The sequence below is a fragment of the Scomber japonicus genome, chromosome 9 (genome assembly GCF_027409825.1).
Source record: "Scomber japonicus isolate fScoJap1 chromosome 9, fScoJap1.pri, whole genome shotgun sequence".
NCBI classification, from domain to species: Eukaryota; Metazoa; Chordata; class Actinopteri; order Scombriformes; family Scombridae; genus Scomber; species Scomber japonicus.
Genome location: NC_070586.1, coordinates 4,082,748 through 4,154,836, shown reverse-complemented (window position 1 = coordinate 4,154,836; position 72,089 = coordinate 4,082,748). Strand labels below are relative to the sequence as shown.

General features: G+C 38.2%; 1 protein-coding gene and 1 long non-coding RNA gene across 2 annotated transcripts in view; both read left to right on the top strand.

Moving 5' to 3' along the window:
* Nucleotides 1–29,812: 29,812 nt before the first annotated feature.
* LOC128364314 (GTPase IMAP family member 8-like) lies at nucleotides 29,813–53,069 on the top strand (the record flags this gene model as incomplete). The annotated part of the gene is made up of 9 exons (XM_053324856.1): nucleotides 29,813–29,817; nucleotides 30,504–30,545; nucleotides 35,265–35,311; nucleotides 38,404–38,463; nucleotides 38,637–39,283; nucleotides 43,140–43,776; nucleotides 48,118–48,851; nucleotides 49,569–50,315; nucleotides 52,728–53,069. Coding segments are annotated over exons 1-9 (3,261 nt in total), but the record flags the coding sequence as incomplete, so codon positions are not given.
* Nucleotides 53,070–68,511: 15,442 nt separating this feature from the next.
* LOC128364633 (uncharacterized) overlaps nucleotides 68,512–72,089 on the top strand; it is a 5,972-nt gene continuing 2,394 nt past the window's right edge. The window contains exons 1-2 of the long non-coding RNA XR_008321779.1: nucleotides 68,512–68,528; nucleotides 69,237–69,254. This is a non-coding gene — a long non-coding RNA (uncharacterized LOC128364633). The remainder of the gene's footprint in view (nucleotides 68,529–69,236; nucleotides 69,255–72,089) is intronic.

Sequence of the window (72,089 nt, the reverse complement as noted above, 5' to 3'; positions counted from 1 at the left end):
AAACACAACAATGGCGACACCAACAGGTGAGGACTTTTCATTCAAGTGTAAGTATTGGTTTGTTTTATTTAATTATTTGTACTTATTACTACTGTTACGACCCCTCCCTTTCTGCTCACCATCATGCAGTTGATTACTTCCTGCAGGAGTTGGTAGTCAGGGAGGGTCGTTAAGGCAAGGTGCTGACACCTGGCTAGGCCTCTAGCAAGGTGATAAATGCCAGCCTGGTCTCATTCTCTCTCTCTCTCTCTCCTAGGCTCCACGCTGCTACAGGTTCTGGGTTCGTTTGGCGTTTTTCCTTTTACACTCAACAGCCACACACAAATATCTCACTCATCCACACACTACATTCACCATTGACACCACTACACTCCACACCTCATGCTTTTTGTATATATGTTGTTTGAGTTACAATAAAACATTTTCTTTTGGCACCTGACTTGTCTCTCCTCCATGTCACATATGTTGAGCCAGTTTGTGACAAGTGGGGGCTCGTCCGGGATCAAGTATGAGGATTAAATTAGCTTGAATTTGGTCTGTACTGGTAAATTGACTCGGTTTAGGTTGGTGGATGTTTCCTCCTATTGCAGACAATGGTCTTTGGTTTGCCTGGTTGAAGTGTACTACTAGCTGACTGTGCTGTGGTTGTTCACCAACGGTTCTGGGAGGAGATATGTCAGGTCGTTAGTGCTGGTTACTTCCAGTATGAGAAGGTTGTAGGAGATTTGGGAGAGGTATTTGGTCCATCTCTGTTTGTTGTAAATGTGATTGGATTTGACTGGGGCTTTGCAGTGGAACCTATCTGGGGTATGTTGGTGTGTGTTTGAGCAGGAGTTCCTTCCCCTGTTAGGTTTGGCAGCGGGTTCCTCTAGGGGGCTCGAGGTGATCTCTTTAGGCGGTGGCGAAGGTGGGTAGAGCTTTTAGCTCGGGAGCATCTCCGTGGTTGTGAGAGGGTGACCAGTTTTCTGGTTACTTTATTCACACCGCTGGTTTAGTGTGCATAAGTACCCCCCACCATTAACTGCACGAAGACTAGGGAAGAGTTAGTTAGCTAGTTTAATGGTTGTAGTTAACATCAGTATAGGGGTGAGGCTCCTGTTCACCGGTTACCTCAGGTTTGGGTTTTCTGTGTGTCCCAGTCAAAGGTTTGTAACTTGTTAGGCTGATTGTTGTGAGGATGGCTTCCCTTGTGGAGAGTTTCATCCAGGATCCTTCAGAGTCTTTGCTGGAGCAGTGCACAAAGGAACAGCTTCTCAGGATAGCAGAGCACTATGAAGTTGACATTTCAGATAGGAAGTTAAAAGGGAGTGTGAAGGTATGCTTAAGGGATGGTTTGTTTGAGGCTGGAGTCTTGGGCCGGCAGCAAGTTAGCAGTCCAGTGTCCAGTGTAGTGCCTAATCCTGGAACTCTAACATTCGAACAGCAGAAGGAGCTGCTGCAGTTAAAACAGCAGTTAGAGTTGGAGAGGTTGAAATTTGAAAAGGAAGTAGAGTTGGAAAGTTAGAAGTGCAACAGCATCAATTACAGCTGGTAAAGGAGGGTAAACTTTCAGATATGGGCAGAGCTGATAGTTTCGAGGCCTCAGGGGGCAAGTCTTCTCAGTGTGACCTGGTTAATAACCTCCGCCTGCTTCCCAGGTTTAGTGAGTCTGATCCAGACTCATTTTTTTCTCTGTTTGAGAGGATAGCAGATGCTCGAGACTGGCCGGACTCAGACAGAACAATGCTGCTGCAGTGTGTTCTGACTGGAAAGGCTCAGGAGGCCTACTCTGCTTTAAGTGTATCAGAAAGTAGGGTTTATGACATAGTGAAGGCAGCGGTGTTAAAAGTGTATGAACTGGTGCCAGAGGCATATCGCCAGTGTTTCAGATCTAGGAAGAGACTGGATAATCAGACCTACACTGAATTGGCCCGTGATTTGACTTCCCAGTTTAACCGCTGGTGTGCAGCATCTGAAGTTAATACCTTTGATGATCTCTGCAACCTAGTGGTACTGGAACAACTGAAAAATTCTGTGCCTGAGCGGGTGGCTACCTACATTACTGAGCATAAGGTAAAAACTCCAAGAGATGCTGCAGTTTTGGCAGATGAATATGTTTTAACACACAGAAGTTTTGGTGACACAATGAGCGGAGCTTGTCATAGAAATGACACTTATTCTAGGTCTGGAAAAGTAAGAATAGCCAACGAGGCAGATCAGCAAAAGTTTAGTCGTGGTGGACGGGGTTTAGCTGTCAATTCTGACACCTGCAGGTACTGTCAGGCAAGGGGGCACTGGAAAAAGGAGTGTCCAGTGCTGAAAGCCAGGAGGTCCTCTGGTCAGGTGAAACCTGCTGTTATGGCTGCTCCAGTTATAACATCTGAGAGCAGGGCGGTAGGTCAAGTGCAGGTTTGTAATAAGCCGGTAGCTTCTCAGGTTGACTACTCTGCTTTCATCTCAGATGGGTGGGTCTCCTTGGTAGGAGATGGGGTGCAGGTTCCCATTAAAATACTAAGAGATACTGGAGCACTAGATTCTTTCATTCTTGAGTCTGTGTTACCATTTTCATCCAGGACTGATACTGGTGGATGTGTAATCACACTGGGGATGGGTATGGTTCCATTCTCGGTCCCATTGCATCGGTTGGTTCTTAACTGTGGTCTTGTTCAGGGGGAGGTGTCAGTGGGTGTTCGTTCCCAGTTGCCTGTTGAGGGTTTGCATATGATTTTGGGGAATGATTTGGCTGGTGACCAGGTGTGGGCCGATGGCCAGCCTAATGTAGTGAAGGCCCCTATGTTCCCCACTGTTGCGTCCTCTGTGACACCACTGCCCTTGGGTGACATTTTCCCAGCTTGTGCTATCACCCGTGCAGCCAGCCGTGATGCCCAGAGGATGGAGCCAGAGTGTTTGGAGTTGCCAGATTCTTTGCTGGTTGACCAGTTAGCAGGTTCTCAGGCTGAGCTAGTGGCAGAACAGAAGGCTGATTCCTCTTTAACAGAGCTGTTTGACAGAGTTGTGCCAGCATCTGAGGTAAGGGATACTGCCCAGTGCTATTTCCTCCTGAATGGACTATTGGTTCGGAAGTGGCTGTCACATGGTGATGCATCTGTAGGAGAACCAATATTCCAAGTTGTTGTCCCTAGGAACTGTCGCAGTAAAGTGCTCAAGACGTCACATGGTGACGTGGCAGGTCATCTTGGCATCCGTAAAACCTACACTCGTATATTGCAACATTTCTTCTGGCCACGCTTAAAGAGAGACGTTGCCCTTTTTGTTAAGACATGTCATACCTGTCAGCTCACAGGCAAGCCAAATCAGGTTGTTAAACCTGCTCCTCTACAGCCCATTCCAGCCACTGGACAGCCATTTGAGCATCTGATCATTGATTGTGTGGGGCCCCTGCCTCGGTCCAAGTCTGGACACACATATTTGTTAACTGTAATGTGTCAGGTTACCCGGTATCCTGCTGCTTATCCATTTCGCAGCATTACAGCAAAAGCAGTGGTTGGAGCTTTGACCCAGTTCATTTCAGTATTTGGCATCCCCAAAGTCATACAGTCTGACCAAGGTTCCAACTTCACATCCCATCTGTTTGCTCAGGTGCTTAAACAGTTACACATAAAGCACAACAAATCAACAGCCTACCACGCACAAAGTCAGGGTGCACTTGAACGTTTCCACCAAACGTTGAAATCACTGTTGCGTGCTTATTGCACTGAACTGTCGGGTGACTGGGGGGGTGGGCTTCCCTGGTTGCTGTTAGCAGCTTGTGAAGTTATTCAGGAAAGTACTGGATTCAGCCCGAATGAGCTGGTGTTTGGCCATAAAGTGCGTGGCCCACTTGCAGTTTTGCAAGATGGTTGTTTGCCAGAGGATCCACCTCCAAATCTTAAGGATTATGTCAGTGGTTTCAGACTAAAATTGTACAGGGCAGGTGAGCTGGCTAAGCAAAAGTTGCAGAAGTCACAGGGCAAGATGAAGAAACAATATGACCAACGGGCTGAGGCTCGCCAGTTTAACCCAGGTGACCGTGTACTTACTCTTCTGCCTCTTGTAGATTCTCCTTTTCAAGCCAAGTACAGTGGTCCTTTTTCTGTTGTGCGGCAAGTCTCTGATCTAAATTATTTGGTTGAGACTCCTGGCCGTAGAAAATCTACAAAGTTGTGTCATGCTAACCTTCTGAAGCCATATCACACTCGTGAGTCGGTGTCTCCATTGCAGAAGAGCTCCCTAGCCAAGCCAGTGTTGGTCTCTAGCCCTGTTTTGACCTCTTCTGTGTCTGAACCAGTGGTAGTTGAGGAGGAAGGGGTGGATATTGCTCCTGATGATGGGTTGTTGCAGGGCCGGTTGAAAAATTCAGAGACATTACAAGATCTGAATATCCTTGTCGGACACTTACATGTAGCTAAACATGAGGAGTTGATTAAACTAATTAACAGCCATCTATCACTGTTTTCTGATACCCCAACCCAAACACACTTAATTGAGCACGACATAGATGTTGGAAATGCTGAGCCCATCAAGCAGCGCTTTTATCGTGTGTCAGATGAGAAGAGGAGACAGTTGGAGGCTGAAGTACAGTACATGCTGGATAATGGTATTGCTGGGCCTTGTTCATCAAATTGGGCCTCCCCATGCCTCCTAGTTAAAAAGGCAGATGCTAGTTTGAGGCCCTGCACTGACTATCGTGAGGTGAACAGTATCACTAAACCTGATCTGTATCCTCTTCCTCGTATGGAAGATTGTATTGATATGGTAGGTTCAGCCACATTTGTGAGCAAATTTGATCTTCTCAAAGGGTACTGCCAAGTCCCACTCACCAAAAGGGCAAGGGATATTTCAGCTTTCATAACTCCTTCTGGCTTGTATTCATACACTGTAATGCCATTTGGTTTGAGGAATGCTCCTGCAACATTCCAACGGCTAATGAATCGGGTTGTTTCAGGTCTTAATGGTTGTGCAGTGTACCTAGATGACGTTGTGGTGTATTCTGACACCTGGGAAGAACATGTCCAGCGTATAGGTGCTCTTTTCGACAGGTTGGTCTGGGCCAACTTGACAGTAAATCTGGCCAAATGTGAGTTTGCTAGAGCCACTGTGACCTATCTTGGAAAGGTGGTAGGTCAAGGCCAGGTTCGACCAGTGGAGGCCAAGGTCATGGCAGTGCAAAAGTTCTCCCCCCCTACCACCAAGAAAGAGCTGATGCGCTTCCTAGGGTTGGTAGGCTACTATCGCAGCTTTTGCAAGAACTTTTCATCTGTGGTTGCCCCCTTGACTGACCTTTTGAAAGCTAAAGCCGAATATATTTGGTCGTCAACATGCCAAAATGCATTTGACAGTGTAAAAGCCTTGTTGTGTTCAGCCCCAGTGTTGGCAGCACCAAGATTTGATCAGCCTTTTAAGCTTCATGTAGATGCCAGCAATGTGGGCGTTGGGGCTGTCCTGTTGCAGGAGAATGCAGCGGGTGTAGACTGTCCCGTGAGCTTCTTCTCCAGAAAATTTATCAAGCATCAATACAACTATTCAGTAATTGAAAAGGAGGCGTTGGCACTTGTTTGGGCTCTGCAGCATTTTGATGTCTATGTAGGTTCAGGGGTATCTTCGCTGACAGTTTTCACTGATCATAATCCCCTCACCTTTTTGAAGTCACTGCAAAACCCTAATCAGAGGCTAATGAGGTGGGCGCTGTTCCTGCAGCCATATAACTTAGACATCCGACATATTAAGGGAACTGACAATGTAATTGCAGATGCCCTGTCTCGGGCACCTGTAGACATTTAGTCTATTTTTTGTATGCTGTGTCTCATTTCCATGCTCTCCTCTGCTCATCTCTCGGCTCTTCATTCCCTTAAAATGCTCCTTTGGTACCAAGGCTGCTGGGTTGGTGAGGATGGAGGGATGTGCTGGAGGGAGTGCAGTACTGTCTGTCAGCTATTGGTAATGTATTAACCATGACAGATTGGGACATATTATCGCCTGTTTGATGTTAAACACGAGGTGGAACCTCGTTCTTATGGAGGGGGGTGTTACGACCCCTCCCTTTCTGCTCACCATCATGAAGTTGATTACTTCCTGCAGGAGTTGGTAGTCAGGGAGGGTCGTTAAGGCAAGGTGCTGACACCTGGCTAGGCCTCTAGCAAGGTGATAAATGCCAGCCTGGTCTCATTCTCTCTCTCTCTCTCTCCTAAGCTCCACGCTGCTACAGGTTCTGGGTTCGTTTGGCGTTTTTCCTTTTACACTCAACAGCCACACACAAATATCTCACTCATCCACACACTACATTCACCACTGACACCACTACACTCCACACCTCATGCTTTTTGTATATATGTTGTTTGAGTTATAAAACATTTTCTTTTGGCACCTGACTTGTCTCTCCTCCATGTCACATATGTTGAGCCAGTTTGTGACACTACTTATACTTTTATACTTTTACTAATTACTTATATTTTATTACTTGACTTATTTTTATATATATATATATATATATATATATATATATATATATATATATATATATATATATATATATATATATATATATATATATACAAATTTAGAAGCTACGTTTGGGATTGTCACTATTATATGTTATACTTCATTATTATGACTTTTTTGCTATATTAGAACCCTTTTGTCTGTTAACATAGCATCCCTGTGTTTACCTTTTCTCTTGCTTCCCTCTGTGTTTAGAACAATACTGGAAAAGATGGGCCTGGAGGGGAAGGTCCAGCCCCACCAGGCGAAAAAGAATGGAAGGATGCAGCCTCGCAGTTAGGTCGGAATTGAGACACAGCCCATGTATTTAGTCCAACACGTAATGTAATAACACAAATAACAAACCATATACGGTCCGTTTACGTCATTTCCTGACCTGCGCGTCCATCTCAGACTACACGTGACTAGGGCTGTGTTGGAATTATTGTATGTAATTTATCCCATATTTACCCTTTCTATAATCATTAGTCTTTATATTCTACAAGCATGCTGTTTTAAAGTTGTTTTTCAGGACCTGTGACCCTGCTCAGGATCTGCTCAGGACGTCTATCTGAAGATCTGTGGCCAATCTGTAACCCTGCTGAGAATGTCTTTGAAGTGTGTGTGTCCACCCGTAACAGACCAGCGACCGATCAGTGACCTATTTGTGACCGATGTGTGACCCCTACCCTTTAGAGCAAAAATGACTATGTAAATTAGGGACTCCCTGAAACCAATAAAAAGAAAGGGTTCGGCAAGATTTGCTCAGAGCGGGTTGGAGATCTTAACTGAGCAGATCTCTGTCCGTTCTCCTTGCAAGTAAAAACTCTAATCCTGTTGTCTTCTCTCCTTTGTTTGATATTTTTAAGTGTTTTAGGTTGCCTGAACCTGACATTAACTTGGTCCTTCGAGCCGGATTCGAACCAGCGACCTAAGGATTCCAGCAGGCTGGTAAACTCCAGGAAGACCGTGGCCACGGCAAAATCTAAAGATCCTTTTCCAGGACTGGTTTTTTGCCCGCCTGTTGGGATCTGAAGGTTGACGGTAGTCCGAGAGGAGAAAGACAACAGTGGTGAGTTAGAGTTTGTTAAAAACAAGTGATTGACTGAGAGTCTTTGCGCGTTGTGATAAAAAACCCTGAGAATACTAGTCACTATCAGGTAACGAGGGATGACGGAGTCCGACAATATCCGTGTAGAGTAAAATAGGCCTAGTGGGCGACGGAGTCCGAAAATATCCGTGTAAAGTAAAATAGGCCTAGTGGACAACGGTGTCCTGTAAGACTCAGTGAAACGTACGTGAGTGAATGAGTGTGAGTGGAAATGAAATACCATTAGGTATCTTCATTTCATACCAAAATAGTAGGATTGTAAACAGCAAACCTCTTGTGGATGCAAAGGCAAGAATTCTCCACTCGAAAGAGTTGAAGTGAGAATTACCACAACAGGAAATTTTCTTGCTGTCCTACTAACAAGAAACCAGTTCTTAGAACACCCTAGGTGTTGAATAACTGGACTAAAATTACTAAAATGGGGAAGAATTGAGTAAACTAAAAAATAAAAGTAAGAAATAGACTCAAAAGATTGGAAATATGTTGAAACCCAGGATCCTGGTAAAATTAAGGACGTACGGATAGAAATACTAAGAGAAGCAACTAAAAGATACTAAAATGTAATAAATATTAAAACTTGGGGAGACGTCCCTAGAACATAGAAAATAGAGAAGTATAACCTTTGTACAAAGTAATGAGTATACATAAGGAAGGAGAATGATATAATAATGAAATAAACTAGTTGGAATTTGTTAAAACTCAGTAATGATATATATCATTTTTTTTTAAGAAATAAGCCTGTCAAGAAAAGTACAAATAGGAAGTTACCATGAAAAAGTAAGAATGAAGGAAGAGTGAAGTAGAGAAAGAGAAGAGAAAAGAAGGAGACAGAAAGTGTAAGAAAGAGAGGCAAGAGAGAAAGGAATAAGAAAGAAATAGCCAGTTGATGTTTCAAAGAAAAGATGATGATGAAGCAGGGCCAGTGAAGTGAAGGGAAGTTAAAGATAAGGAAGAAGGTGAAGATGTACAGCAGATTTGGATGACTGTGTTGGGGCCTGATTGGCATTATGTGAGAGGGGATTGGAGTCCCCTAAATAACAATAATGTGGTGTTGGCATATGCTGATAGTGAATTGACTACTCGGGTAAGACACCTTATTGATAGAGTTACTCAACGCTTTAGGTGAAGAGCAAATTATGTGGAGATAGGAAGAAGTTGAGCAGAAGGAGGATGAGCCGTTCAAAGAATAAAAAATAATAATGACCACTGCTTTTAAGACTCATAGTGGGCTTAAAGATGATAATCAACCAAATGGGCCTTTCCAGCAAACAGTTTAAAAAAAAAAAAAAAAAAAAAGAAAAAGTTCTTCATGCAGGATCTAAAGATGCAATCCGTAGTTGGGTGACTAAGCATTACATAGGACTTCCAACAGGAACTCTTGATAAATATGTTAATCACGCTTTGCAAGCAGAGAAAGTTGTAAAGGAAAAGAACAAGAGTAAGAAGGCTGTAGAGACCTTTAAATGTGACATGGAAGAAATCCTCTACCAGGGAGGAGGTAGAGGAGTTGCTAGAGGAAGAGGAATAAATTATAGGAGGAGCAAGAAGAGGAGGAGCAGGAAGGGGAGATTATAGACAGAACATAAACCCTTTCTGTTGTTGGAGTTGGAGAAAGAAAGTATAATTTAGCCTGACTAGGCCAAGAATGGCAGGCAAAGTGTTATCAGGAGAGTGAACAGGATAAGACAAATGGAGACCTTTTAAATTTACAAGATATACTCTCAATGGATGATGTGAAACCTGAAGTAAGATTGTTGGTAAATGGAAAATTTATTACGTTTTTGTGTGACACAGGAGCTTGCAGAACTACCTGTAGGGAAGGTGTACCACAGGCTAAAACTAATGGCAATGTTGTAGTAGTAAGATCTGCAAGCGGGAAGTTAACTGAAGTTGAAGAATCTGAGCCAGTGTGGCTAAGAGATCCAGATGGCTCGTCTTACCGTCTATCCATTCTGATGTTTCCAGAATGTCCAGTTAACCTCCTTGGGAGAGATGGGTTGTTGTTATTAGGATTGGCATTGGTGCCTACGCCAGAAGGGCGGATTGTAGTAGAAAAGCAGAACTACAGAAGGGAGACTTTTTGGTTCTCCGAGGGATAGGACTACCACACTATTTCTATTCCCTTGATGTTCCTAATAAACCACCCCATAAGACCAGATGCTAAAGTATTTACTGTAGTGGATATCAGTAATGTGTTCTTCTCTGTACCTATAGATAAAAATAGTCAATATTGGTTTGCATTTACCTTTGGAGGCCAAATATATACCTATACTAGATTACCTCAAGGTTATCTATTCTCAAGTAATGAGTGCAAGCATGGCTAAGTTTCAACCCCCAGGGGGAAGTCAAGTTTTAATATGTAGATGACGTGTTATTAGTCTCTCCTGATTTGGAAACATGTAAAGAAGATACTTTAGCTTTACTAAAGCATTTGGCTGAAGAGGGCCATAAAGTAAGCAAAAGTAAACTCCAAATGTGTAAAATGCAAGTTAAATATTTAGGACTAATCTAAGTGCGGGAGGAAGAACAATAATGGAAGACAGAAAGATTGCAATTCTCCAAGCTCCAAAACCTTTAGTAAAAAAGCAGATGATGTCATTTCTGGGGTTGACAAACTATTGCAGAAATTGGGTACTAAACTATGCTGAAATAACGGCATCGTTAAATAAATTGATGTATGAAGAAGACCTTAAAATGACATCTTAGTTAAAATGGACTGATGAAGCTGAAAAAGCTTTCTGTGAAGTAAAGCAAGTGTTAGTGTCCAGTACAGCACTAGTATTGCCAGAATATAACAAACCATTCATTCAGATGATTGACTGTAAAGGTAATTTTATGACCTCTGTATTGGCACAACAATATGGAGATAAGATGAAGCCTATAGCTTATTTTTCATCAAAGCTAGATAGTGTAGCTTGTGCACTACCACATTGTGTAAGAGCAGTCATAGCAGCCTCCATGACTGTGGAAACAAGTACAAGTACCAAGAAAAATAGCAGTATGCAGATGTGCAGAACACACATCTGGTACTGATAAAGTTTCTCTAGGAAATGCATTTACAGATGAAACCGCAAAAGCAGCTGCAGCAGGTCAATTTAATATATTGACCTTAGAAGAATTAATTAATTTAGATGACACCACGCTAAAAGACATGCAACAACAAAGTACATAATCTGAAAAAAAAGCATTTGGGAAAAGAATGGAGCTAAATTACAAAATGACATCTATGTATGGCCAAATAATAAACCTGTCCTACCAAAGAATCTCTATAAATGGGCAGCAATATTGAGCCATGGTGTAAACACATGTCTCAACAGGAGGGATTGTAGGACAGATACATCAATACTTTACCACTTATGGATTCAACTCTAATTAAAAAAAAAAAAAATTTGTAGAGCATGTTTGACCTGTGCTAAACATAATCCACAAGGTAATTTGAGAATACGTAGAGGGCGTTTCCCAACACCTCAGTATCCATTTCAAATTATCCATATGGATTTTATAGAGTTAAACCAAAGTGAAGGGAAAAAGTATTGTTTGGTCATAATAGATGCATTTTCAAAATGGATTGAACTTTTCCCAACCAAGAATCCAGATGCTTTGACGGTAGCAAAAGCACTTTGTAAGGATATTATTCCCAGGTATGGCATTCCTGAGAAGATATATAGTGATAATGGAACCCATTTCGTTAACCAAGTGGTTAAAAAGATTGGTGTAATGTTCCACATAGATTAAAAAAAAATCATTGTGCATACCACCCTCAAAGTGCAGGATTAGTAGAAAGGATGAATGGAACAATTAAGAATAGGTTGAAGAAATGTATGGAGGAAACAGGCAGATTATGGAGACAATGTTTAGACCTGGAAAAAAAAATTTGTATATTGATATTACTACTGGGTTAACACCATATGAAATATTATTTGAAAGACCTTATAGGTTACCTCAATTTAAGAATCAATGGGAAATAGATGAAGAGGCTAATATAGCTGACTACATGAGAAACATGCTGGGAAAACAAAAACAGAAACAAACTGATGAAAATCCTTCTGTTTCCCAGCAGGAAATCCAATTAGTGGAACTAGGAGATTGGGTGCTAATAAGAAGCATAAAAAAGAAACACTGGCACTCACCAAAGTGGGAAGGGCTGTATCAGGTACTAATAATGACCCCACAGCATTAAAAAATAGCAGAAAGATCAACTTGGATCCATTTAACATATTGCAAAAAGATCATTTCGACTGAAGACTCCGACAGGGGAGGTGAGCCAAAGACCGATAATAGGGTGGACCTGAACGTTTAGAGTTCAGGTATACCTGAAAGTCAGTGAAGATCTTACAAGCCACCAAACCTAGTAGAGGAGGTCTTTCGGTCAAAATGACTCCAAGATGGTCTGGTACTGAAATATCAGTCTGATAAATCTGAGTGTCAATCCATAAATCTGTGAGCATATTCCGGTGGAAGAGATCCTGAAGTTAGAGCAGTTCTATGTTATGGAAGCCAAACTAAACCTGAAATGCCAAAAAGAACTTACAAGAAAGGAGGACAAATTCTGATGGCAAATAATGTGACGGTGGATGAATGGTTCCAAGTCACAACTGGTGTTTCTGGAACTAATAATAATTGGTTGTTAATGGTAGAACAAGCTGCCAATATGACTAAGACTGACTGTGTAGTTTGCATGGGACCAAGACCACTTTTGCAGATTGTCCCGGCAGTGATACCACAGGAGTGTGTGTGAGTGTGTTATAGACTTTATGAATAACACAAACCTCAGTAAAAATTGTAGTATTTGGGATTCAATTTTCCCGGTCACGACAGCAGAAAAGGAAAAGCCGTTGTTCTTCAAGAAAGTAGTTATTAAAATGGAAATAGGAGATGTTTTTAGGAGAGGAAACCCCCTAGGTAATCTTACTGTAACCTCATGCAGAAAACACATAAGAGTAAGTACAACTGGTTCTAAACCTAATGATTTCAAACCAGTGTCTCGAGGAGACATTTGGTGGTGGTGTAGAGACGAAAGACTTTTTGACAAGTTGCCTAGAAAAGTGACTGGATATTGTGCATTAGTGACATTACTGTTACCAGTTTCAGTACTTCCTATGACGACTGAAGGACTGATCACTGAATCAGTTAAATTTGTGTCACAACAGTGGCTTCATAAGAAAAGATCCACTGCTTGGTTGACAGACAAAGATCCAACTTACATTGATGCTATCGGTGTTCCACGCGGTGTACCTAGTGAATATAAATTGGCTGATCAAGTAGCGGCAGGATTTGAATCCACCCTCTGTTGGTGGTATGCCATAAATAAAAACGTAGACAGGATTAACTACATTCATTACAATGTTCAAAAACTAGGAAATTGGACCCAGAGCGGATTTGAAGCTGTACATGGCCAACTGGCAGCTACTTCCCTTATGGCTTTTCAGAATAGAATAGCGCTGGATATGCTGTTGACAGAAAAAGGTGGTGTATGTGCAATTTTTGGGGAAAAGTGTTGTACTTTCATCCCCAATAATGAGGCTGCTGATGGCAGTCTGACTAAGGCCATTGAGGGCCTGCGTTCACTGAATGGTAAAATGAAAGATCATTCCGGTGTTGACACCACCTTGTGGGATTCATGGATGAATGCCTTTGGGAAGTATAGAGCTCTGGTATCTCCTGTCCTAGTCTCAATTGCAGTTTTTGCAGCGATTTTGACTTTGTGTGGCTGTTGTTGTATTCCCTGTCTCTGTGCCTTAATTAATAGACTAATCACTACTGCCATTACACCCGTGGATAGTCGATTTGCTCAGATGTATCCTTTGCTTGGACATGATGATAATGATAATGATGATCCTGAGGATAATTTACCTGATCTGTTCCTGATTTCGTCTAATGTTAATTCTGATTGGTAAACAGTAAAAGAAAACAAATAACTCTGAGTGTAAACCTGTTTGTTCTCATAAAAATGATTTTACAACTGAAAATCTTTTGAAGTGGTTGATATAAGTGAAATGAGAAGATGAGTAAATATGTGATAAACAGGAGGGAAATGTTGGAATTATTGTATGTAACTTATCCCATATTTACCCTTTCTATAATCATTAGTCTTTATATTCTACAAGCATGCTGTTTTAAAGTTGTTTTTCAGGACCTGTGACCCTGCTCAGGATCTGCTCAGGACGTCTATCTGAAGATCTGTGGCCAATCTGTAACCCTGCTGAGAATGTCTTTGAAGTGTGTGTGTCCACCCGTAACAGACCAGCGACCGATCAGTGACCTATTTGTGACCGATGTGTGACCCCTACCCTTTAGAGCAAAAATGACTATGTAAATTAGGGACTCCCTGAAACCAATAAAAAGAAAGGGTTCGGCAAGATTTGCTCAGAGCGGGTTGGAGATCTTAACTGAGCAGATCTGTCCGTTCTCCTTGCAAGTAAAAACTCTAATCCTGTTGTCTTCTCTCCTTTGTTTGATATTTTTAAGTGTTTTAGGTTGCCTGAACCTGACAGGCTGTGTCCCAATCTGGTCCCAATTGCGAGGCTGCATCCTCGAAGTACGCGGCCTTTGCGGCCTTCGAAGGATGCAGCCTTCTGAGGAACCTCCGAAGGCTGCATCAACCGTTGTTAAATGAGACGGTCTAGCCTTAGAGGCATTTCCTGGTTGCGTCACCAGCTGTTCCCTCCCATAAGACGAGAAAGACGCCACGACCGAAAAGACGGTGAAAAAGCTGACAAAATTATAAGAGAGAAGAAAGGAGAAGAATAAAGGAAAGGAGAAGAAAGAAGGAAAACACACAAGAAAGAAAGAAAGAAAGAAAGAAAGAAGGAAAACACACAAGAGAAAGAATAATAAAATAATAATAATCTGTTAATAGTTATTCCTGATGTAATTTTTGTAAATAGTTAAATGTTTCATCACTTGATAATAAAAGAAAATATTTAATCCCTTGTTCTTCCTGAACAGTAGCACTTTATGCCGTTTGTTAACCCTGTTATAAATTGTACTTAAGTTGTAAATACTAAATGGAATAGACAACGTGTAACAATTGACAATATTTTTTATTTTATAACATTAACATAAAATCACCACTTCTTTTTCTCCTGGTGGGGCTGGACCTTCCCCTCCATGCCCATCTTTTCCAGTATTGTTCTAAACACAGAGGGAAGCAAGAGAAAAGGTAAACACAGGGATGCTATGTTAACAGACAAAAGGGTTCTATGCTAGCCGGAATAATCCCTCTGTGGGCTCCTTGCCTGTTCCAACTGGTGGCATTTCACGTCTTGTGTTTATGCCCGAAGTTTTTACTGGGGTGGGCCGTGAATGGTCTGATTGGGTGGAACAATTTGAGTTGGCGGCTAATGTTAATGGGTGGGACGACCCTGTTAAGCTTAAATTTATGTCTTTATTGCTGTCGGGTCATGCTCGTGATATGTATAATGGGGTTTCTGGGGAGGCAAAAAGTAATTATGCCCTGTTGAAAGCAGCTATGTCCAGATGTTTGGACCCCTGTCATGGTGATGACTGGAACAGGGTTGCCTTCACTGAAAGGAGGAGGTTACCCAATGAGACCGCCCAGGAATTTGGTAATGCTTTGCGCAGACTGGTTATTAAAGCATACCCCTCCGTGGATGACCATACCCGAGATTTATTAGCCAGAGATCAGTTCATTACCCATTTTACTGCAGGGGACTTCCGTATTAGCCTCCGTGCAGCTAAACCTAAAACATTAGAGGCTGCAATTCATTTGGCTGCTGAAATGGAGCTTCTTAGAGCTTTGGAACAAACAAACATTGTCCCTGATGCTAAAGTAAGGGGGGTTGCAGAAGGTCCCAACAAAACTGAGGAGCGTTTTGAGGCTTTATTAGGAGCGGTTGAGGGGCTGCGGCAGGAGGTTAAAACGATGCAAGCTGCTGTGCAGGTATTGCAACAGCCCCCTGGGGCAGCAACCCCTCTTAATCCCTCTAGGCCACCCAGGAACTTTGATGTCAGCCCTGGAGCTGTTCCTAATGCCCCCTCTAGGCGTAAGGTCAGTAGGCAGGCTGGGGTGTGTTGGGAGTGTGGATGTGACCGACACTTGCGCCGTGATTGCCCCTATGCGCAGGGAAACTAAAGGGGGTGGGCACAGCAGGCCAAATGCCTGCCCCCTTGACTGTGACTCGGACTTTGGCCTCTAGCAACCGTAAAGGTAGCCACATAGCCACTAAAGTGGGTGGGGTGGATTTTCAAGTGTTAGTGGATAGTGGTGCTGACCGCTCCATAATCCCCAGGGAGTTGTGGATCACTATTACAAGGGGGGCTTGCAAATTGACTGACTATTCTGGGACTGTATCTGCTGCTAATGGGGGGGGCATGTGCATATCTGGGGTATGGCAGACTGTTTGTCAGTTCGATTCCTTAGCCCTAGTGGCCGAGTTTTTGGTCGCTGATGTTCCATCTAGTGATATTTTGTTGGGCTTTGACTTCCTGTCTAAGTATGGGGCTGTGATTGATTACAAGGAGAGGGTTGTTCGCTTGATGGGCAAGACCTTACCGTTGTTGTTTCCAGAAGACTCTGAGAAGCCTTGCACTGTGGTTATTAAATCTGACACTGCAGTGCCACCGCGGAGTGAGGCTATCCTTCCTGGCATGATCACAAACCCCTTCAGGGATCGTGTGGAAGGTATGCTCGAACCCTCAACCTCACTGTCTGACCACTGTAATGTTTTGGTTGCCCGAGTTGTGTGTCAAGTAGAACAGGGGATTGTCCCAATTCGTGTTATCAATGTGACAGATGAAGAGCTGATTCTGAGGGAGGGAATGAAAGATGGCAACCTCAACACTGACATTGAAGTGGGGGATGGTTTGGGGGAGGTTAATGGGAGGAAGGGTCACGAGCCCTCTTGGTCTGTAGATGCTCTGGTTGAGAAGTAGGGACTGAATCAGAAGGGGCTGGGAAATGCAGACCAACAAGCTGTTTTTAATCTGTTGTATAAACATCTCTCTGTTTTTAGTACAGGTGATACAGATCTAGGGAGGACCCCCCTTGTAAGGCACACAATTGACACCGGAGATGGCAAGCCTGTGAAATTGCATCCACGTCGTGTTCCTCTTCATTTACAGGAAGAATGCGCTGAACACATTAAACAGATGCAGGCGAGTGGTATCATCCAGCCTTCCTGTAGCCCATGGGCTGCCCCGGTAGTTCTTGTAAGGAAACGGGATGGGGGTCTGCGTTTTTGCGTTGATTATCGGCGGCTGAACGATCTTACCAGTTGTGATTGGCCTGTCATTTATTATTGCTTCAACCTCACACATCAGTGTCTGCAGGGACTCATCATCAACAGTTTGTTCTTTGAGTATGGACTTTAAGAGTTTCCTCACTGACCGTATTTGCCTTTCCCAAATACCTCCAAAGTGTGAGCCTGTAGGAGGATTGAAAATCCACTCTACTTCCTTTTGATGAAGTGTGTGTTGTATTTTGTCTTGATTCCAATGTTGTATGGCATCACGTAGCTCTCGTTCTGCAGCAACAAAATTGGTGCCGTTGTCTGAACGAATTATGGATACCTGACCTCTCCTGCACATGAATCTTCTGATTGCATTCAAGCATGAGTCTGTGTCCAATGTATGGGCAATCTCTATATGCACGGCTCTTGTTGTCAGACACGTGAATAATACTCCGTATCTTCACAGTAGAACGTCCTCTTTTAACCAGAAACGGTCCAAAATAGTCTGTGCCAACATGTGTGAATGGTGGCTTGTCTGGCTGAAGTCTGTCTTTGGGCAGGTCGGCCATTTTTTGTTCCTTTCCCCTTGCTCTAACCTTTCTGCAGATGACACATCTTGATAGAAATTTTCTTACAGTGGAATTTGCAGTGGGGATCCAAAATCTTTGTCGCAACTGGGATAACATATAGTTTCTTCCACAGTGTCCAATTCTTTCATGGGTATCTCTCAGTATCAGAGTGGTGATGTAAGAGTCTTTAGGTATGATAACTGGGTGCATAGCCTCTGCTGGCATGCAGGACTTGCTAAGGCGGCCTCCAACTCTTAACAATCCGCCTTGAAGCAGTGGATCCAGTTTACACAGAGGGCTGCTTCTCTTTAGGTTATGGTTCCCTTTTTTTAAACTTGAGACTTCATCTTGAAACTTTTGTTTTTGACAGAAACTGATTATATCATGCTCTGCTCTTTTTAAGTCTTCAACAGTTAGAGCTCTTTTAGCTGCTGTTGCTTTATAGGCTTGTATTTGCTCTTTAGCCTGTTGTCTCTCTTTGTCAGTGCTGTCTTTCTTTAGCAACTCCACTTTCTGTTTCCTGATTTGCACAAGCATTTCCTTGAGCTTCAGTATCCATGCCACAGCCTTTTTTAATTTGTACCAGCTAGAATAGTGGTGGATGAGCTTGTTTACAGGGTCTGTGCCTTCAGCTGCAGTGATGAGGTTAGTAGTTACTGACTTTCTTACCTCTGTATCATCCTCTTTAACCTCCAGCTGTTGCAGCTTCTCTGGCCACAGACACACTGGCTCTTGCAAAAATGATGGACCTTGAATCCAACTGAGGTTGCTCATTAGTTTGGCTGCTGTTTGGCCTCTGGATGCACAGTCAGCTGGGTTTGTTGCTGTGCTGACATAGCTCCATTGTGCTGGCTTGGTCAATTCCCTAATAGTGAAGACTCTATTGACTACAAAAGTCTTGAATCTACGTGTGTTGTTCTCTATGTACTTCAAGACAGTTGTACTGTCTGTCCAGTATGCTGATTCTTGGAGTTCCATTTGAAGTTCTTTTTTCAGCATTTTGTCGATGTTCACTGTTACTACTGCTGCTGTTAACTCCATTCGTGGAATTGTCATTTGTTTTAAGGGTGCAACCCTTGATTTTCCTAGCAGGAATGTGCAGTGTACTCGACCTTCACTATTTGTTAATCTGAGATATGATACGGTCCCATATCCACTCTCGCTTGCGTCTGCGAAATGATGAAGTTGGGCTGTTACAACATCTCCGAATCCTGCAGGCCTTAAACATCTTCTTACAGTGAATGTAGACAGCTGCTTCAAATCATTTAGCCATGCAAACCACTTCTGAGCAAGATTGTCTGGAACAGGCTCATCCCAGGTGAGTTTTTCTTTAATCAGCTGCTGCAGCAGTGTTTTTGCAGGAAGGGTGAATGGGGACAGAAACCCTAGAGGATCATAAATGGAACTCACTGTAGATAGGATTCCTCTTCTTGTGACCGGTTTATCCTGTACTATGATTCTGAACCTGAATGAGTCTGATTCTATGCACCACAGAACTCCAAGTGCTCTTTCGATTGGAAGTGCATCTTTACTCAAATCGACTGCTCTTACCTCCTTGGCTCTCTCATCTTCTTGCACAAATGCCAAAAACTCTCTGCTATTGCTTATCCACTTCGTTAAGTTGAATCCTCCTGAGGAACACAGCGCTTTGAGGTTTTTGTACAATGAGATGGCTTGATCTGCATCTTTGACAGACTTTAAGCAGTCATCAATGTAGAAATTATTGAGGATCGTATCCACAGCCTCTGCTGAAGCTTTAATGCTGTTGTCCTGTGCCGTCCTCCTTAGGGCATAGTTTGCACATGATGGGGAGGATGTAGCGCCAAATAAGTGCACAGTCATTTTATATTCCTCCATGTCCTGCTCAATATCTCCCTCAGGCCACCATAGGAAGCGCATGAGGTCTGTGTCTTCTTCAGGGACTTTTACCTGGTAATACATCGCTTCAATGTCTGCCATTATAGCGACTTCCTCCTTCCTGAAGCGTGTTAACACTCCAACCAGGGAGTTCGCAAGATCCGGGCCCTGCAGAAGCTCGCTGTTCAGTGAAGTGCCTTGGAAGCCAGCCCCACAGTCAAAGACCACACGCAGCTTTCTCTATTTGGGATGATAAACGCTGTGATGCGGGACGTACCATAATTTACCATCTTGGCGGCTTAGCTCGTTCTGTGGGACTCTGATGGCGTAACCCTTTTTAATCATATCCTTCACGAAGACACTGTACTCTTGATGGAAGACAGGATTCCTTTTGAATTTCCTTTTCAGTGTAAGAGCTCTTTGTACGGCAACTCTGTGGTTGTTAGGCATTGTGACAACAGCCTTCTTCTTTGGTAGACCAATGACATAATGACCGTCAGCATGGTAAGTAGAGTCTGTCACACAGCTCATAAACTGTTGATCCTCCTGTGACATTTCCACCTTTTCATCACACAGACGTTCTGGAAAATCCTGATTGTACTGCTGTAACAAAAGCTGCTCTACATTCTCCACTGATATGCGGTTTACTATAACTTGTGAATGTCCACCATTTTCTAAGTCAGTGTTTGTGTGATCTCGCAGTGGACCATTAACTGTCCATCCAAGAACAGTTCTGACGGCAAATGGCCCGTTGCCCTGACTGTTGATCACATGCTGTGGCTCTAATGCTTTGTGCACATTGCTTCCGATGAGAAGTCCAACATCTGCATTAATGCTGGGTATTCTGACTTCGCTAAGATATGACCATTTTTCTATATCTTCTTGTGTTGGAATGTTTTCTCTTGACACTGGGATGCTTTTCTGTGTATATACTTTGGGCAAGTCAATGAAGTTGTTGCTCTCAATCCCACTGACTTCCAGATCTGTGAGCAGATAGCTTTCCACTTGATGCTTAGGGCTCATGGTTTTCAGCTCTAGTTCAGTACGTCTGCCCTGTAGGTTCAACTGTCTGGCAAGTGTGTTGGTGCAAAATGTTGCGGAGCTACCTGGATCCATAAAGGCGTAGGTCTCCACTACTTTGCTGCCTTTCTTTGCCTTCACCTGCACTGGTACAATTGAGAGAATGCAGTCGTCCCCAGCCCCGGTATATGCACTTGTTTCGACACTGGCAGCCACCGACGTGCTTGAAGCTGTTGAGTTTGTGACTGCGCCATTCTGCACTTTTGCCTCAGCTCCTTGTGAAGTGGTGGAACTCTCTTGTTTTGCAAAATGTAACATACTAGGATGTTTCAAAGCACAAACACTACATGTCATCCTTTTCTTACAGTCTTTACTCACATGTCCTTTAGTTAAGCATCCAAAGCATAATCCTGCTTTCCTGAGGAAGTCAATTTTTTCCTTATGCGGACTGCCTATTATCTTTTGACACTCCTCCAGAGTGTGATGACTTTCACAGAACAAACATGGTTTACTGAAGGCACTGTTGGGGCGTGTCGTTTCAGCTTTTGTCTTTTGCGTAGCAAATTCCTCAGTTTTAACTGGAGTAGCATTAATGACAAAACTACTTCCCTTTTTTCCTTCTGGTTTTGTGCGTCGCTTGATGTCAAACTTTCCTTTGTCCTTCTTTTCATCTGCTGTTCCCTCCAGCAGGTTGCCAAACAGTGGATCTGTGGTGACTTTAGCTTGCTTGTCCACAAACTTTACAAGATCAGCGAACTTGGCTCTTCGCCCACGCTGCTCCTGTATCTCATATGCCTGGGCACGCCACCTTTCCATGAGCTTGTATGGCAACTTTGATGCCACAACCCTCATATTAGTTGGATTGTCTAGCTCATCCATGAATTCAACATCATCCATAGTGTTGCGACAGCTCAGAAGAAATAATGAGAAAGCTCTGAGTGCTTTGCCGTCTTCTGACTTGATTTTAGGCCACTTAAATGCTTTTTCCATTAAAGCAGAAGCTATTTTGACTTCATTTCCGTAATGTTCTTGCAAGAGTCTCAACGCTTGATCATATCCACGACTTGCTGGCATATGCTGGCAGCTCTTTACCAAATCTCGTGGTTCACCCCTTGTGTATTGCTCCAAAAAATACAGCTTGTCTGCATCATTGTCTGTTCTGGAGTCAATAGTGTGATCAAATGCCTTCATGAAGGATCGAAATTCAAGTGGATCACCGTGGAACAAAGGAATGTCTCTTTGAGGTAAGCATGACAACCGTTGGTTTTGTACAAGCAACTCTGTAATATCAGTTTGACGTTTCATCACTCTGTACAACTCAGCTGTGTCGTCATTGTGCTGTTGTCGATCAGCTGCATGTGTAGAACTTGGTCTCTGATGAGCACGTACCTTTGGTTTTGTTGCTGGTGGATTTATTGACATAACTGACCTGTCTCTGTGTTTCCGTCTAGGTAGTGATGTATCATGCCTGCTTTGACCATCATTGTAGTCCTGCTGAACTGAATGTGGTGATGCAGTGTCACCACGCTGAGGTGATTCGTAATCTGTGTATATTTTGAGTCGTGCAGCGGAAGCTGCCAGCTCTGTGTCAATCTCCAGTTGTTCTTTGTCCATCTTTAGCTGAGCTTCTTTCAGTACAAGTGCTTGCTTTTCCTTTAATGCTGTCACCTTTGCAATGAGTGCTGCTCTATTTGCTGCCTCTTTCAGGCGTATTGTAGTAGCTGAAGATGTTGATGAACTTGTATGACTGCCATGTTTAGAAAACTTGCCAGATCTTTGTTTTGCAGACACATTCGAAACACTGTCCATAGGAGTTATGTCATTTCCACTTGTCTCAGCCAAGTCTTTATGAAGTTTTACTTCATCAATCCACCTCTCAACCCTTTTTATGAAGTCTTGGCAGTTGGACGTTTTGGGCTCAAGCCAGTAGGTTTGGTCAGCCTCACGTTCTTCCTCTCTCAAGTAAAGTTTCACTGACTCGTTGGCTTCAATGAATTCCTCATACAATTTGTGATAACTCTTCATTTCCTTTTGTTCAATATATGTCATGTTATCGTCATCTTCCATGAAGCGTTCTATTTGATTTGATAACTGCCTTAATTTGGACCTTCTTGCAGTGATATACTGATGCAGTTTCTCCTCAATACCTTTTTCTGTAAGTGTGACCGCCCTCTTGTGGTCATCTTCAATGACTGCACGTTCCTCATCGTCTTCGCTTTGCGGCTCCTCCATTGCCGTTTGTTACAATAATGACGCGATGAAATCCAGCGACGGGAACACAAGGTGAACACTCGGATTTAAGACAGGGGTGGCTATCAGGCTTATCCCAGTTAACTTCACCCAACTGTCCGTTCAGAGCCTTTGTATATTCCCACGGCAATATAATCCTGTAGGGCGCCGTCTAATTCCTGGATGGGCCGTGTCCGCGACGTGATCCGGGTCGATGTCAGGTAAGGGTTTTTTGACTTGATGTAGTGGCAAACTTATATTTCAACACCAAAGCCACTATATTAATTAGCAGTGTGAAGGTACAGCTGGCTCGACTCGTATGTTACTGTCTTCCTTAACTACTCACAAACCACCGGAGAGTTAGGTTGTAGTTTTGTTGTTTATTTTTCTTGTTGCAGAATCCATGTATTTCCATTAATACTTCTCTTGGGTTTTACAACGGTCCACAAAATCTTAACGTAACAGTAACATCTGAAGTGACGGTCAAAAAACCTTCTTTTTCTGTACCTATTAGCACTCTGCTAATCCACGTCTTGTACCTTTTACAAGTCCTTCAAAAAACAAAACACCAAGCGCATGCGCAGCGCCTAACGCAGAAAGCATCAGCAGCGCCTACTTCAGGTGCTGTAGTAAATTTGACATCTATGCGATAAAAGGCAATATGTCATAACACAATCAAACCACTATAAAAACACTGTAATCTACATAAAAACTTTCAACTTTCTATAACATAATAAAACATAATATTGGCTCCTACAACAACTATGACGTGTTTTACAGAGCGAGGCATCATGGACTCTTTTAAATGGCAGAGCGGCTATCAACCACCCAGACATCAAAGCCTGAAGCAAACGAAGACAGATGCGATTTACCAGGAACCTGTTAAAGCTGTTGGTAAGTGCAGAGAGATATGATGTAAATGATAACTTTACTACACAATTATTTCTTGATAATTGCAATTATTGAAATTTTCATCATCAAAAACTACTACAAGTAAATTGATACTATATATTGTATAGATGTCAAGTAGATTGCCATTTTATGAATATGAAAGCAAAAGCACCAATCAGAATTTGATCATCACTATGAATACACCACCAAAAGTATTCGTCTTATATAAAACAATGAAGTGATTAATATTTTTTCCTATTGCTGTTTTATAGCATCTAGACTCAGAATTGTGCTTGTGGGGAAAAGTGATGACCGAAAAGCAGCACTTGGTAACTTCATCATACAGAGCGAAGCTTTTGATAGACTTTGTCCTACCAATAAATGTGTGACCACTCATGGAGAATGGCGAGGAAAATTATTAACAGTGGTGAAAACTCCAGACGTCTTCAGTTTGCCTGAGAAGACTGTGAGAGAAGAGATGAAGAGCTGTGTGACTGCTGAACCAAATGTTCTGCTTCTGTTAGTCAGGCCTTCTGATTTCACTGATGAGGACAAACAAACGCTCAAGTCCGTCCTGAGTTTATTTGGTCGAGATGCTTTTAAACACTCCATGGTCGTCATGACGCATGATGAGAAGAATGAAATACGTTTCTCTGTTAGATGGCTCCTACAAGAATGTGCAGGAAGACGTTACAATATGTTTGAAAGTGACCTTAAAATGTTGATGGAGAAGATTGAGAACATTGTGCATGAAAACAGAGAAACCAAGGGGCTGTAAGATCAAAGTCTGTAATCATCAAACCAGCTTCAAGACAGGTTCCGTGTGAGAGAAGAGAAGCAGAGAAGACTTCAGCACCCGAGGCCATTTCAGGTCAGACAGAGCTTCATTCAGTCTCCAGCTCATCAGAGTGTGTTAAACAGGAGGGAGACGTGTGTGAGGATATTGGGGAAAAAACGATAACCGAGGAATCTGAGTGTTTGTATATGAACACTTTCATAAATATGAAGATCAGTGAGATTGGAAATGATGACGGAAATCAGAGCAGAGAGAGTCTCAGGATGGTGCTGATTGGGAAGACTGGCAGCGGGAAGAGTGCGACTGCAAACACTATTTTGGGAAGAGAACATTTCAAATCCAACACCTCTCTGCAGTCAGTGACTAAATCTTGTCAGAAAGCAACAGGAGAGGTTGATGGACGGCAAGTTGTTGTGGTCGACACCCCCGGTTTGTTCGACACAGCTCTGTCCAATGATGAAGTTCAACAGGAACTTATGAAATGCATCAAAATGTTGGCTCCTGGACCTCACGTGTTCTTACTGGTGCTGCAGATTGGTCGATTCACACAAGAGGACAAGAGGAAGACACTGTGGAGCTTATCCAGAAATATTTTGGAAAGAAGTCAGAGGACTTTATCATCATTATCTTCACCAAAGGAGACGATCTGAACAATCGGTCAGTTGAAAGTTACTTAGAAGAAGATCGTGAAGGTGCTATCAGATCCCTGCTTGTTGACTGTGGACAGAGATACCATGTCTTCAATAACCGTAATAACACTGACCGCACACAAGTCCATGAGCTGATAAGAAAGGTGGAGGCAATGGTGAAAAACAATGGTGATGGCTGTTACACCAATGATATATTCCAAGAGGCCGAGTCAGCTGTAAAAAAGGAAATGCAGAGGACTCTGTGTGAGAAGAAACAACAGATGAAAGATAAAGTGCAAAGAAAGTATAAGGAAGTAGTGGGCGAGTTTTTAAAAAAAACTGAATCAGAGAGAAAAAACCATGCCAAACACCTTCAGGAAAAGGCTGAATACATAAACCTGGAGCAAGTGCGAATAAGAAAAGAAAAGGACAACAGTGAAGAAATACTCAGAAAGAAGAAACATCAGGAAGAAATGCAACGACAGGAATGGGAGCAGAAAATCAATGCTTTGGAGAGAAACGTAAAGTCAGAGCCAATGTTGCCCACTGATAGAAATCTGGAGCAGAAAAGAAAAGAGATGAAAGAAGAGCTCGATGAATGGGAGAACGAACAAAAAGAGTGGTGGGAGAAAGTACATGCGGAAGATGCAGAAAGGCTGATGAAGAGGGAGAAAAAACTGGCAATGCTCCAGGATGAGTACGCAACAGAAGAAGCAAACTATAACAAGCAACTACAAGAGGATCAGGAAAACATTAGAAAACAGACTGAGGAAATCCTGGAGGACATGACCAAGAAATACGAAGAGGAGGCCAGAAGAAAAGCTGAAGAATCGCATGCATCATCCTCTGAAAACACTACACACTGCATCGCTTCACAGATTCAGACACAAAGTAGTCAGCGATATCTGGGCTCTCATGAATCAGTAGTTCTGGAGGTGTGTTGTGTTGAGCGTTTAATTCACATACTCAGCATCATTTTCTGACGTAGCCGGTTTATTAATGTCAGTGTTGTTCTTTGTCTTGTTGATCTTGTGACATTCATTAAACACACCTGGAGGAGAAAATAAACACAAAATACAAACTAAAAAATAAAGAATAAAACTACAATATATTAAAATAGAACATCTATGTTGGAGCAGCGGTGAGCAAAAGAATAATGATTAATGTTATTTTATGTTTCACATTTTAAGTTTTGATGTGTCATTTAATAAGAGAATATATATATATATATACAATTACAGAAGAAAGAGACAAAAAAATAGCAATAAACATGTAAATAACAAATGTTTTTGTATTTTAAAATATATTACTGATTTTTTATTTTCTTTACAAACCTCCACTGTAAAAATGGCTGTATTAAAACAAGCTGCATAAACTTTAAACTTTTAGATTTGTGTAGCTGTTGCATGAAGATTTGAACTCCATTGTAAAGAAAGTGACTTGTTTGTAATGTTGTTTTCTGGGGTAATGATGACACCTACTGTTGAACTTGTGAATGACGCTGAAGGAACAATGATCACATAGTCTACTAATCAGAGGGGAAATGTGTCCTGCCTGAAGCCACTATCAGAAGTCAAGCAAGGAGAAAAGAGTTTGTAAATGAAGAGTAACAGAGCGACATTAAGAGACGTGTTTGTACATGCAACTTTTGCTGGTAGTATCTTTATATTTGTATATTCATTTTTTAATGATATTGTCTTATGTTTGTAATATGCATTTTATTTTATTTTTTGCTGGTTAAAATAAGAGAATAAATGCTGGCCAAACATCAGTCGGAGTGTGGCTTATCTACCAGGAGACATTTTTCTGCTGTTAGGTGTTTTTATTTAAAAAGTAAATACTGTAATTGAAATACATTTTTCCTGAAAACCTATGTATATTTACTGTATTAAAACCATTGTCATACTATTTTATTCAACAGTTCACTGTAAGTTCCAAAATTGCTAAAATGTCCCAATGTGGTCATTTGTAAATGTGCTTAATTGTACTGTATTTAACATTTACATTTGCTTTGAATTAACATTTACTGTAATGTCAAAATGTTGCTGACATCAGCTTTTACAATAAAAGTGACTTTACTGTATTTAAACCATCTACATGTAATTTTATTTAACAGACATTCACTGACTTCACTTCTCGTCCTTATGTTGTGCCCTCATTCCCCTCGGCCAGCTCACTACTAACTAACTAACTAACTAACTAACTAACTAACTAACTAACCTTCTCAGTGAGCCAATAACTGCCTAGAAAGTATAATGAATTGATCACCATTGACTTTAACCACTTAATACACGCCCCTATTTTTTATGTTGTTAGCCTAAACGACATGCCCAAGTTGTGAGCAGCACAGATCCCACATAGTTTGAGACTCAGAGATGTGTCTGGTATCATTGGAAAGGAAACACTCTCAGGATTCTTGTAAAAGTGTCTGTGTGATTCTGTGACTTACTGACAAAGAGTGGCAGAGGTTACAATGATGGGGTTGTTTACTCGCCCATAGGTTTGTCTTTACAATTACATGTGTACAGACATTCAGGGACCTCTCAGCAGGATATAGACACAATGAGGCCACAGCCACAGGTCTTGGCTTCATGCAGTCCAAATTTGGAGTCAAAAGACCAAAAGATGAATTTTTCAGAATTATTTTTCAACAGGTATGTCCATGCGTTTTCCTCAGGTCCTTTTTGGAGACTCCAAATGGACACTTGGTTACCAAAGCTGTATAACCGCAATCAAACACCTATAACTTTACAACCCCTTTGCCTACAATCAAAATCTTGGTCTCTAATGAAAGCTGACGCCATATTATTATTATTATTATTATTATTATTATTATTATTATTATTATTACATATAACCATATTTTTTTGTTTGGCCATATCTATCTATCTATCTATCTATCTATCTATCTATCTATCTATCTATCTATCTATCTATCTATCTATCTATCTATCTGTCTATCTATCTATATATCTATATATCTGTTTATTTTGCTATAAGTCATATGTTAAGTCGAAGAAGAACCAACCGTGTACCAAAATGCCGTGTGCGTAATGATATATGGTTCAACTCTTTTACGCACCGGGCGCACGCCGGTTACGCTTGGAGTTTGTTTATGGACAGCCAAACTAAATAGCTTAGTGTCATACACCGTTGGAGACCTCAGACTATTGGCTAAAAGGTTATCAACTTCATTTCACCGAATATTTCCATAGGCTGGAACAGCTGTCAATCAAAGCCATGTCGTCATTGTTGTCGGTCACATGTCCTCATTGGCTTTGGAGATATGTACTGCCTAATCCTAAACACCGATTGGCTTGTGTGTGGTGTCGTCAGAAGCAGAAGAGGCTCACGGTCGTAAACATCTAGTCACGTGTACTCTGAGATGGACGTGCAGGTCAGGAAATGACGTAAACGGACCGTATATGGTTTGTTATTTGTGTTATTATGTTACGTGTTGGACTAAATACATGTTGACATATTGAGGAAAGTATTTCGGTTTTATGGAAACGGATTTCATATTTCACAAGAATGGATACTTGGCGAGCTGTACAGAAAGTCCTGAGTCATAAGATGATCGTTGTGGATAAAGGGAAGACTTTGAAGGTATGTAGGCATTATAGCTTTTCTCACTTAGCTCAGGGGCTAGCCAAGCTAATCGCTAATACTATTACGGCTGTGAGCAACCATATAAGTCGTGAGTGGTCTTGAATGAATCAGGAGAATCTAAGCTTTCCAACAATGTGCAGCATGAGTATACATGTTTAAGGGTTGGTGTTTAAAACATTCAGAAGAACTTGTGGCTACCTCTTAACATCCTTCCCGTCCCGTAGACGGAACAGCGTACGTTAAGAGGTTAACACAGTATGCAGCAGTGTAGGACTAGTTTGACAAGATGATACACTGTATAAAATATGTGCACACAGTGTTAAAATGAAAGGTGAAACCTTTAAAAAATGTAAAAAAGTTCAGCCTCTGGTTTTCATTCATATAGCTGCAGGCTGAGTAAGTCTTCGCGGTGGGGGGTTTGATTCACCAAGTGCTGTTTATAAGTGACTTTGAGCAATACACTGAACTGCCATCAGTGTGTGAGTGAATTTGATATAAGTGTGATAAGTGTGATGCTATCTATTTACCAGTTCATTGTTATGAGTGTAAATCATTCATGTGAACAGTTTCCTTAGTGGAGTTCCTGTCAGAGGTCTGGTTGGTACTTCTAACATTAATTATCTCTCAGTCTGTGTTAAATCTACAGTGAACACATATTTGTTTGTGTAGTTTAGCTGTTATATGTGACCTTTGACATATTTCCTGAGACTTTTCCCTTTTTACCTGCGATTTAGTCACAAATCTGACCCTTTCATATTTTACTTTTGTCCACCTTTGTCAATCAAGGCAGCCACAAAATCAGACCATGTTAAATGTGAATTCATCAGAATGTGTCAGCTTTCAGAGGATTGATATTTTTGTAGGTTCTCACCAACATTGACTGTAAGACACAGAACAAAACTACAAACTGAAGCCTCCAAAATGAGCTGAATCAGCAGATGGGGCAGTGTCATACATTAATAACATTATGAGCTTCACAGAGTTTGTATTTGCTGTCACCTTGTGGCTTGTGTTCCTGTTATTTTGTCCACTTGCTGTATAATCAGCCACCACATTTCAGGCGGTGGATGGTTTAATGTAGGAAGATGTAGCACTTTGAGATTGTTTTTATGAAAAGTGCATTACAAATAAAATTTATTATGTTATGCTCGGCTTGTTTAAGAGCAGATCAAAGAAGGGAGGTCCACACAGTAACAGCTTGAATAAAGGAAATCATTTATTAAAGATGAAAATAATTTAAGCAAACTAGGAGATGAAAAGTCAAAAAGAACAAGAACAAAGGCTTCACCAAACAATCAGAAACCCAAAGTTAGAGCCTTCCAGGAGGGAGAGAGAGGAATCACACAGTTCCTGTTAAGGTCTAGGGCCGTCACAAGGGATCCTTTATGATCCACTGAACCTCTCTGTGTGTTTTACACTGTTGTGTCCAGCAGGTGGAGCTCTAACATCAACGAATGAGGTAAAGTCTGTTTTCCAGCTTCTCTCCTGCAGATCTGATTGTATCTGACTCTAATAGACTGTTTTCATCTCATGTTCTGTTGATGCTTGTTTTACTGAGAGTGTGAAACCTTACTTTGTATCCAGATATATAAACATCAATAATGAACATATAAAATGATGAATGACACTCAATGAGAATTTCAAATAAAATATTTGACATGAGAAACTGTTCTAGTCAAGTAAAAAATTCATGAAGACGAAGAATGTAAATTAATGTAGATTAAATCCAGGTAGGTAAGAAGTCATTTGTTTAAAAGTGTAGTTATTATTTTATAAACAGTAAGCTTTCTAATAGATTTGTATTATGGTTGGTTTTAAATAGTAACAAAAGGAATAAAACTGCATTAGTAGGCTATGTTGTAACTAGGAACGTGATTGTGTTACAATGATAACAGTGTTTATGGATATTTGTGCAACTAATAAAGTTATTTTGATAATGAAATAAATGATTGTGAGATTTTGATGTGTATGTGCAGAGGTTTAAAATGTATTTATGGATGTGTGTGCTGCTTTAGGGAAAAGATTCAAGAGAGAAAGAAACAATGTATATAATCATCGTGTGGTTCAGTGAGGGAAACTTGTTACTCTGCTCAAGTCACGTAGATTAACCTCTATTCAGCTGCATGTGAACATTTCCTATTTCAGTTGTGTGGAGGGTCTGTGGCGCAGTAAGAAAAAGTTCATCTGGTGAGTAAATGTACCTTTATTTGAAAAGTCTTTCCATGATGCTGGTGAATCAATAGAAGCTTCAGTGTAACAACTAAATATCTGTCAGTGCAGCAAGAAAAAGTTCGACTGGTGGCAGTGAATAAACCAATTAAACAAAAAGACTAAAGGACGCACTTACCTGAAAACTCTTTATATTAACTTATTATAACAGTAAGCAGCTCAGGCAGGAAACACAGACTTCAGTCTAATACATGAATGAAAGTTGTTGGTTCCTGTTTAAAGTTAACAATTAGGCCTGCTGAATACCTCCCAGTATAGGTATATCTTTTTTATTTTATTTTTGTGGGGAACTTCATCTTCTTTTTTTCTCCCTCCCCCACATGCACGTTTTTACTTTCACTTGTTACTTCGTTGCATCGCAGCAGGAAATATAACTGGTGAGTAAACTGCGACAAAACTACATGGAAAAATAAAACACTAACTATTTGTAAACTAGTCAATCATTGTAAGTGTGTTAATAGAGTTGATAACATTACTGCAGGAGGTTAGAGATTCATATTATCTGAAAAATCATCGATCATCGTCATGTGATCAGATCAGACTGACAGCTCGTTATTATTAACAGTAATGTATGGGGACACAGTGCGGGTTTATTTTATTAACATAATAAATAACCTGTAAACTGTGTATATGACGTCAGCGAAGTAAATTGGTTGTATGTGTAAAGAGGTGATACTGCATTTTATTTAATTTTTGGTCTGATCGTTGAGGTCCTGACGTCACACTCACTTCCCTGTTAACAACAAAGTGTGTTTATTAATCTTCCTGTAAAACCCACAGCACGACATTCAAATTAATGTAGGTCTACTTCAATAGGCACTATTTTTTGTTCCTGCACCGCGTTTTAGTGACAGCAGGCACATAGTGACAGGTTTTCATGTTTGCAGGTGGGGGTAGGGGTGGATTGATTAAGAAGACCGTTCACTTCCCGTTTCTAACCCCCACTGCAATTTAAACCCAGTGCTTCACTTTAAAAAGTGTTCTTTAGGGACAAAACAAAAATGTCATAAAAGGACTATCATAAAATATTACACATTAATATTATTGATTATCATTATTCATTTTAACCCCCTTAAGTACCAGTTTATTTACTTATAACGCCTTTTACAAAAATTGAATGATCTTCTATATGCCAGGTGATTTTTTTTTAATGTGGATTGTTTACAAAGATAATCCAATCAGATTAGGGGGGAAAGGTGCCACGGTTGATTGAATATTGAAATCTGGCGACACAGTCAGGATCTAATGGTAATTAATATTCAGTGTTATTCTGCACATACAAAAGTTCAGTTATTAAATACAGATCCACAACTATCAGTTAACTGCAGAAAGAATGAAAACATATTTCTTGCTCTTTATGCTCATAAAAATTCAATCCATATTAATATATTTTGGTTATTTAACTCATTGTGTTTTTCTTTTATTGAACATTTTCTTTTAAACAAAAACAACCCCAAAACAAACAAAGATAGACATTTCTGTCTCTCAGCTGCAGTTTTTAGATTTTAAAGAGTGAACAAATGAAATGTTCAAACTATGAAACATGAGAGTTTTGAATCAGTGGTTTAATCAGTGTGAGCAAAGCTTTCCCAAACTGTCTCTTGATGTTTTTATCTGATGTTGTTTCAGGAAAGTTGGTGACAGAGACTCTTTGTCTTCAGCAGGACTCCTCAAAGAGGACACAGAGCAGAAACACTGACACCAGTAAGTATCCACTGTTTGTGTCACCTTAACACTTTTTAATGAGCTCATTACTGCAGCTGCACTCTGTTTATTTCTTCTTCTCTCCTCCAGATCAACCAGTCTGATGTTCTACACCACATTATGGAGACAGCAACATCTGGTGAGTTCAGTCACACCTGATTATAACCTCATAATACTGCAGTACTTTTACTGTAATACTGCATACTACATCACTATAATACTGCAGTACTTTATTGTAATACTGCATACTACATCACTATAATACTGCAGTACTTTTACTGTAATACTGCATACTACATCACTATAATACTGCAGTACTTTTACTGTAATACTGCATACTACATCACTATAATACTGCAGTACTTTTACTGTAATACTGCATACTATATCACTATAATACTGCAGTACTTTTACTGTAATACTGCATACTACATCACTATAATACTGCAGTACTTTTACTGTAATACTGCATACTACATCACTATAATACTGCAGTACTTTTACTGTAATACTGCATACTATATCACTATAATACTGCAGTACTTTTACTGTAATACTGCATACTACATCACTATAATACTGCAGTACTTTTACTGTAATACTGCATACTACATCACTATAATACTGCAGTACTTTTACTGTAATACTGTAATACTACATCACTATAATACTGCAGTACTTTTACTGTAATACTACATACTACATCACTATAATACTGCAGTACTTTTACTGTAATACTACATACTACATCACTATAATACTGTAGTACTTTTACTGTAATACTACATACTACATCACTATAATACTGCAGTACTTTTACTGTAATACTGCATACTACATCACTATAATACTGCAGTACTTTTACTATAATACTGCATACTACATCACTATAATACTGTAGTACTTTTACTGTAATACTACATACTACATCACTATAATACTGCAGTACTTTTACTGTAATACTGCATACTACATCACTATAATACTGCAGTACTTTTACTGTAATACTGCATACTACATCACTATAATACTGCAGTACTTTTACTGTAATACTGCATACTACATCACTCATAATACTGCAGTACTTTTACTGTAATACTGCATACTACATCACTCATAATACTGCAGTACTTTTACTGTAATACTGCATACTACATCACTCATAATACTGCAGTACTTTACTGTAATACTGCATACTACATCACTCATAATACTGCAGTACTTTACTGTAATACTGCATACTACATCACTCATAATACTGCAGTACTTTTACTGTAATACTGCATACTACATCACTCATAATACTGCAGTACTTTTACTGTAATACTGCATACTACATCACTATAATACTGCAGTACTTTTACTGTAATACTGCATACTACATAACTCATAATACTGCAGTACTTTTACTGTAATACTGCATACTACATCACTCATAATACTGCAGTACTTTTACTGTAATACTGCATACTACATCACTATAATACTGCAGTACTTTTACTGTAATACTGCATACTACATCACTATAATACTGCAGTACTTTTACTGTAATACTGCATACTACATCACTCATAATACTGCAGTACTTTTACTGTAATACTGCATACTACATCACTCATAATACTGCAGTACTTTTACTGTAATACTGCATACTACATCACTCATAATACTGCAGTACTTTACTGTAATACTGCATACTACATCACTCATAATACTGCAGTACTTTACTGTAATACTGCATACTACATCACTCATAATACTGCAGTACTTTTACTGTAATACTGCATACTACATCACTCATAATACTGCAGTACTTTTACTGTAATACTGCATACTACATCACTATAATACTGCAGTACTTTTACTGTAATACTGCATACTACATAACTCATAATACTGCAGTACTTTTACTGTAATACTGCATACTACATCACTCATAATACTGCAGTACTTTTACTGTAATACTGCATACTACATCACTATAATACTGCAGTACTTTTACTGTAATACTGCATACTACATCACTATAATACTGCAGTACTTTTACTGTAATACTGCATACTACATAACTCATAATACTGCAGTACTTTTACTGTAATACTGCATACTACATCACTCATAATACTGCAGTACTTTTACTGTAATACTGCATACTACATCACTATAATACTGCAGTACTTTTACTGTAATACTGCATACTACATCACTATAATACTGCAGTACTTTTACTGTAATACTGCATACTACATCTTTCTTAAAGCAGAATGTAAATCTCATATTTATAGTGTGTCTAACAGTCTCTCTCCTGTCAGATTATTTCTTAGATGATATTTATAGGAATGCTGGAAGTGGAGCAGTTGTGTTGTAGTCTTGCTGCAGAGATTTCACTCAACATGATTCATTTCCAGAATAAAATAGTAACTGGACTGATCAGGGATCAGATAAATGTAACAACTCATTAATAATAAATATTATAACTATATCTTATAATCACTGAAATCTCTGCAGCTGATTTTCTCTGTCAGATGACATTCATTCATCTTTTATCTGATGTTGTGACAGTTAGTGAGTAAAGCTTACTTCTATACCTCAGAGACACAGAAACATTTATACCTTCTAACATTTAGCTAGAATGTGAATCAGACTTCAGTCCACCTCTGATGTTTATTAGATGAATTTAAACAGCTTGTTTAGAATCAAATATTTCTCTGAAGATTAATGAAGAGACTAAATGTAAAAGTGAAACAGTCAGAGAGAGGGAGAGACATTTCTTAATAACCTTTGAAAATAAACAGGAACCTGATCTAAGTCTAAAGGTTTACACAACAACACAATCTGAACCTGGAAGTTTAGCTATGAATATGTACAGTATATTACTTATCAGTCTAGAGGAATATTAGATCTATAAATGTTTGATTATTGATCTGGTTCTTCTGTTTTGTTTTTTACAGATGATGATTTAAAGTCTCAGAGGAGCAGAAGGAGAAGGAGAAACAGCCCTGACATCACTCGTCCTACCTGTAAGTTGAACTAAATGAGAATTCTTCAACAACATTTTATATTTCATGAATAAAGTAAAAATTCTTCAACTAGTTAAACTAGTTAGTGAGTGTGTGTGTGGTAGGGGGCTGTGGTGGGAGGAAGCTGTACAGATGAGACTTTTCTAATAAATCTTTTCATCACTTTTCACATAAAGCGAGAGAGAGAAAGAAGGGGGAGAGACCCACAAGCACAATTACAACAATAGTATAATAATATGTTTAATTTATTTAAACTTAAGAATAAAACATTACATTCAGCAGTATGATTTACAACTACTCCATCAAAAACCACAGTGTATAAACAAAACACACATCATTTCACACACACAGACACACATGTAGTACATAATAACAACAACAGTAACAGTGATATTAATCATAATAATAAGATAATAACATTAATCAGCTTTTCTTATATTGAATAAACTTTAGTTACAATCATTAGTTTGGCTTAAATGAAGGATTTCTTTTTACTTTCTTTTAAATTCAGATAATGTTCAGCATGTTAAGTTATTTATACTGTTTATATAAACAAGACTTTGATTAATAAATGAAAATTTGGCAAAAGAGCTTTTACAGAAATGAATGTTTCCATTTTTTTGTTCTCCTTGTCTGATATGAATGAAGATGAGAGTTAAGAGGACAGATTACTTTATACATAAACACTGTTTGATTCATTCCTTTAAATAAACACTTAGGGCCTGATTTACTAAGAATAACTGCGTAAATGAAAACAGGAGCAGACAGCAGTATTTAAATGAAGGTTTTGTGTCTTAATGGAGAATTTGGACAAGCAGAAAGCTGCAAGAACAAAATGAAATGTGATCAGGTTCTAGTGGAAGAGGTTAAATAATAAGAAAATAAAAGAGAATAAAAGAGAGAATAAATCATTTGTAAGAGAAACATATAGGGATGAGGAAAGACTGATGACATATTAATTGTTTTGTTTATATATCTTATCACTTTTTCTCTTATCTTTGTTTTGTTTTGTTTGCATGAACATCTGTATAAGAAATTATTCATGGGAATTATTGTGGAAAAATAAAACTTACCTAACCAAATATATTGAGTTAGAACAAAAACTAATATTACCAGAAAAACACACATATGGGAGATTATTAGTGACAAAGTCGATGCTGTTAGTAAAACAATAAATATTAACACAGGTGGGAAAACTCCGTCCTGTGTGTATTCTGTCATTGTGTCTCCGTCTCTTCGTCTCCATAGTAACAGCCAGTTAATACCTGCCCTTCAAACTTATTATTTATAGACACAGTTACCGTAGCAACATTACCTTCAGGTTTGGTAAATCACAATGTGTGTGCTAAATAACATATTTACATTTTCTCCTCCCTGTATTTTACACACTGGAGTTAAAACGCCTCATATTACAGTCATTACGGTAAACTACTAATATTACATTCATTACGGTAAACTACTAACATTACATTCATTACGGTAAACTGCTAATATTACGTTCATTACGGTAAACTACTAGTATTACATTCATCACGGTAAACTACTAATATTACATTCATTACGGTAAACTACTAATATTACATTCATTACAGTAAACTCCTAATATTACATTCATTACGGTAAACTACTAATATTACATTCATTACAGTAAACTACTAATATTACATTCATTACGGTAAATTACTAATATTACAGTAAAGTACTAATATTACATTCATTACGGTAAACTACTAATATTACATTCATTACGGTAAATTACTAATATTACAGTAAAGTACTAATATTAAATTCATTGTGGTAAACTACTAGTATTACATTCATTACGGTAAACTACTAATATTACATTCATTATGGTAAACTGCTAATATTACGTTCATTACGGTAAACTGCTAATATTACGTTCATTACGGTAAACTACTAGTATTACATTCATTACGGTAAACTACTAATATTACATTCATTACGGTAAACTACTAATATTACATTCATTATGGTAAACTACTAATATTACATTCATTACGGTAAACTACTAATATTACATTCATTACGGTAAATTACTAATATTACATTCATTATGGTAAACTACTAATATTACAGTTATTACGGTAAATTACTAATATTACAGTCATTACGGTAAACTACTAATATTACATTCATTAAGGTAAACTACTAATATTACATTCATTGTGGTAAACTACTAATATTACATTCATTATGATAAACTACTAATATTACGTTCATTACGGTAAACTACTAATATTACATTCATTACGGTAAACTACTAGTATTACATTCATTACGGTAAACTACTAATATTATAGGGATGAGGAAAGACTGATGACATATTAATTGTTTTGTTTATATATCTTATCACTTTTTCTCTTATCTTTGTTTTGTTTTGTTTGCATGAACATCTGTATAAGAAATTATTCATGGGAATTATTGTGGAAAAATAAAACTTACCTAACCAAATATATTGAGTTAGAACAAAAACTAATATTACCAGAAAAACACACATATGGGAGATTATTAGTGACAAAGTCGATGCTGTTAGTAAAACAACAAATATTAAAACAGGTGGAAAAACTCCGTCCTGTGTGTATTCTGTCATTGTGTCTCCGTCTCTTCGTCTCCATAGTAACAGCCAGTTAATACCTGCCCTTCAAACTTATTATTTATAGACACAGTTACCGTAGCAACATTACCTTCAGGTTTGGTAAATCAATGTGTGTGATAAATAACATATTTATATTTTCTCCTCCCTGTATTTTAAACACTGGAGTTAAAACGCCTCATATTACAGTCATTACGGTAAACTATTAATATTACATTCATTACTGATCCTGATCTTACAGTGCTGCTAGAGGACAGAGTAATGCCATCAGTTGCAGCTCAACCAGGTCTTCATATCTTTAAGGCATGTTTAGAGTTTAGTTAACTGATTGGTTTCATCTGGTTTGATTGATAAATATATAATCTGGATAAGAAGATCCTCAAGACCAGAAGACATCACTGCATATCTGACCCCAGCAGTCCATTAGAGAATGGATGTGAATAAAATAATGAATTTGTATATTTCTGTTTTCTTACAGTCACAGATGATGTACCATCCAGGGAGCGCAGAAGCAGTCTTGGATATTTGCCACCTTCAAGTGAGTCTGACTGAACACTTGTTTCTGAAATTGTTTCAGTGTTTAATAAAATTGCATTAAGTGTTTTTTTTAGGTGGAGATCACTAAATTATTTAAGAAACTAAATCCTATATTTTAAAGACTGATAGAAAACATTACTAAAATATTAATATTTAAATCACTTTTCATGTCAGTGTCTGAGCTGAGGGTTGTTCTGCTGGGGAACAGCTGGTCTGAGAGGAGTTCAGTGGGGAATTTCATACTGGGAGAAACTGTGTTCAACAATGAGGAAGAATTAGATCGCTGTCTGAGAGTCAGAGGACTGATTCAGGAGAAGAAAATAGCTCTCATCAACACCCCAGATCTGCTGCATCCAAACATCTCTGAAGACAAACTGAGAGAAAATGTAGAAACCTGTGTGAGACTCTCTGATCCTGGACCTCATGTGTTCCTGCTGGTTCTACAGCCTGAAGACTTCACTGAGCAACACAACAAGAGTCTACAATCAATCCTTGAACTCTTTAGTGATCAATCATTTGATCATTCAGTGATTCTGATATCAACACAAAGAGAGGAGAGTTCAGGTTTGATGGAGAAATATGAGGAACATCCACAGTTAGGAGACATGATCAGAAAATGTAGATCCAAGTTATTTTGGCAGAAGAACCTTGAACGTCCAGAGGTGTTAGAGATCATGGACCAAATTGTGAATGAAAACAATGGAAATCATGTGAGCTGTGAAGCATTTGAGGAAGCAGCATCTGATTTGAAACAAGAGGAAACACGCAGGACCAACTTAGATGCTGTGAAAGCTGCTGGTGAGTTCAGAAACATTTTTACTGTGATGAATACAAATGATCTGTGATGAAGTTTGAACAATAAGTTATTTTGGTTTATTTTTTTTATTTTTTTTTACAGGGCCGAAATCTCTCTGGGATCCAGCAAAAAACATCAACTGTGAGTAAACTTACTAATTATTATCATGTTGTTAGGGTTAATATAAATTAACCTCTTCATCATCAGTGTATGAATGTGTGTGAATGTAACATGTAGTGCAAAAAGTACTTTAAGTGGTCAAAAAGACTAGAACAGTGCTTTATAGTAAAGTCCATTTACCATTTAACTAGCATGGTTAGCGTTCACTGCAGCTAAACAGCATCCCACCTTTTGTTTTCATTTCATTTTTATCTTTCATTCAATTAAAATTCACTGAGGTCCAATTTGTGAACATATCCTCGAATGAAGGTACAGAACATCATAATGTCATAATGTATTTTTCATTTTTTAAGACAGAAAACTCGTGACAAGACAATACATGAACATTAAACATGGAAATATATAACTTATCTCAGCCCTGTGGGCCGCGAACATGTAATAAAAAAATAAATAAAATGAATAAAATATGAATAAAACAGAGTAAGATAAATACATTTTCTTTTCTTATATCAAATAAAGAAGTCATTTCAAAATAAAGTGCATTACAGAAAGCTTCTGACTGTGCTTCTTGTGCTTAGGTTTAGAAAAATAAACCATACACTTAATTTCACATCTAATGAAACACATTAATACAAGCCTCAATAAACTCACAGTTAATGAGGAAACGTGCGATAGTGTTTAGTGTTTTCTTCTAGTTAGCAAACATACACATTGTTAATAACACTGCGCTCTTCTCTGTGCTAGCTTAGCTGCTGCCTCATGCTGTATTAACTCAACTCTCTGCCTTCCTCCTGCCAATCAACACAGGTGAATCAAACACAACAAATACCTGACCAATAAAACCACATTCAACTATTTACCTTGAAAATGAACTTAAAGTATATTCCTTATAACTGAACACTCTTTATTAATCATGTTTGTGTCTCCATAAAGTGTTATTAAAACAACCTTAGTTTCCTTTTCATTTCTTCTCTTATCAGGTTTCCCTATCTTGATAAGGCACTAAATATTTAGGGTAGTTGTTACTGTGTATGTGAGATTAAACTTGTTAAATAAGCCTAATAAGAAATGAAATGCTTGATGGTATTTCCTTATTCCAACTGGTGCTGTTTTATTTACTGATGGGAAACAAAGTAAATACATAAATGAGCAGGCAGGCATGAACATTTAGCATCTGAAAGGCAGTTCATGTAGTACAATAATAATAATAATAATAATAATAATAATAATATTCAGCACTTTGAAAGGAGACAGAAGGAAGGCAGATACCAAAACAGTCAATTTTAGAAAACTGTTGAAACAAATATAAACATTAATAACAGAAACTACACAGCTTACATCTGTAAAAAAAAAAAAAGAAAAAGAGAAAAAAGAACAGATTCATGGATGTAAACTGAGTGAACACATTAACACTGACAGTGAAATCACAGATGTTTGAGTTAATCATGTTTTGCTGTCGCCTCCTCTGACAGATGGACATTGTGGAAGTCATTCAGCCTTGAAACTGTGGTTTGAAATTAAGCATGATGCAGTTTTTGTGAAAAATATAACGAATAATGAATTACTAAATTATTTTGTTACATATCTTGCTGCTACATTGACTGTTCTCTTTTTCTTTTGTGGATATATGAATAACCAAAGAGAGACAAATACTGACATCAGCAAGATGCAAAAAATTCAATTCAGTTCAATTACTTCTTAAATCTACTGCTATCACTGAAATATTGTCATGCACTAGATGTACTGTAGCAGTATACGTGGCGCTGTGAGGGATTTTGGGCCCCATCAAAAGATATCACATGACCCACCGCCAGGCACAGGCCACATCAACCATGCACCACTGCTGTAACCACATCTCTACAGACCTACAGAAACATTCAAAACTTAACTTAAATTCAATTAAATTCAAAACTTACCTGTGCAAGCGTACAACTCTCTTGTAGTCAAATACCAACTGTACATTTTTTACTGACATTGAGTTTTTGATGCAATCTGATTAACTCTATAAGTAATGTGCTTTAGACGGTCTTTTACACTCTAAATGTAATCTTAATGGTAAAATTCCTAAATAGAAAATCCTCTTAATATGAATAAATAACATAAAATAAACTTTAATATAAATTAACCTCTTCAATTAAAATACATTATTTTTATTTATAGAATTATAAAATCAGCTGCACATGTTGAACTAAGTATACTACCTGTTCTTATTTAATTTTTTCTCATAATAATAATACAATTAATTTAAAAATAAATAAATAAATAATAACAATAATAATGTTATGTGACATGTCATTCAACACAGTGCTGCTCATCTCTTTCTTCAGTTTGCTGTAGAGCTGGTTCATTATTATGGAGGGACAGGACTGTTGAACAACTGAGTTAATGTGAATAGCTGCTAAACGTTTACCTGTATTGATTAAATATCAGAGAAATGCAAAAACAGTGCTGTGAAGATATGAGCAGTAACTAATGTCAGAGGAGTGAAGTAACATTAACCTGTTTCAACTAAACCCAGCTTTAATATTTTTTGGGTGGCATATTGTTGTCCTTTGAGTTTTGTTTTTCTTTTCTTAGTTTTTTTCGTTTTTGGAACCCTGATTAACTTCTATAAAGCTGTTGAGTACTGTGGTAAAGCTCATCTCCTCACTCACATTTCACTGCAGCAAATGCCTCATCTGTTTGGAGACAGGACTGAACCATTTCATGTAAACAGACGGGGTGTTTGTTGAAAAAAACTATTAAAAAATATTATCTTAATGTCTATTAATGACGAATGATGATATAAATAAAATAATTAATAAATATATTAACTTTTGTTTTTATCATTTTTAGGACCCTTAGAGTCATCCTAACTTTTCACTCTCTTACAGCTGACAGTATATTAAATTAATGCAATGCAGTAAATGCAAACACACATATACATTTGATACAATATCAAAGGCAGTGACTTTATATCAAGTGGGGTAAACCATATAACGGCTACGAGTCACATTATATGCAAATATGTATCCATACATGGACACACATGCACCCATCAATAAACATATACAAACTAAAAGTGTACAGATACAGATGTTTACTTCCACCTGTAACTTAGATTTATCTGTAAAGTTGTTTTTTTCATCATGATTAAATATCTGTTGTGTCTTAGAGGCTGAATTCAGGTCGACTGTTGTCACAAACTCTGAACTGTGATCATGTTTTTTTCTCCTTGTTGTTTTTCAGTCTCTACACTGAGGATTGTGCTGGTCGGGAAAAGTGAAGACAAAAAGATAAAACTTGGTAACTTCATTACTGGGAGAGAAGAATTTCATCACCATAAAAATCCCTCCTGTGTGGCCACCTGTGGAGAGTGGAGAGGAAAACCATTGACTGTAGTAAAAACTTCAGATATCTTCAGTCAGTCTGAGCAGACAGTGAGAGAAGAAGTGAGGAGGTTCATGAATCTGTGTCTCCCTGGACCAAATGTTCTGCTGCTGTTAGTGAGACCTTCTGAGTTCAGTGAAAATGACAAAGAAAGACTGACGTTAATCCTGAGTTTGTTTGATCAAGATGCTTTTAAACACTCCATGGTCATCATCTCACACAAGGAGAATAAAACAAGTTTCACTGTGAGTCAGCTCCTTGAAGATTGTGGAGGAAGATACTACAACATGTTTGAAAGTGACCACAAACAGTTAATGGAGAAGATTGAGATCATTGTTCATCAAAACAGAGAAACCTTCCTCACCATCACTGAAGAGACCAGAAGACCAAAGTATTTAAACCTGGTTCTGTCTGGGAGGAGAGGAGCAGAGAAGACTTCAGCAGCCAAGGCCATTTTAGGTCAGACAGAGCTTCATTCAGTCTCCAGCTCATCAGAGTGTGTTAAACATCAGGGAGATGTGTGTGGATGTTGGGTTTCTCTAGTGGAGCTGCCTGCCTTGTATGGAGAACCTCAGGAGGCAGTGATGGAAGAATCACTCAGGTGTATCTCCCTCTGTGATCCTGAGGGTGTCCATGCCTTCATCCTGGTCCTACCTGTGGGTCCCCTCACTGATGAAGACAAGGGAGAGTTAAAGACCATCCAGAACACATTCAACTCTCGAGTCAATGACTTCACCATGATTCTGTTCACTGTGGAGTCAGATCCTACATCTCCAGCTGTTGATGACTTTGTACGAAAGAACAAAGAGATCCAGGAGCTCTGTCAGAGCTGTGGAGGAAGATATGTTGTTCTCAACATCAAGAACAAGCAGCAGATCTCTGAGGTGTTGGATACTGTGGAGAAGATGAGACAGTCTGAAAATAAACCATGTTGCTATACAACAGAGACCTTTGCATGTGCCCAGAAGGATAAAGTCATACAACAACAAGCTGAACTTGAGAGGCTGAAAAAGAAGATCAAAATCTATTGTAAGTAAATTTACTTTTTTTTTTTTTAATTCTGTGTCCTAATCAGAGCATGTGAGTGGAGCTTGAGTGAGCAAAAAATGGAGACAGATTTTGGAAGGAGTTCGGAATGACAGAGTGTTGCACTGTTCTGCTGGAATTTCACTCCGATATCGGTCACTTCAACGTCTGAATAATAAAAATAGAAATGAAATAGAGAATAATATTTCTCACAAATCCTTCATGACACCAATGGAAAACCAGAGAATCCTGTTATTACACTATTGCACTTAGACCAGCAAACACACTGTTTAAAGTGCACAATCACACACAAGACAACAAACACAATTCTGCACAAACTATGACTGTATAAGTTATCAGAACTTAGGGAACCACAAGGACATCCATAAATATACACTATATACATATATATGCCAAAAATATAAACAATCAGAAATGTAAGAAGAGCAGAAAGTAACAATAATAATATAATACAAATAAAATAGAGAATTAATATTCTTATAATAGCACAAATGGGAAAACACACTGAAGAGAATCTAATTATTACACTATTGCACTTAGAACACTGTTTAAATGGCACAATACTAAACCAATTCACCTTGGAGGGGCACAGATTCGTTTTGTATTACCTTTTTTTAGCCATTTCACACAACCCAGAAAAATAAAAACATGAATGAACTATAGGCCTGTATTAATAATATTATGAATGAAATGTGCGCTATTTGGAAGAAAGTCGAGGTGTGACTGACTTTAGTCCACTAATTCCATTATTAAGTGGACCCCCCCACCCCGCGCCCACCACCCCGCTCGCTTCTCTCACAGCTTCTGTGTGCGCGGTGTGCACAACAGAGTGATAGATTGACTTGACGTGCAAATACAGTTTTTCTCTATTGCCAAAACACAAAACCCAGTACTCTAAACCAAATGACCAGTTGCCTAAACACATTTAGTAAAACTACCCCCATTTTGCCACAACCACAAACACAATTCACCTGTAGACACTGTTCACAAAACCCATCCCCTTTTTCTCAAAACTCTAAACACATTTTGCCGTGCTAAAACACATTTTGCATATAACTCTGCTCCAATATGCATTGTGAAGCTCATGTGATGCAAAATGCTACCCACAATCAGCAAAACTTGAACACAATGAACATACCTGGTGTCAATCAGTAAACACAACGACTCATAATTGAAAACACCTATTGCAAATGATGTGACCACACCTATATAAGTCAGTGCAGTTTGCTGAAGGTTCAAAAACAAAAATCGATGATCAAGACAGAAGAAGAGGAGTTCGTGTCAGAGGAGGCAGAGGAGTTCGTGTCAGAGGAGGGAGGGGAGTTCGTGTCAGAGGAGGCAGAGGAGGCAGAGGAGCAGGTCGAGGAGGGAGAGGAGCGGGCCGAGGAGGGAGAGGAGCGGGCCGAGGAGGGAGAGGAGCGGGCCGAGGAGGGAGAGGAGCGGGCCGAGGAGGGAGAGGAGCGGGCCGAGGAGGGAGAGGAGCGGGCCGAGGAGGGAGAGGAGCAGGCCGAGGAGGGAGAGGAGCAGGTCGAGGAGGGAGAGGAGCAGGCTGAGGAGGGAGAGGAGCAGGTCAAGGAGGGAGAGGAGCGGGCCGAGGAGTGGGCCAAAAAGGGCGAGAAGCAGTCCAAAGAGGAGCAGGCCAAGGAGGGAGAGGAGAAGGAGGGCGAGCAAGACAACCCATTTTCATTACAGATGAAATGAGAGCAACAGTCATTGACCACGTCATTGTCCACGGCATGACATGACTCATTTTTGCATTGAGTTGTGATATTACTGCATTTTCTGCATTATGTAACTATTCCCATGAAATGCACAAATCTATAGTAAATGCCCAAAACATATTTGAGAATAAATAAGGGTTGCTCAAATGCATCCTGGCAGTTGTGAAACTGTAAAAAGAACAGTCTCACACTGTGAAAATTGTGTTTTCAATTTTTTTGGTAATGTGGTTAATGATGCTCAGTAGTGTTTACATTTTTGCAGGCCTTGAGTGGTATTTTGGTGTCAGAGTTTGCTTTTGAGCATATGAGCATCTGTTTTGGTGTGATGAGTTTGCTTTTGAGCATATGAGCATCTGTTTTGGTGTGATGAGTTTGCTTTTGAGCATATGAGCACCTGTTTTGGTGTGATGAGTTGGTTTTGAGCATATGAGCAACTGTTTTGGTGTGATGGGTTGGTTTTGAAAAGAAACTGTGAGGTTTAGTGTACGTAGCTTTAGAAAAGTGTTTTGTGTTTAGAGTTTTGTGAAAAGTGAGGGCAGTATCGTGAAATGTGTTTAAGCAATAGAGAAAAACTGTAATAGAAAACAAAGGATTTTCTTTTCTTGAAGAGCTCGTGCTGCCCCCCATGAGTCATAACAAAATGCCGCCCTGGGCCCAATTCGCTCATATCAGGGACCGCACCTATAGTGTAAATATATTTATTTTGTTATGATTAGAATATAATTATAGGCCTACTTGGTGGGCTGTTAACTTGCTCTTAGATCCGCAGGTGAAAAAGTTGTTTGAGAAAAGATAAACTCCAACAAATATGGATTGAAGTAGATCATTTCGTTAGGTAAAAACATGTTCTGAATTTTAGAAATGATTACATCTATATTTTTTCAATAAATATGAACTTTTGAACTTTACAATGCTCAGTGTGGAGTTTCGGATTAATAGCGGTCTATGCTGCCGGACGTCTTCCCCGTCTTAGCCTGCTGCAACTGATCACTCAAAACCATCTTCCCAAAAAGGTTTTTAACAACCTGCACAGAAAAAAAATCACTGGACACAGTCTAGTTTTGCTGCAAGCCAAATTCCAGACAGAATATATATAAATATATAATATAAATATTAGGACTGTCAGCGTTAACACATTAATCACAATGAGATTCAGTTTTTTTGAATTTTTTTTTGTGTGTGTGTTAATCTCTCCTCACAGATTGCTGTGTAAACTGTGCTCAGTGCTCAGCATCAGGCACGTGCACACATAGGGCCATAGGGGTGCTTGAGCCCCTGCCCTTTTTGCCCCATATTAAAAAGTGCACTCTGTGTGTGTGTGTGTGTGTGTGTGTGTGTGTGTGTGTGTGTGTGTGTGTGCGCGTGTTTGTTTGTTTGTTTAAAATAACATTAATAAATTCCTGTTAGGGATGTAAAGAGAGAGAGAGAGAGGGGGTGGGGGGGTGGGGGGGGGGGGATAACTGAGGAGACGTGAAAGTGGAGCAACTTGAACCTGTGAGTTATGGTCTAACTAGTCGCCATCCACTTATTCAACGTGTTTAAATATGAGTAATATTTAGTCAATGTGTCGGAGCACGGCGCATCAATCAGCACAGAGCAGATCGTGCGGGACAGGAAACCGTGTACAAAATAAAAAATAAAACCGGGTTAATTTTCAAAATAAAATGCACTGTGTTTACGGCGGATCATATTTCTCTCACTACAGGTCTGAAGTACAGGTCCGAGGTTTAGATATAAAGTTTATTGTGACTTTGCTACTACTGTGTGGGCTAACAAAATAATAATAAGAATAATAATAATATAGTAATTTCAGCATTCTGAGGATATAAGCTGTAATATTACTCATGTTGGTAATCATTTGTTGACACAAACGAAATGGCAATTTCATATCACTTTCACCTACACAAGACACACAGCTAAGTAGTTAGCTTTCTATTAGCACTTTATTTTTTAATTTTACATTAATTTCCATATTGTGTAAAGGGCCGAAAAAAAAAAATTGGCAGGCACATGCTGCGATTTTCTGACTTTGAGCCCCTGCCTCTCTATAATCATGTGTATGTCCCTGCTCAGCATGTGTTCATATGATCTTCATGCTTCCAGTAGCACGTTTAGATATGAGCAGTCGTGTTTTTATCGTTTATTTGCACGTCATGTCTTCTTTTTATAAAGTCACTGAAGTTGAAACAAGTAACAAACCTGTTTTGACAATGTAAGGAGTAGAAAGTCCAGATATTAATGTTCAAATGTAGGGATGAAAAGTAAAAAGTCAAAATAAATACTCATATAAACTATAGACACCTGGAAATCTACTGAAGTACAATAACCAAGTACAAATACTTTGTTACTTCCCACCTCTGCTTTTGGATGTAAGGCTTAAGTTTAAGATAGAAGTTAAATAAGCACGCACACCTTTTTTTTGCAGAGTGATTTTACTGGAGCGAGATGCAGTCTTAGTTGAGCGCTGAGCAGTAATGAGCGCTCTACTCCACTCATATGCTCTGATCCTAAATCATGTCTTGTATTACAGTATTGAGTCTACAGCACTGTACTGTAGAAACTGTGAACATTTAAAGTAACTGTAGTTGTTTTGATGTTACAGGTGATGATGAGAAACAGAGCTCAGAGTGTCTCAGGATTGTTCTGATAGGGAAGTCTGGCAGTGGAAAGAGCTCTACAGGAAACACCATTCTGGGAAGAGATGAGTTTAAAGCTGAATCAAGTCAAACATCAGTCACCAAACAGTGTCAGAAAGCAGAGAGTGAAGTGGACGGTCGTCATGTCGTCGTGGTCGACACTCCTGGTCTGTTTGACTCCACTTTGTCCCATGAAGAGGTTAATGAGGAGATGGTGAAATGCATCCGTCTTCTGGCTCCAGGACCACATGTCTTCCTGTTGGTGTTACAGATTGGTCGACTCACACCAGAAGAGAAAGAGACATTAAAACTCATCAAGGAAGGCTTTGGGAAGGATTCAGAAACGTTCACCATCATTCTTTTCACAAGAGGAGATGACCTTGAGCGAAGCAAGCAGTCCATTGAAGATTACATTAAAGAAGACTGTGATGATTCCTTTAAGAAGCTGGTTGCTGACTGTGGACAAAGATACCATGTGTTTAATAACTGTGATAAACAAAACCGCACACAAGTCAGTGAGCTGATAAACAAGATTGACTCCATGGTGAAGAAAAATGGCGGCAGCTGCTACACCAATGAGATGCTGGAAGAGACCGAGACAGCAATAAAGAAGGAAATGGAGAAGATCCTGAAGGAGAAGGAAGACGAGATGAAGAGAGATAGGGAGGAACTTAAAAGAAAACATGAGGAAGAAATGGAGGCAACAAAAAGACGAATAGAAGAACAGAGAGCAGAGATTGAACAGGAGAGAGAACTGAGAGAGAAACAACTTCAGGAAAAAATTAAGAAAGAACAGGAAAAGAGGGAAGAAGAAGACAAGAAGAGGAGAGAACAGGAAGAAACTGATCGACAGAAGTGGGAACAGGAACTTGCAGCTTTGGAGAAAAAGATGAAGACAGAATCAGAAGAAAAAGAAATCATTAATAAAAAGCTGATGGAGAGCAGAGAAGAGATGAGAAAAGAACGAGAGAACTGGGAGAAGAGACAAAAAGAAATGTGGGAGAAACAAAAACAAGAAGATGAACAGAGACGAGAGGAGGAGGAGAAAAGATTTAAAAAGCTCCAAGACGAATATGATCAGGAAAGAGAAGAATATGAAATGAAAAGAAAAGAAGAAGATAGAATAAGAACAGAAAAAGAGGAAAAGGACAGAAAAGATTTAGAGGAAAAGTATAAGAAACAACTGGAGGAAAGAAAGAAGACACATGAAGAAGAAGTGAGAAAACAAACTGAAGAATTAAATGAGTTCAGAGAAAAATCCAACAAAGAAATTTCTGCTCTGAAAGAAAAACATGAAGAAGAAGTGGAAGAAATGGAGCAAAAAGAAAAACAATTAAAAGATGAAATTAAGGCAAAAGAAAAAACATTGCAAGAAGAAATGGAACGAAATGAAGAACAGCAAAAAGAAGAAATGGAGACAATGAAAAGAGGAATGGAAGAACAGAGAGCAGAGATTGAACAGGAGAGAGAACTGAGAGAGAAACAACTTCAGGAAATGAAGGAAAAGATTCAGAAGGAAAGAGAAGAGAGAAAGAAAGAACAGGAAAAGAGAGAAGAAGAAGACAAGAAGAGGAGAGAACAGGAAGAAATTCAGCGACAGGAGTGGGAACAGAAACTTGCAGCTTTGGAGGAAAAGATAAAAACAGAATCAGAGGAAAAAGAAATGATTGATAAAGAGTTGATGGAGAACAGAGAAGAGATGAGAAAAGAACGAGAGAACTGGGAGAAGAAACAAAAAGAAATGTGGGACAAACGAAAGCAAGAAGATGAACTGAGACGAGAGGAGGAACAGAGAAGAATGAAAAAGCTCCAAGAAGAATTTGAACAGGAAAGAAAAGAAAATGAAAAGAAAAGGAAAGAAGAAGATAGAGTCAGAATGGAAAAAGAGGAAAAGGACAGAAAAGATTTAGAGGAAAAGTACAAGAAACAACTGGAGGAAAGAAAGAAGACACATGAAGAAGAAGTGAGAAAACAAACTGAAGAATTAAATGAGTTCAGAGAAAAAATCAACAAAGAAGTTTCAGCTCTGAAAGAAAAACATGAAGAAGAAGTGGAAGCTTTGAGGAAACAACATGAGACACAAACGTGTGAAAGAGAAGAAAAACACAAAGACTCAGAAAATCTCTATAATCTTAAAGAACAAGAACTAAAAGAAGAAATGGAGGCAATGAAAAGAGGAATAGAAGAACAGAGAGCAGAGATTGATCAGGAGAGAAAACTGAGAGAGAAACAACTTCAGGAAAAGGAGGAAAAGATTCAGAAAGAAAGAGAAGAGAGAAAGAAAGAACAGGAAGAGAGAGAACAAGAAGACAAGAAGAGGAGAGAACAGGAAGACATTGAACGACAGGAGTGGGAACAGAAACTTGCAGCTTTAGAGAAAAACATAAAATCAGAAGAAAAAGAAATCATTGATAAAAAGCTGATGGAGAGCAGAGAAGAGATGAGAAAAGAACGAGAGGACTGGGAGATGAAACAAAAAGAAATGTGGGAAAAACAAAATCAAGAAGATGAACAGAGACGACAGCAGGAGGAGAGAAGAATAAAAAAGCTCCAAGATGAATATGAACAGGAAAGAGAAGAATATGAAAAGAAAAGAAAAGAAGAAGATAGAATAAGAACAGAAAAGGAGGAAAAGGACAGAAAAGATTTAGAAGAAAACTATAAGAAAGAACTGGAGGAAAGAAAGAAGACACATGAAGAAGAAGTGGAAGCTTTGAGGAAACAACATGAGACACAAATGTGTGAAAGAGAAGAAAAACACAAAGACTCAGAAAATCTCTATAATCTTAAAGAAAAAGAACTAAAAGAAGAAATGGAGCAAAAAGAAAAACAATTAAAAGATGAAATAAAGGCAAAAGAAAAAGCATTGCAAGAAGAAATGGAACGAAAAGAAGAACAACAAAAAGAAGAAATGGAGACAATGAAAAGACAAATAGAAGAACGGAGAGCAGAGATTGAACAGGAGAGAGAACTGAGAGAGAAACAACTTCAGGAAAAGGAGGAAAAGATTCAGATAGAAAGAGAAGAGAGAAAGAAAGAACAGGAAGAGAGAGAAGAAGAAGACAAGAAGAGGAGAGAACAGGAAGAAACTGAGCGACAGCAGTGGGAACAGAAACTTGCAGCTTTGGAGAAAAACCTAAAATCAGAATCAGAAGAAAAAGAAATCATTGATAAAAAGCTGATGGAGAGCAGAGAAGAGATGAGAAAAGAACGAGAGGACTGGGAGAAGAAACAAAAAGAAATGTGTGAGAAACGAAATCAAGAAGATGAACAGAGACGAGAGGAGGAACAGAGAAGAATAAAAAAGCTCCAAGAAGAATATGATCAGGAAAGAGAAGAATATGAAGAGAAAAGAAAAGAAGAAGATAGAGTCAGAATGGAAAAACAGGAAAAGGACAGAAAAGATTTAGAGGAAAACTATAAGAAACAACTGGAGGGAAGACAGAAGACACATGAAGAAGAAGTGAGAAAACAAACTGAAGAATTAAATGAGTTCAGAGAAAAAATCAACAAAGACATTTCAGCTCTGAAAGAAAAACATGAAGAAGAAGTGGAAGCTTTGAGGAAACAACATGAGACACAAATGTGTGAAAGAGAAGAAAAACAAAAAGACTCAGAAAATCTCTATAATCTTAAAGAAAAAGAACTAAAAGAAGAAATGGAGCAAAAAGAAAAACAATTAAAAAATGAAATTAAGGCAAAAGAAAAAACATTGCAAGAAGAAATGGAACGAAAAGATGAACAACAAAAAGAAGAAATGGAGACAATGAAAAGAGGAATGGAAGAACAGAGAGCAGAGATTGAACAGGAGAGAGAACTGAGAGAGAAACAACTTCAGGAAAAGGAGGAAAAGATTCAGAAAGAACAGGAAGAGAGAAAGAAAGAACAAGAAGAGAGAGAAGAAGAAGACAAGAAGAGGAGAGAACAGGAAGAGAGTCAGCGACAGGAGTGGAAACAGAAACTTGCAGCTTTGGAGGAAAAGATAAAATCAGAATCAGACAAAAAAGAAATCATTGATAAAAAGCTGATGGAGAACAGAGAAGAGATGAGAAAAGAACGAGAGAACTGGGAGAAGAAACAAAAAGAAATGTGTGAGAAAAGAAAGCAAGAAGATGAACAGAGACGACAAGAGGAACAGAGAAGAATAGAAAAGCTCCAAAAAGAATATGAACAGGAAAGAGAAGAATATGAAGAGAAAAGAAAAGAAGAAGATAGAATAAGAATGGAAAAAGAGGGAAAGGACAGAAAAGATTTAGAGGAAAACTATAAGAAACAACTGGAGGAACGAAAGAAGACACATGAAGAAGAAGTGGAAGCTTTGAGGAAACAACATGAGACACACATGTGTGAAAGAGAAGAAAAGCCCAGCAAAGACTTACAAAATCTTTGTTTTAAAGAAATAAAAGAAGAGATGGAGCGAAAAGAAAAACTATTACAAGATGAAATAAAGTCAAAAGAAAATGCACTAAAAGAAGAACTGAAGCAGAAAGAAAATCAAAAAGAAGAAATGGAGACAAAAGAAAAACAACTCAAAGAAGAAATTGATGACAAAATAAAAATAAAAAAAGAAATGGAGCAAAAAGAAAAACAACTAAAAGAAGAGCTGGAGGCAAAAGAAAAAGAACTCAAAGAAGAACTGAAACACAAAGAAAAACAACTAAAAGAAGAACTGGAGATAAAAGAAAAAGAACTCAAAGAAGAACTGAAACGAAAAGAAAAAGAACTCAAAGAAGAACTGGAGATAAAAGAAAAAGAACTTAAAGAAGAACTGAAACGAAAAGAAAAAGAACTCAAAGAAGAAATGGAGATAAAAGAAAAACAACGCAAAGAAGAACTGGAGATAAAAGAAAAAGAACTTAAAGAAGAACTGAAACGAAAAGAAAAAGAACTGAAAGAAGAAATGGAGACAAAAGAAAAAGAACTCAAAGAAGAAATGGAGCAAAAAGAAAAAGAACTCAGAGAGGAAATTGATGGAAAAACTAAAATAAAAGAAGAATTGAAACAAAAAGAAAAAGAACTCAAAGAAGAAATGGAGCAAAAAGAAAAAGAACTAAAAGAAGAACTGAAACGAAAAGAAAAACGACTCAAAGAAGAAATGGAGACAAAAGAAAAAGACCTGAAAGATGAAATGGAGACAAAAGAAAAACAACACAAAGTAGAACTGAAACAAAAAGAGGAACAACTCAAAGAAGAAATTGAGGCTAGAGAAAAAGAACTCAAAGAAGAAATGAGGACAAAAGAAAAGGAACGCAAAGAAGAAATGGAGACAAAGGAAAAAGAACTCAAAGGTGAAATGGAGATTAAAGAAAAACAACTAATGAAAGAAATTAAGGCCAAAGAAGAACAACTCAAAGAAGAACTGGAGACAAAAGGAAAAGAACTGAAAGAACTGAAACAAAAAGAAAAACTATTCAAAGAAGAAATGGAGGCAAAAGAAAAACAACTGAAAGAGTTAAAACAAAAAGAAAAACTATTCAAAGAAGAAATGGAGATAAAAGAAAAACAACTAGTGAAAGAAATAAAGGCAACAGAAGAACAACTTCAAGAAGAAATTAAAAGAAAAGAAAATCTTAAAGTAGAATTGGAAGAAAAAGAAAAACTACAAAATGAAGAAATGGAGAAACTAAAAATTGAAATTGGGACAAAAGAAAGAGAGCTCAAACAGTTGAATGACCTTTTAAGACAGAAATCTAGAGATAAATGTTCCATCAGCTGATCGTCTGATGATCCACGACTGAACATTTAATGTTGTTCATGCACAAATGCTCATTCTTCCCTGAATGTGACAAGCTGTGAAATTATGAGTCATTTCACCATTTTATACTTTATATTTTTTTATGTTTTTCTTTGTTTTTATGGATGATAGTGAATGCAACATTAACATTGAGGAGTTAAGTTTGGTGATAATTGACCAACGCTGACGGGACATCCCTGCTTCACTTTCCACAAACACTTCTACTAAGAAAAGTTAAATATGTTTTTATTAAGACTTTTGCTGATATGGTTAGTTAGAACATTGTTGAACTTGACAGATAAATGCTTTACAAATATTGTTTTTATTATGCTGATAAAGGACTGGGATCATGGCTGTAATGGTAAAATACTGTGTTGGCAATGTTGCGTTTATATCAAATGAAGTTTGGATTTAATTACGTAGCATGTCAATAATTGGCTGATGTGAGCCACACATGTGTGTTTGATTTTCAGGTACTTATTTATCATTAAGTTCCAGGTTGAAACTTGTAAATAGAATTATTCTGATATTATGTGACTGCCGGGCCTCGGCTACTCTGTCACAGGAACACAAGGCCCAGATAAAAAGGACCTGTAACTGTATATTTTTATCAAACCAGGGGCGACCAGACATTTGCTATCTAGGCTCCATTGCACAGAGGCAGACCACATCTTTGTCTTCTTTTTAATATATTTGAAAAACACATTATTTTAATGCACTTTCACTTACAGTAACTAATTCCTTGTTGTGTATATCTAATAACTTTCTATTTTCTATTTTTTTTATTATTTGGACATTGTATTCTTTATGTGAGTGTATTCTTACTTTTTTGTTTTCTTTTGTAATACTTTTGTTTTATTGACATTTTATTGGTTTCCGCATTATATTTTAGTGTTTTGAATAAAAGTGGGTTGGAATATAATGGAAAAACAAAACTGATGTCGAATTAATTTGTTTTAAACTGATTCTTGGACATGACCACAGAACTCTGATGTGATTAGCATTCAGCTAGTAGCACTCCACTCTTCTGGACAGAGACCTCAGATGCTGCACCTGCACTGCTGGAGCCACTCTCCCCTACTAATAATTAAAAATAAAAACAAAGTACAGAAGAATAGAAAGAGAGAAATAAAATACTAGAATAGAGTATTAAATATAAGGTTGCAGCATAAAATAATGATTTGCTGTAAAATAATTAAAAGGACATACAGTGCAAATGAAAGATTATATTTTAAAGTGCTTTGAAAGAGCTCAATCAAGCACAGAGAAGAAAACTGTTTTTAACCTGGATTTAATAATGTTCACAATTGGGGCTGATTTCAGTTCTGCTGGTTTGTTCCAGTTGTGTAAAAGCTGCTTCACCACTTTAAAGGACAGGTTCACAGTCTTTTTCAAATTTATCTTGAAACAACAGTCAGGTGTCCATATGAACAATGAAAGTTTTCCTCCTGTTCATACTGACTATTGTCAGACACCTACAAATGTATGGTCACAACTGTTTGGTTGATATTGCTATTTTAAGTTGGGATTTTTGTATGAAAGGCCAGATTTACATGTGTTTTATCACGGGTTTAAGCTTCATTTTGTAGAGTGTAGTTCTTCTATTCCGCCACCAGAGGGAGTATTAGTTTAAACTTCATTTTTCTAGCGTGTAGTTCTTCTGTTCCGCCACCAGAGGGAGTATTAGTTTAAGCTTCATTTTGTAGAGTGTAGTTCTTCTGTTCCGCCACCAGAGGGAGTATTCGTTTAAACTTCATTTTGTAGCGTGTAGTTCTTCTGTTCCGCCACCAGAGGGAGTATAGTCTCCTCAGACAGAGAGCAGTCTGCTGAATGAATACTAATGTCTCCTGACTGCTTTTCTTCTATAAAACAGGTTAGTAATGTGTGTAAACATGTCACAACTTATCACTAAGGACATTTTAAGGTAGAAAACTATGTGTTAGAAACTTTGAATTTAAAAGGAGCGATATTTTGGTAGCTCCTGTGATTAAAGACAGTGTAAAGTGAATTCAGTCATTTTCTTCTAAACAAATAGGTCATAAATGTATTTCTAAAAAGGTGTAAAAAGGCCCTGCTGCTGTAGAGGTATAACATTCAGCGCACACTACTACTACTACTACTACAGTCTACAGTTAGCCAGTTAGCTAAATTAGCCGCCGAGCTAGCACCTGAGTTAGCAGCAGAAAGCTCTCGGACCATTTTCTTTAATGGACTTATTTAACCTTCTAGAATGAGACCCTCACATTGTTATTTATTTTTTCTTTTCTTCTTTTGTTTTATTGTATTGGCTTCTCTTCATATCTTACAATCTGATTCAACGTCTTTAATTATGCTATCACAGAATGTGCCTTAAATGTTTGTATTGTTATAATACTGGAATAAAAATTGTAGTCTCCTCAGACAGAGAGCAGCCTGCTGAATGAACACTAACATCTCCTGACTCTGCTTTTCTTCTATAAAACAGGTTAGTAATGTGTGTAAACTTGTCACAACTTATCACTAAGGACATTTTAAGTTTCACTGATGTGGTTCAGACCAAGTTTAAGGTAGAAAACTGTGTGTTAGAAACTTTGAATTTAAAAGGAGCGATATTAAGTTTTGCTAGCTCCTGTGATTAATGACACTAAATGGAGGCGTTGCTATCATTTATCAATACTTTAGCTCCTTGATATCTGCCTTGAAACAACAGCTGCTTAGCCATGTGTTGGGTGTAAATTTAATGAAATCTTTATTTATGAATGAGTGAGCATCAAGGTAAAGCTATGTGTAATTAGCTTATTCAGGTCAATGTTAATGCAGTAAAACAGTTAGATGTGATATTTTTTCATAAAACACAGTTTGTTCTTACTGTTTTATGTTCAAAGACTCTTTTACACCTGTGATTTAATTACTAATTCATTTCTACTATTCTGAGCACACGTCTTTCTCATCCATGTTGATTTAAACAGTGAAATTAAATATTCTTCTTTCTGAACAGTTGATAAAACAGTATGTCACTACAAGTTGAATGTAGTCTATTTTGATTTGTGCTCTATGTTGTAAGTATGTTTGTTTAATATTTACAAGTTCGTTTTTATATCTGCTTTTGTGGGTGATTTTCAGCCTACTTATAAATAAATGTATATATTGTGTAATGTATATTCTATGTTTCCCTTAAGTTGCCTTTTTTGTTTTTCAGTTGCCACAACAGTGAAGAAGTCCTTCAGATACTCAAGACGAACGTTTGAACCTCTCTGTGTTTTACACTGTTGTGTCCAGCAGGTGGAGCTCTAACATCATCGAGTGAGGTGAAGTCTGTTTTCCAGCTTCTCTCCTGCAGATCTGATTGTATCTGACTCTAATAGACTGTTTTCATCTCATGTTCTGTTAATGCTTATATTACTGAGAGTGTGAAGTTCTTCCAGGTGGTTCAGGTAGGATTTATGATATAATATACCAGCCTCACTGTATAGACTTTACTGTGTAAATCAACTTCTGTCTTAAATGAGTGATGAGGAAGAAGAAGAAAACTCATTCCAGCTGGTGAGTAAAACTGAAAAAAGGTAAAGTAATTGTATTGTATTCATTAAAATTGTTTGTTGATGGATCAATAAAGTAGATATTATAACTGCAGGTTACAGATTCACATGATTAAAACATTATTGAGGTTATTTACTGTGATGACAAATGTTGATTTGTTGTTATTTGGTTTTATTTCTTTTTAAAGCTCTGCATAGACCAGGACCAGATTATATCTCTGAGCTCCTCTTCCCCTCACATCTGCTGACCAATCACTGCTCTTCATTCCACACTCCCATCCAGAGGTGATCGGGTGTTTTTATTGGCCCTAAACTGGTGAACAGTTTGCCTCTCATAGTTAGATCTGCCTCCTGCATTTATATCTTTAAAGTTCATCTTAACAGCAGCTCTTTTCTTCATCCTTTGAAGACATGACACATAATCAGTTTATATTTATTTATATGTTCATGTGTTCTCTGTGCAGTGCTGTTGTGTTTTTAGGACTTTATAAACATTTATTCATCTTAGGTTCATGTTAAGTTTATTTTCTCTTAAACCTCATGTCTGTGTTTTGTATTTGTTTATTCTCAGTGTGTGTAAAGCACTAAGGAGCAGAATGGAGGAAGGGGAATCATTTCTGGTAAGGTGTGCACTTGACAAAATGTAAGAGGTGAAGGTTCTTTAAATAAGATCATTTTGTTGACTGTTATTATTCAATCATTTGTTTTTATGTTGTTTGAAACTTTATGTTGCTGCCTGTTTAAGAAATATTTTAATCTCAACATGGTTTTCCTGGTGGATTAAAGTTTACTTAAAATAGTTAAATAATACTATTTGATAAAGTGTTTAATGTATTTTTGTAAAGAGGACTGCTTGTAATCTGAGTTGACATGGAAACAAGATTCACACAGTTGTCAGTGTTCAGATCAGCAGGTTGTTCTGTCACAGAAGCTGAGCACCAGACCAAAGATCACTGAGGAAATAAAACCCTCACAGTATGAAGCCTTTCCTGTAACCATGGCAACAAGATTATTCTACAACTTTCTTTATAAAGCATTAACTCCGCTCAAGGGGTTGATGGATTAATCTAAGAGAGGAAAGAGAAGAACTCTTTCAATTTTTCCTCAAATTGTTGCTTTATTCATTGTGTATATTGTTAGTTCACCATCATTCCTAAATTCATTGTCTATTAGTATTTTATCTCCTTAAGCTTCTAAAAGTTATTAAAATGAAACTAAATGAGTCCTCTTTGATTACAGAGCAACATGTGATGAGGGGTCCCAGGTAGACTTTGATTTATTTTATGGGGTCACAATCTAAACATGTTGGGAACCACTGAACTAATGGACCAAGATGTCAGCATGAACTGCCACTCAGAGCACATTAAACATAATATCATTAACATTCAAGAACCAAGAACTCCAGACATGCTGTAAAAGTTCTTTAATATAATCATTTAAACATCTTGTCTTCTTTCTCTTTCATGTAAAAATCCAGAAGTTTAAGTTTGTAACTAAATGTGAGAACGTTTTGAATCCATCATGAACCAGTAATGCAGCCTCCTCTTGGTAAAGCAGTGTTGTTGTTCTAGTGCAAGTTCACTCATGCTGGGTCTGTGTGGGTTTTATGTGAGTTGGCTCAAACCTGACCGACCCTCTTTAACCAACAGTGAACCAGTGGTGAGGCGTGTGCTGGGTACTGGTCTGTTATTGGTCCAGTGAAATCAGCTTCTTGTTGGTCAACACCTAAAATGTTTTAAATTTAACATCATATCACCTGGAAGCAGTGAGTTACAGGTTAAACATTTACTAACTTTATCACTGATGTCTCTACAGAGTCCTGCCCACTCTGCTTTGAGAAGGTTGTTGTTGTCACGGAGAAAGGAACAGTAACTGCTACTTTGGTAAGTTATATCTATTTAAAATATACGAGAACAAATAAGAATCAGGATATCTGTAATTACTTATTCAAATTACTCATTGATAACTGATTATTGATCCTCTGTCTCAGGTATGTTGACTGTTGAAGCCTGCTGATCAGACAGAAACTCTGAATTCAGTGTGTGAACCCATGTTAGCAGAACATCATCACAGACCTGCAGCAAGGAAGACAGCAGCAGTCTCCTCAGGTAAGTTATATTTATTTATGTACAGTGTTAAACATAAATGTTACTATTTAATGTACAGTAGAGTCTGCATGTTAAACTGTCTGAGAGCTATCACACACTACAGGATATCTGATTCTATCTTTAAACCTTGATCTGAAAGAAAAACATCCAATGAAGTGATATGTGAATTTACATTTGTAGAAATCTTTTGTTTAAATTTGTTCATTTGGACAAAGTAAAAATGTATCCATCTTAGATAAGCACATAAGTCTTTGTTCCAGACTCTGTGCTCTAAAGTCCAGAATGAACATGACTTTGGCAGATGAATATGTTTACTCTGGGGAGAGTAAACATGATTTACTCTCAAAGCACTTTACACATAGAGCAGGTCTAAACCATACACTTCACTCTTCTTATCGCAGCATTAATGATAACAAATAAAGTTAGTAACTGTAATTGCAGGCAGTTCATTATTACATTTTTATTGTCTGCTAGTAAAGTTTCAGCTGACATTGTAGTCTCAAAAAATGTTTTGTTTTTGCTTTTAATGATACTTACCCTACGCCACCTGAAATAAATCAATATGGTTTCATTTGTGCATCAGTTCAGTCATTATCAGAAACACTGTAAAACACAAAAATAGAGAAAACTTCTATGTGAACTACTTCAGACAACAAAGTGATGACTCTTCTCAGTGTAACATATCCACTCACAGGTATAAACACATGCACTGTGTCAGGTACTGTGTGACTGTACCTGACCATACAGGTCTCATTTCATGTGTGCATAAATGTAGCTTAAATCAATGACCAAATATGTGTACAAGATTAGCTATAGAGGAAGCACAATGAAGTCATGCTTTCTTCAGCTCAGTCATTGGTTGATCATTCAGGTCAAGTCAAATCAAGTTTATTTCTATAGCACATTTAAAACAACCTCAGTTGACCAAAGTGTTGTACAAGCCAAAGAAAAAAATAAAAGAACCTTTATAAGTAAGATAAGCTAAATAACATAATAGATAAAAAATAAATATAAAGACAGCTGTTCTGATATTAAGGGGTAGGCTGTTGTAAAAGTTTGGAGCAGCCACTGCAAAGGCTCTGTCACCTCTGGTTTTGAGCCTTGACCTAGGAGCATACAAAATCAGTTGACCTCAGTGCTCTGACCAGAGCATGAAGGTGCAACAGCTCAGATAGGTACGATGGTGCCAATCCATTAAGAGTTTTAAATACAAGTAATAAAATCTTGAACTGGATCCTGGAGCTGACAGGAAGCCAGTGAAGGGATGCAAGAAGTAGTGTGATATGGTCATATCGTCTCTTCCCAGTCAGAAGACTGCTGCATTTTGGACCAGCTGCAGATGACTGATCAGCACCATAATAGAGGGAATTACCGTAATCCAAACGAGACATAATAAACATATGAACGACCCTCTCAAACTCATTAAAGGGAAGATAGGCCTTAACCTTCGCAAGAAGTCTAAGTTGAAAAAAACTTGTCTTAACAACTGAACTAATCCTTTATTGAAATTTAAAAGCTCTGTCAAAGATCACAACACAGGGGCGATTATAGGAGGCTAGGGACCAAGAGCACTTTTCCTTGTCATTTAGATTCAGGTTTAATTCCATCCTGATGAACAATCAGAACATATGAGTTGACTAGTAACATCCAGATTTGCTTCCAAGCGTTGGAGTTATTATTTTCCTTAGCTGTAATGTTCATGTATGATTACAGCTCTCTCTGAGTCTTTACCACGGTGTGTTTGAGGGATTGACTCTCAACAGAATCCTCGTTGCTGCTCCTCAAAACTTCTCGTACTACAGAGACTTTTCCACCAAACATCTGTTTGCTATAAATGGTTGATTCCTTGACTTAAGCAACTCTGACAACTCACACATGACAGCCATGTTGAATAATGACCAACATGTGATCTCAACCACTCTAAAGTAAACACTCTAAACTTGTCCTTTAAGAACTTCTCATCAATTAAACATTCTCCTTTCTTGAAACTGGAAACAGCAGTTAAAACACTCTGAATGACCACAAGATCAAGAAATCCTTCAACTGTGAACTGGGCAAACGCCATCTGCTGATGAAGATAGTGTGATACAGTCAAAAGCTCCAGGACAGCTACTTTATTAACTTTGTGCTGAGACTCTTCTGTCAGCTGTTGTTTCCAAGAACAAGAATGAACTTTCAGTCTGATCCTTTATCATGTTGTTTTCTGTTATTACGATCACCTCTGTCAATTATAAGACACATTACATTTATTATCAGTAGTTTGTGTCACATTTAAAAAGTCTGACAGTCGTTGTTTGAACAATCTCATAAAGATGAAATCTCTATAAAATATGTTGAGCAGACAGGTGCAGAATATTGCTGATAAACTTTTTCTTCTTTCAGGCAGAACTGAGGACTTTCTCTTTGAACTTTGTGTCAGGAACGTCCAACTGGTTTAATGTTAGATGATCAGCTCTCAGGTGAGGTCATGGCACTAAAAGCACTGTTTGCACAATTTCCCTTCAAGACTAAATTTTCTGCCAGGAAAGCAGCTCTGCTAGATACATAACACATTAAAAGCTCTGGTTGTGCTTTGGTTCAGTGTCTGTTTAATGCTGCCACCTGCTGGAGCAGCAGTTTTTCACAACTCAATAATAATAACAATGATAATAACACAAATAATAATAATCATTATTATTGTTGTTGTTGTTACTGTTGTTGTTGTTAGTAGTAGTAGTGGTATGATGAGTGTGGTAAACAGCAACACTGTTTACTGTTATAAATTCAGGATCTATCTTGACATTGATTGGGCTTCAGTTAGTGAGTGTCTCTGTGTTAGGAGGATCACTGAGATAAAACAAGTTAAATATCAAGTTAATTTAATGTTTTTGCATTTCCCTCTCTTTAGGCCAGCAGCTGGTCTCCAGTTAGACTCTGATATTTCCAGCAGTGACATCATGGTCCTCTTACCACCATCTGGTGAGTCCAGTCAGACTTTATTCTAGATAACAAACTGTCCACATATTACACACATCATAAAAGAACTGTGCCCTCTTCCCTGTTCACCAAATATTTGTTGGTTCTGGTTTCCAGAGCTGAATCAAGCTGTTTGAACATCAAGTCACTGAAACAGTGGAGCCATTGTTGTTTAGTACTTAGTGCATTTCTTCCTTTTTAAAATCAACAACTCACACCAACAGTATTTACAATAATTTGTGTGAAGATGTTTTGGATGAACAACTCTGAAAGTTTGACATATTCTGATGCCATTGTCCCATTGCATCAGGACATTAAATGTCCTGATGCAACAGCTTTGCTGTTAAAGAAGAAAGTTTGTCTTCTTCTTGTATTTCTTTTTAAATGAGTCCAGACATCACAGGTACTGAGGTGTGTCCTTCACATGCTGACACAGATACAAGTATAATGCTCTCAGTTCAGACACAGTAGATAATACTAGATATGGGTTTTTCTATGGCTGATGCCGATGTCGATCTTTAGATGATATATGATTAATTTTATTTTTTGCCAATATTTTGTCATTTTTTCACTTAATGATAATAATAATGATAGTACAGGGCTCAAAACATATAAATCCCCTTCCCAAAACTGTCCTGAAGCATGTTTTTTGTATATGTTTGTTGACAGACAAGCCAAATGGCCAAAAAATAACGTTGTTTACTCATATCACACAGCCTGCTATGCAAGGACTGCACAATCCACTAGCAATAATGTTATAGAAGCTACTGTATGCAGGACCCAGAGACAGACACTTTAATGAGGAGCGCTAACTGCACTAAGTCATGTACACTTTTTGCAAGATATTTCAACAAATTGCTCGAGATTCTGCTCTCACATGCAAACAACTTGTTGCATTATTAGAGATGTCAGACATCCTATAACGTCTGATAATAATTTATCTCTGCGGCTGATGGTTTCCATACCCATCCCTGTAAGTTACAGTTAGTTGAAGGGAGCTATCGATACAGTTACAAAGTAGCCTAAGGCAAGGCTATATTTCCACGTTTTCTCCCTCTAAATTGAAAGTACCATTTCATAGCGAACCAATTAAATAATCGGGCCGATTAATCTGTCTGCTGAAGATTTCTTGATCTTTACATGACATACTGATACAGATACAAATATAATGCTCTCAGTTCAGACACAGTAGATAATACTTGTATCAGTCTATTGAGGCTGTGAACATGTTAATGCTGCTTGTGGACAAAAACAATCATGAGATGTTTGAATCATTTTAATGAACATGATTATTATTATTATTATTATTATTATTATTAACATTATTATTATTACTGATTACATGAAACTGAATGAATGATACAAAACCACAACTGTTACATTATTACAATTACATTACAAGAGTTAAAAGTTTTTACCAAATTGAGTCTGCCTACTACCACTTACCCCAATTCTGTAACAGAATTTGGATTTTCTGTATTTTTTCCAGACCAGGCATAAATTTGACGGCCAAGTATGTTAATCCTTCCGGCATACATCTGAATTTCCAATTCTTTCTGATATCTGGAGGGCACATTTTCGATAACAGCATGGCTTCTGATTTCGACCAGTTAACAGTATATCCAGATATCTCTGAAAATAGATTTATAACTGAGCAGATTTCTGGGATTGAAGATTCAGGGTTACTGGAAATCAATAAAACATCATCCACGTACAGAAGAAGCTGGTGTTCTTCCTGATCAGCCTGCACACCCCGTATATTTGAATTAGCTCGTAAGGCTATGGCCAGGGGCTCAAGAAATATGGCAAAAATTAGAGGTGACAGAGGCGATCCTTGTCGAACGCCATGATTTAGCCTGATTTGGGGTGACATAATCCCATTAGTTAAGACTGTGGCTGATGGATCAGTATACATTAGCTCCACCCACTTCCTAAATATTGGCCCAAATCCAAATTTTTCTAGCGTATAAAACAGAAAAGGGAACTCCACTTTATCAAACGCCTTTTCAGCATCTAATGAAAAGGCCACAGTTGGTGTGTCATGGTTTCTTGTCATCCACATAATGTGTAACAGTCTTCGAAGGTTGTCTGCAGAGCTCCTGCCACGTATAAACCCCACCTGATCCTGATGGATGAGTAGTGGGACCACTTCTTCCAATCTAGTTGCTAAGATTTTGGCTAGAATTTTTTCATCCACATTAATTAAATATATAGAGCGATAATTAGCACACCGCTGCGGGTCTCTTCCCTTTTTGTGTAATAACCGCTGGCCTCATACTTTCGGGTAATCTACCTCTTTGCAATGCATCTCGATATACTACCAGTAATCTAGGGGCAAGCTCTTCTATGAATTTCTGACAGAAATCTACTGAAAACCCATTGTTTCCGGGGGCTTTCCCTATCCTGAGGCCTTCAATTGCTTTTTTGACTTCATCTACGGAAATATCGTCCTCCAAAAGTGTTCTCCCATTCTGTGTTAAAGATTTCAATTGAGGAAAAATTCTTGATAAAACTCCCTGAATGAGATATTTATGTCACTTTTGTTCATGATAAGGTTATTGTCCTTATCAAAAATCGATGGAATAATATTTTGAGATTGTATTTGTTTTGCTCTGTGTGCCAGAACTTTACCAGCCCTTTCTCCCTGCTTGAAATATTTCTGCCTAGTACAGAACAGGGCAAATTCAGTTTTTCTGTTCAGTATATCATTTAATTCACATATAAGCTCATTCAATTTACCTCATGTATTTGAGTCTTGTTGCTCCATGTGTTGTTTTTCCAGCTTTGTGATTTCTTGATCTTGTTTAATTATCCTTTGACTCTGTTCGTTTTTGATAAGTGAGCTTCTTTGAATAATACGCCCCCTCAAAAAAGATTTAAAAGCATCCCACATTACCCCATGATCCTCAATAGAGCCTTCATTATGCTCCCAGAATTCCTGCATTTCAGATTTAATAAAGTTGCAGTTTTCTTCCCTATTCAGCATACAGTTGTTAAAACGCCATCTTAAACTTGCTTTAACGAGAGGATAGAAGACCAAATCTACTGGTTCATGATCTGATAGTACTGTTTCCAATTGTAGAATTCAGCACCTGGCTAACCAGATTACGGGATAACAGAAAGTAATCTATCCTAGAATAACTTGAGTGGGGATGTGAAAAAAAAGTAAAGTCCTTTTCATTTGGATGCAGTAATCTCCAAACATCCACAAGACCCAACTCTTCTGACAGCACATCTATTGCCATAACACCGGCCATGTTAGCTTGGGTAGGTTGATACGTTTTATCCATTATTGAATCCCTGACTTGATTAAAATCCCCCCCAAGAATTATATTATCGTTCCCCATATTTCTAATTAAGTTACAGACTTCATGAAAAAAATCAGAGTTAACCGAATTAGGAGCATACATATTAGCAATAGTCATCCTTTGACCCTCTAAAGTGATATCCAATATAACCCATCTACCTTCCTTGTGCGAAATATGTGTATGCACCTGACAGTCTATGTTTTTCCTTATCAGAATACTCCTCTTTTTCTCGACGAAAATGTACTATGATATTCCTGTGCAACCCATTCCCTTTTAAGTTTTACTGCTTCCTCATCATTGGGTCAAGATGGGTTTCTTGAATGAGGGCTATATCAGCGTTTTTTTGTTTCAAATATGTGAGGATTTTTTTCCTTTTGACCACATTATTACACCCTGATTTATTCCAGGTTACAATTTTAAACAGCTGCATATTGCTCTGCTGAGATATTATTCTACTACCATCCTAATAAAGTATCCCACTGTCGTGGTTGCCCCTCCTCTGATATTAGCAGTTTTCTGAAATACAGGATTACTAGTGTTGAAGCTAAATTTGCATAAGACACCTAGGGTTACACAAAAAACAAACAAATACAAACTTAGAAACACACTGCCGCAGCCTACGAATGTGTTACTTTCCAACACCAAATCTTCCGTTGCGTAGTACATGGATCCCTCAGCTGCGCCTTCAGGGCCAGCCAACTCCCCATTTTCCCTGAGTTTTTACATATCACTTTTATCGATTGAAATACACTGTAAATCCGTTATCATAACCCACAATAAGTTCACAAAATGACTGTAGGAGAACTTGAATTTAAAGGCGTATCATTGAGTGATAATTATGAGACAAGGAGCAAAGATAACGAGGGAAAAAAAAGGTGTATACATGCACACACTCACACCTGTATGTGCGGTCTGTCCAGTCCTCCATCCGGAGATAACGTCTCTGTGCCCGTTGGCAGCTTGGAGATCAGTGTATTGTCCTCTGTCCAAAAAGTAAAATATCTGCTCACGTCAGCAGCCAGAAAATAAATATAAATCCAAAAAAAATAAAGTTTCTGTCCACATCGGCAGTTACTCCCTGCTCCATCCAGTACTTATGCGTACGCCAGTATCCATAGGATTTAATCCCTTAAAATGCAAAAAGTCTCTGTCACATTCATATTATTTCAGTTCAAACTTTTAAAGCGTTTCTTCGGCATCATTCCAGTAGCGTTGTTCCATGGTATATTTTCATGTGTTGTCGGTGTCGCACTCCTCTCCTCAGCTGGCCCCCGCTGTCCCCTCACCTTCGTGGCAGGTGAGAAAGGCTTTGGCATCTGCCGCACATGAGAACTCATGCCGGTTGTTCAGTGAGAAGGTCATCGTTACTGGGTATTGCAAGGCATATTCCACATTACGCTTACAGAGAATTCGTCTCACCTCCACCTCATCAGAGCACATTACTCCAGTTCTAAAGTCTTTACACTGGCTCCCAGTCAGCTATAGAATAGATTTTAAAGTTCTGCTACTGGTCTACAAATCAGTGAATGGTTTAGGTCCAGAATACATGAATGACATGTTAGTAGAATATAAACCCAGTAGAGCTCTGAGATCTACTGACTCAGGTCAGATAGTTGAGCCCAGAGTTCAAACTAAACATGGTGAAGCAGCTTTTAGCTGTTATGCTGCACACAACTGGAACAAACTACCAGCAGAACTGAAATCAGCCCCAACTGTGAACACTTTTAAATCCAGGTTAAAAACATTTCTCTTCTCCTGTGCTTATGATTGAGCTCTTTTAAAGCACTTCACATTTTAATCTTTAATTTGCACTCTATGTCCTTTTAATGATTTTAAAGCTAATTTATTATTTTATGCTGCAATCATTTTATTTATGTCTTTCTATTTTTCTGTACTTGTATGTTTTATTGTTTCTCAAATTACATGTTTTTCTGTTTTATGTAAAGCACATTGAGTTGCCATTGTGTATGAAATGCGCTATACAAATAAAACTGCCCTGCCTTGCCTCCTCGTATTTTTTGCATTTCTCTTGTATCTCCTGTGCGTAGTCTTGGAGGAAAAAAATTCTCATACCGTTTCAGGTGACTTGCTTCTTTAACACGGCAGCCTTGGTCTTGTCCCATAAGAACCGGACAATGATGTGTCTATCATTTTAATGAACAAGATTATTACTGATTACATGAGACTGAATGAATGATTCTCTATATTTTTCTTTTTCTACAGCACTCATTTTTGGCTTTGGTGAGTAAAACTGGAAAGAGACAGAATAACTCTGCTGTATATTAACTTTCAAAGTGACTATTTTGTATTTTATAAAACATGACTTTGTAATGTATCTGTTGAATTGATCTGATACAGTAAGATTATTCTTGTTTAAATGTCCGTCTGTGACACAAAGTCCACATTTTTATTCTTTCCAAAACTGATTCACCTTCATCAACACAGCTTTGCTGTTAAAGAAGAAAGTTTATTTTCTTCTTGTATTTCTTTTTAAATGAATCCAGACATCACAGGTACTGAGGTGTGTCCTTCACATGCTGATACAGATACAAGTATAATGCTCTCAGTTCAGACACAGTAGATAATACTTGTATCAGTCTATTGAGGCTGTGAACATGTTAATGCTGCTTGTGGACAAAAACAATCATGAGATGTTTGAATCATTTTAATGAACAAGATTATTACTGATTACATGAGACTGAATGAATGATTCTCTATATTTTTCTTTTTCTACAGCGGTCATTGTTGGCCTTGGTGAGTAAAACTGGAAAGAGACAGAATAACTCTGCTGTATATTGATATTCAAAGTGACTGTTTTGTATTTTATAAAACGTGTGACTGTGTTCTGTATCTGTTGAATTGATCTGATACAGTAAGATTATTCTTGTTTAAATGTCCATCTTAGTGTCAATGTTAGTGAGTGTGTGTGAGTGTTACAGTGTGTGCCTGTATGTGCCTGTGTGTGTGAATGTGTGTGATTGTGTGTTTGTGATTGTATATGTGTGTGTGTGTGTGTGTTAGAGAGAGAAATTTAGACAAAATGCTATAAATGCAGACCTGCAAGTCAATATACAAATACACAAATTTACGTGCACACACTCACACACAAACACATTTTTTTTCAATACACACATAAATTACACACTCTATTACTAATGCATGTGACCACAGCACTGAGCTGAGATGTCCACAAGTATCATGTGAAGACAGGTTGATCCAGACCTCCCCTGTCTTACTCTGGACCTGATCTTTACATCACATACTGATACAGATACAAGTATAATGCTCTCAGTTCAGACACAGTAGATAATACTTGTATCAGTCTATTGAGGCTGTGAACATGTTAATGCTGCTTGTGGACAAAAACAATCATGAGACGTTTTAATCATTTTAATGAAGAAGATTATTACTGAGTACATGAGACTGAACGAATGATTCTCTACATTTTCTTTATCTCTACAGCGTACCTTTACATCACTGGTGAGTAAAACTGAATTAAGACAGAATAACTCTGCTGTATATTAATATTCAAAGTGACTATTTTGTATTTAATAAACTTATGACTGTGTTCTGTATCTGTTGAATTGATCTGATACAGTAAGATTATTCTAGTTTAAATGTCGATCTGTGACACAAAGTCCACATTTATATTCTTTGAATAAGTGTCATTCTCATTCTGTGTAGAGGATCTTATGAGTGTGAATGTTGGATTGTAGTTGTTGATTTTCATGTTTGGTTGGCTTCATGTTGCCTTTTAGAATAAGTAGTGTAGGTGTGTGGGACCCAATCTGTAGATATCTGTAGAAGACACTAGGGGGCAGTGCAAACTGGTTTTACAGCTTGAAGAAAGACTTCCACTCATTTCCATTAAATCATTGATTGATTACAATCAGACTTTTCTGTGTTGCCCTCCTGAAAGCAGCATCCCACATGGATGGGAGGAAGTCTCTGTTACCAGCTGCTGACATGGCTGTGAACATAAAAATCCTCCCAGTTGCTCCCCAACTATTGCCTAGACCCTCAATATGTGTTTAACCCTTATGTCTCCTTAAAGACATTTTTGGCTTTTCAGTTTTCATTTTCTTTATCATTTGGTCAGTGTTCATGCTCATGGCATCAAATTCTCCAAGGATAGGGGTTGAGCATAGCTCAGCGGGTAGCGCACCCGCCCCATGTCTTGAGGCTACAGTCCTCGTTGCAGGCGACCGCGGTTCGAATCCCGAACCGAGCGGTCTTATCCTGCGTGTCATTCCCCCTCTCTCTGCCTGTTTCCTGTCTCTCTCCACTGTCCTGTACATTAAAGGCAAAAACGCCCGAAAAAAAAAAAATTCTCCAAGGATATTCTTTTTCGTATACAGTACTTTTTTATTTTAATCATTCACTTATAATAGGTCTATAATACAGTGTGTAGGTAAAATTGTTCCTCTCAGCTCCTTATGGACAAAAATGATATGTGTGTCAGAGTGTACATTTACGTGCACACACAAACACCTTTTTTTTTCAATACACACATAAATTACACTCTGACACCCAAACCAACACATCCAGGTCGCTTTGGTCTGCTGTGCTTCATAAAACAGAACGAGCAGGACTGGTGAATTCTCCCATAGGTAAAATACAGTTAAATCATGTTATCTGGTGAAAAGCAGAAAAAGATAAGATTTTGAAGCCCTGTCTCCCAAATTACAGCCCAGAACACAAGAATGTATGAAAGAGTCATTTTTGGCTGGAGGGTCCAAAAATGTAGTTAAAAGGTTTCAATGAGACATTTTCATCCCTAAGGAGCTGAGAGGGAGTTTGTTTTTTAAATCTGACACTGCACAAAAACTAATAATGCATCAAAGTCAGTGTTGTTGCTGATCATTGACATATCCAAGGCTGTCATAATCCCCCCCCCACACACACACACACAAATTTACTTTGCATTTAGTAGAAAGAAAAAAAAATCAATTTTTGTGTTTTTTTCATTTAAAAAACTGGCAATATATGTAAACAAACTGGCATTTGAATTAATATTTGATAATTATTATCAGGACTGATGTTGGTTAAAAAGAATAATTCAATTAAAATAGAAAATAATATTAATTTATTATATTTTTATGTCAATACTTTTACGCAGACATTTTTGTCCCTAAGGAACTCAAAATAACTTTTTTTAAGGAGTCATAAGGGTTTTAATTCTTTCTTTACTTTACTCCAAGACTTTTTATTGAGAAAAGGTCAAAGAAACAGAAATATCTCATCTCTGTCTGAGAGGAGATTGAGCTCCTCTCTATGTGGACTAGGGATGTCACGATTACAGAATTTTTTGGTACGATTATTGTCAGAGAAATAATCACAATATTACGATTATCACGATTATTTTTGCATTAATTAATTTCACACTACCATGAATAAGTAAAATCACATGAATACTCCTCATAGGTCTTGAATTTTAATTTATAGGTGGCTATAAAAGGGATTGTTTCCCCCACTGGCGGGGTAGTAATCTTTTTTAAGAAAGTAAGTGTATTCTGAATATACCGATTTAAACTGTAACTATAACGGAATACAGTTACTCGTATTTTGTATTTTAAATACGTAACGCCGTTATATGTAATCCGTTACTCCCCAACCCTTCTTATACAGGCCATTGCACAGTGACACTGAAACTGTTTGATGACTTAAAAGGAATCGACCTCACACTGTGTCAATCATGTTTGCATACAAACAGTGAAACTACTACTTCACTACTATGAGACGGGATCATCCCTATGTTCCCCGCTTTGTATGTGACCGGGGAACATAGGGATGATCCCGTCTACAGTTAGCTGAGTTAGCAGATGAGTTAGCCGCCGAGCTAGCAACCGAGTTAGCCGCCGAGCTAACAGCGGGGTTAGCCGCTGAGCTCGCAACCGAGTTAGCCGCGATCGGGGAACATAGGACCCGGGGAATATAGGTACGCTCCCCTATGAGACATGTTCAGCTTTACGTAACGTTACGTGAATGCGGCTTAACTTGTCCCGTTGCACTGTAGCCAAAACAATCCCACACGACTGGCTTCAAGCATTTATTCGGAGGGAATAGTTCTTCCTCTTCCATGCTTTACCTCTTGTGGGACTGGGACGCCTCCGCCTGCAACTGCACGGACCGAAAACAAAGCAACACAAGCAGTAACACGCGGTTGTTGTCTCACTTTATTTTCGTTCCGGGTGAGTTGCGCTGATGTACAAATATAGTTCCCGCATAATATTTTCTGGAAATTGACTGTATTTAGGACACGTTACGATTAACTAATCGTAAAGTTTAATACCGCAATTAATCGTGAAAACGGGT